Source organism: Castor canadensis, chromosome 4, assembly GCF_047511655.1.
Source record: "Castor canadensis chromosome 4, mCasCan1.hap1v2, whole genome shotgun sequence".
NCBI lineage: Eukaryota > Metazoa > Chordata > Mammalia > Rodentia > Castoridae > Castor > Castor canadensis.
In genome coordinates, this window is record NC_133389.1 from 105,838,150 (window position 1) to 105,910,238 (window position 72,089).

The 72,089-nt window shown below is 37.4% G+C and overlaps 1 protein-coding gene, 1 long non-coding RNA gene and 1 other non-coding gene across 3 annotated transcripts; 2 read left to right on the plus strand and 1 right to left on the minus strand.

Moving 5' to 3' along the window:
* Nucleotides 1-6,508: 6,508 nt before the first annotated feature.
* LOC141422375 (uncharacterized) lies at nucleotides 6,509-15,277 on the plus strand. The gene is made up of 3 exons (XR_012446920.1): nucleotides 6,509-6,809; nucleotides 7,934-8,042; nucleotides 14,783-15,277. It is a non-coding gene; the product is annotated as an uncharacterized lncRNA (long non-coding RNA).
* A 20,699-nt stretch (nucleotides 15,278-35,976) lies between these two features.
* Nucleotides 35,977-54,161, minus strand: Rnd3 (Rho family GTPase 3). The gene is made up of 5 exons (XM_020183624.2): nucleotides 53,746-54,161; nucleotides 53,196-53,283; nucleotides 42,561-42,670; nucleotides 39,472-39,606; nucleotides 35,977-38,030 (listed from the first exon to the last, which is right to left on the minus strand). The coding sequence occupies exons 1-5, from the start codon at nucleotides 53,893-53,895 to the stop codon at nucleotides 37,779-37,781; spliced, it is 735 nt and encodes a 244-aa protein (XP_020039213.1). The 5' UTR covers nucleotides 53,896-54,161; the 3' UTR covers nucleotides 35,977-37,778.
* Nucleotides 43,457-43,529, plus strand: Trnat-cgu (transfer RNA threonine (anticodon CGU)). Its single transcript has one exon. It is a non-coding gene; the product is annotated as a tRNA-Thr (tRNA).
* Nucleotides 54,162-72,089: the final 17,928 nt, after the last annotated feature.

The following is a 72,089-nucleotide window of genomic DNA, read 5'->3' on the forward strand; positions in this document are numbered from 1 at the left end:
TGACATTGTCTAAGGCTAAATGATGTGGGATAATATTCACATGATGAGCCTAGGTTATAGCTACCCGGCCTCACTATTTATCTAAATTTCCATCAATAGGAGAAAATTGACTTGGGATTAATTACAAATCAAGAACATTTGTCTTTTTAAAGTAGCAATATTTCTGTCTTTGGTTGTGTATGTGTGATTTTAGAACAACTATTGACTTACAAATGTGAAAAACCTTTTTTTTTTAAATGCATTAATAAATGCAGCTAGCCAATGGAGCAAGCTAATAACTTCCCCCATAACGGACTTGTCCCAAGAATGCTCAATAAGAAGACAAAGAAACAGTACCAGGGCTGGGGCGACCCCGGACCAACTTCAGTGAAATTGTCAACCCCCCAGGGAGGCATTAATAGTTTATTGGGTATGGAAGATGTGTGGCAAAGTAAAGGAAGCAGGCTAGTAACCTTTAACATTAAGAAAAATAACTATTATTGTGACCAGTGTTGCATGAAGCACAAACAGAGTGCTCTCTGGGCAACAAAACATAACATGTAGCCCACCAGAGCAATTAATAAAATGAAAGCACCGTTTCTTGCAGATGGATATGCAGGAGAATAATGGCGCAGAGCTGCTCTGAGCTGTCATGCATCAGACACTACATCTGTTATGGAAATCAGGGGAAGTGGGGGCCTTTTGTTCATGCGAGAGCCCTCCCAACAGGGATTTGGCTGGAGTAGATTTTCTTGTTATTAAACATGATTTCTAGCTAGTCGAGAGCAGATGCTTCTGCAGCATTTGGAACTAATAACCAACCTTCAAGTGTATGCCACCCCTTAAAGAGGCTGGTACTGTTGGAGAGACCAATTTCAGCTCAAAGATAATGTGTTCAGTTCACTTTCTACTTTGCACATGAATGACACTGATACCAGATGAGCCTTCTGGCCGGGGTTTGCTGAAAACAGTCAAACAATGACACCAGTCCTAAAGAAGATCAAATTGCAATGCTGCCTGTCTGCCTCAGAGGGAAGAAGGTTGGAGCTTTCCAGGTGGGTTCCTGAGTAACACTTTGGAGTCAACTTAGCAATGTGGTGGACTGCAGTTGGAGAGCAGGGTATGAGAGTAGAGGGAAACACATGCAAACTCATACTGAACATGACAGGTAGCCTTGCCCATGTTCTTCCCAGGCTCTGACCTCTGGTCTATGACTTATGTTGAATAATTCATGAGCCCGCAAGTCACCATGTAATTTACCAAAGAAAAGCACGTCTTCTTGATAAACCACCTAATTAAACTGTTCAACATTTAAATGTTGTCCAAAGTTAACATTAATTTTGCAAAAAAAAAATTTAAAAACCAACAAAACAAAACAAAAAACAGATAAAACATTCATTCTATCCTATTTTATAGATGACAAACAGACATTCAAATCTAAATCTTTGTGGTTGTAAATGAAAGTCAAATTAAGGTAAAGAACCCTCATATCTAAAACTTAAAATAGATATCAAGAAATTTCTGAAATACAAAGTCTCCAGACAGAAAGTATTTTACATGTGATCAGTGTTCCCAATACATAGTTACAAGAAAAAGTATAGGCATAATAGGTACAGATAGTGTTTTTATTTTATAATTCATTTCAGAATCTTTCTTATTTTAAGGACACTCCTACAGTTTCATTTGCCTCCCTAGAAACTAGACAGTAATTCAGGGTTCGACCCTCTTATGCCAACTGCGATGTACCTTGAAATGGCAGAGTATTAGCCATTTCTAAACACAGAAATTGTCCGTACTTTATTGTTCTGATTTTTGGAGGCTGCATCTTGAGCTTGCTTACTCAGCTCTTGGCTACAGTGTGAAACATTGTCCCTAGCTATGTGACTTTTGACTCCCTCATTCCACATTGTCACCCATGATTCTATGTGGCCTGATCCATAAACAGCTGTCTCAACCTGTTGAGTTCCCAGCTGCCCCAAAGGGTCCCCTCTCTGAAACAGATTCAATTCAATATATAACTAATAAATTCAGAGCACATTTTAATTGCATACAATCAAAATGTTTGGTTGATTGATTAAATCTACTTTTGAGAAATGTGCCTACCATTCACAGGTGAGCCATTCCAACAAATGCTTTCTACTGATACTATGTACACAGTTATGGTATGGGCAGTATTCATCACTAAGTTGATTTCAACTTATTTTGCTTTTTTGCATTCTCTATGGCATTTGATCAGATCTACACTATTATTCAGAGAAAGTAGTAAATGAATATTATTATCCTCATTTTTCAAACAGAGAAACTGAGCCTGAGACTGATCAAGTAGTTCATTGGCTATCACACAGCTAGAAAGTGGTAAAGCTGGAACAGAATGCTGGGACTTCTGACCCAGTAAGAAAAGACTCATTAAAAAAACTTATTTTAAAAATTCTCTTTTGCACAATTGATATTTTATCAATTATAGTTAGAACTCCTGCTAAAATATCCAAGCTAAATGGGAATTTTTAAAGTCAATGCTATCTTTCCATGGCTGCTAAGATTTTGCCAGGTTTAAGGAATTTAAGAAAGTTTTTAAATGAGATGTGAACCTGGACAACAAATACATCCTATAGAGATGTGGCGGGTAGGTACTTTTTATTATTTTGCACAAACTGTGTTGTTAACCCTAATGCCCTGGCCAGTTTCCAGAAAAAGGATTACAATTTGCCTTGCTAAAAAACGTTCCCTGCTGCTTTAATTAGATATGGTATTTTCTCCTCCCTTTCGTACAGTCTGTAGAGCTGCCTTGTCCTGTCAACCAGCTGCTATCGCTCACTCTAGGAGGATAAAGCAATTCTTCTAATATCAAGAGACAAAGCAATGGCCTCAAAGCTGCATTTCAAAACAATTTATAAACTTAAATGGCTGATGGTTAATATTTTAAAAATTAAATAATAGAGTGGAAAGGAGCTTTTAAGATTATCCCTTTAAGCTGGATCATACAGAAGCCACATCCACAGGAAACCAGAACACCAAATTAATTTAGCCAAATCTGCTTTTAAAAATCCACCCAATTCTTATTAAAAAAAAAAAGTCAAACCAACTGATTGTTGGATAAGTTTGTATAAATTTGTTATTTGATATGCATAGCAAGAACGTTCAACACAGTTCCAATTATCACAGGATGGTAAATAGTTTCAAATTTTCTTGTAATTTCCTGAATTTGATCAGTAAGCATTTATTTAGCTAAATGAAAACCATTTAAACCAAGAAAATAGAAGAAATAAAAAGAAAAATAACATTCCACACTTTGCAAGTAGATTTGTGAAGAAAAATGAAATATTCATAATATGTTACTGTGAAACAGTTTCCATGGGATTATGTGCAAAAGGCTATATCCCATATGGTGTTTCCAGGCTGTCATCCCAGAGAGCTGCCATAAGGTGAGAGCTGGCTTGACAGAGGCAGTGCCCATCTGCTTTTGGGGGTCTTGCTGCTGCTGACAGAGCCATCTCCATATCTGGACATGGCTCAAAAGTTGAACTTTCCTCCTTGAGCCAACACAACACCAGTCCTCTGCTCTACAATTGAGGTTGCTATCTACCTTTCCTGTGAGCACCTGCCTTCCCACTACAAAATGAAATCCTATTTTGGATTGCTTCCTCCACACTTACATATCTGTGGATTCTTTTATTCATAGGGAGCTTCACAATTCACACACTTCTTCTCCCTCTTCTTCTGTGTCATTAGATCCATTTTCTCCCTTTGCTTCTTAATAAATCACAAGGTTGGAATTTGAAAGTGACCGTGTCTACTCTTTAGGAACTTTGCTTTCATTCAAGAAACTGCAAGTCTGCATATCTGCTTAAATCAATGGAGTTTAAACACCACACATAAAAACATGATATGTTTATGGCTTAAGGCATGAAGCCTGGCCCAAATGCCTTGTATTCAAGAAGGTTATCATTAAGTGAGGGAAGCAGAATTGATGTGGGGCAATACAGAATGGTAGGGACAATGGAAAACTGGAACACTCATTCCCTATATAAAAAGGGCAGGTTCTATTCATCACCTATTTAATTTACAAATTATAGCAACCAATGCAAAATTTAAGAAATTTTATCAACTTAAAAATATGGATGGCCCCTGGCCTAAATGTTTACATCCTCAGAAGAATAGTTAGAATGTTACATTGATTTGAAATTAGCTCAATAAAAGACCAAGCAAGAGAACAGTGTTAGTTGCTCAAAGGTAGAGGTTACTTTTCCCAGTCATACAATACAGCTAGGATGTCCTGTGAGTGGAAGTCATATGTAACGGATTGATAGGAGTCTATACATCTAATATGGTTTCTAAGAGTAGGTAGGGACTTTCCCAATCACACCAAGGTAACTTCTTCCTCCATTGTTGTTCTTTACCCACTCTGAAAGACTCTTTTAAGGCACAAATAAGAAAAAAATGGAACATTAATGGAATTGCAAAATAAATGAGTAATGCTTTTTTAAAATAAAGAATGAAATCAGCAAATACAACTGTGGTTGGTAACACCAGAGTGGCTGTCAGAGCTGATTCCTTGACTCTTGTACTCACCAGATAAGTGTCTTTGGACAACGCACTAAACATTTCTTGACTTATTTCAGCTTTTATAAAATAGGGTAGTTAAACTTTATCAATGTCCTCAGAGAATTAGGATAGTCTTACATTAGCAGTGAACTCACCCTACAAATCAATTCGACCACCACGGGTACTACTACATACTGATAAGCGTGGAACTTGCTTGCATGAAAGAATGCAGGGCCTCTGACATTATTCCTCCAACACATTTTGAAAGCACTGGGCAAAAAGTATCTCTAAGTTTCTTTCTATTATTGAAATTCAAAACTTGATTTACTAAAAATCTATTAAATTTTACCTAAAATAAAAGTAAAAAATTTTTTTACTTCAAAATAGCCATCTGCTACAACTTTATTATCAATATTAATAATCTTTTAAATGTCTATTGCATGCTAATACTGTCTTTGCCCTCAATGAGTTAAAGACAAGATTTTTGTATGAAGTGAAAAACTTCAATTATAAATCAACTAGTAAGAATGATACATAAACCTTACAAACCATAATTGTGTTATATAATAAACAGCCTATCTGGTAATAAATGAGGTCAACTTTATGCTCCAAATGGTACTGGCTCAAACTCCAAATGCCTTAATATCCTCCAATTATTTCTGGCCATCCCTAAGGGTTACTTCAGTTTTGCTCCCCAAAGTCTATCTGCTGGTTCTTGTTCTCACTGTTATTATTTTTCTCTGTCACTGCTCCCTAAAGTGCCTGGTCAGACACATTTTCTGCTGCTTTTCAGGAGACCATATTTCTGATGTGCCCCAAATCCCCTGTGTCAGTTACAGCAGCTCCAGTTGCTGTGGAAATGAGGAGAGAAGTCTCCTCTTTCCAAGAACATGCCACATCTGTTTTAGTTGATCTTCGAAGCATCCCTGTCCATTTCCAATGTCCTGGAATGACTCATCCATGTTCGCACTGCAGTTCTCCACCCCAATCTCCTGCTATAAGGCCTCAGCCAAGCAGCTCTGCTCAGCCCCTTAGCATTTAAGTAAATAATGCTTTCAGCTTTCCCCAAATAATGGGTGGGCACCTGCTTTATGTGTGAAAGTCAAAGGGCATTTTGGACATTTTATTAAAAAAGCAGATCATTCAGGGAAGGTTAAGCTATGTAGGTGTAACAAACAATCCCTGACTCTTAGTGGCTTAAAGTCAAAGATTAATTTCTTAGTCATGTGACCTAGTCATCATGGAGGAGTTACATTTTAGTCATGGTTTTATGAGCTCAGAATCCTGAAGAGAGGTAATTTGGTGTTAGGAGGTGCTCCTCTCTGTAACAGTTTGTTCCAGAATCATACTGAAGTTGTAACCGTTATCATGTATGCTATTAGATGCAAAGAGAAAGAAGTTGGAAAATTCACACACTGGCTCTTAATGTTTACAACCGGAAGTGTCACATGTCACTTAAATTCACCATTAATATTCCAAAGTAAGTCATGTGGTCTTACCTAACTCTAAAAGAAGATGCGGTACAGTCCTACCGTATACCTGGAATATAAAGAGCTAGAAATACATGACTAAAAGCAGTGATTATAATAGCTCAAAACAAATTTCTGCAAAATTGAATTGGAGTCTGTACTTTCAGAGATTGAAAACCACTTGTAACTTTAAAGGCCAACTTCCTGTTCTAACCACCTATGAATGTTTCCAAAATCTCAAGAATTAGTATTATCCAGCAGCTATTCAACTTGTGGTTGTTTAGGTGGTTCACAGGAATGAGTGGCCATTGATGCTGTGGAAGGTAAGGAAGGTAACAGGAAAAAGATGGAATATGAAACAGACCTCAGAGAAAGGACTTGGATTTTTAAAATGTGAATGAAGAAAATCCAGTGAAATCACATACATAGAAGCACAAAGACAAGAGTACGTGAGGAGGAGTAGCGTGGTTAACTTCACTGGCAGGCCTGCAGTGCAGTAATCATTGCCAAAGCTTGAGTGGTAGTTAGGAAACAGATCGTAGAAAGCCAAGGTAAAGAATGTGGTCTTTGTGCTACAGAAAATAAAGGGCCATTAAAAGTTTTTGAAGACAGGTTGCTGATTGCAATGTCAGAAGATAAATGTGTCCATGGAGAAGTTGATGGATTAGAAGAAGAAAGACTGATAGAGGGAAACTAATTAGCTCCCGATTACAGTCACCAAGGTCTAGACAAGGACGGTGACAGCAGGAATGGTGGGAAGAAACAGCTGAGGAAAACTTGACTGAGCAAGATTTTAGAGGATCACATGTGTGAATGAAGGTAATGAGAAAGGGAGACTAAGCAGGCCCTTGCCCACTTACTCTTTTTTTTTGTAATTTAATTGAATTTTTTGTCTACTTACTCTTGTTAATGTGGATAGAATTGGCAGCAATCACTGAGCAGACTTGTGTGTGTGTGTGTGTGTGTGTGTGTGTGTGTGTCTGTCTGTCTGTCTGTCTGTCTGTTGTGAGGAAGCACAGAGAAAGATAGAGGGGGAGAGACAGATGGAGAGAAGAGGAGAACGGCCGTGTTAGGCTCTTATCTGACTCAATATTCTTCCTTTAAATGTCTCCTGTAAAACCTTTTTCTTCTATTGTGGAAAGTAACAAGGCTCTTAATAGTACTTTTAAGTTACTATTAAGACAGATTTAGTGTTTAATAAGTTCAGTGTCATTGTCCTGATGAACATAATTTTGATTGTTGAACAGTTAGTAGTACCACTTTGAGATTTTATTGTTTTACTCTTAAAAATCCTTCTCTTGGGCCTCTCAATTCAAATTGCCCTAAAACATCAACTACATTTGGCTTTTCATTGACTTGTCATCACCAATTGTCCCTTACCAGTTCAACTCATACCGTAGGACTTTTTTCTACCAAATGCCTTGGTCAGAGTTACCAGAGTCTATGTCCCCAGTTTTGTCATCTGTTTTGCCTGCTAACATATTTCCAGATACACAATATTAATATTTGCAAATGTTTCTCCTTTCAACTTATTCAAGAGGTTTTGCCTATGGCATTCTTCCAACTGACAGATTTGGAATGTCCCCACAGCCAAGTGTAATTTTCCCAAGTGATCAAGGAAAAAGAATGGCTATGCTTTCTGTCCTCTGTCCTTTGTGGCTGGCAGCCTTGGGTGATAACAGGTAGTACTGTTCTTACAGGATTCTTAAGTACATGTTTTATTCCTGCTAATCTCTTCAAGAACTATTCACAATCTGTACTTCCACCATAAAACATAACTCAATATATTTGCATTTTATGTTATCCAAAACATCTCTATTAGTAGCTTTATCAAAGCCACCATTGCATCCATGCCAATTATGTGCCAGAAAGTAGACAAATTTTAGGACTGTGTTTTAAAGAATTCCAATATTTTTACTTTAAGATCATATGCTTCCCTACAGATCTGTCACTGAAAGCAACTGCACAGTATTGACTATGAGCTGAACTAAAATGTGCTGATGACACTGTCATGCTGACCTAAGAATATGCTGATTACCAGTGTCATGAAGAGTGAGTAAATGACTCTCGTCCAAGGTTTGGGGTCACATTTGGCTTGGCAAAACTAACCACCACTCTTGGGTTCACTTGCTTGTAAGACGTCTACGTCTTATACAACTTTAGTAAAACAGGGTTGGATGGCCATAGTCATAGATAAATGGAGCACTGGAGTGAAAGTAGATTCAAGAGGCATTCAAGTCTCTGAGAGAATTTTGTATGTGATGAATTTGGTCCATAAGAAAAAGATAAATGATTCCATAAATACGGTTACAAAAATAAGTCTTGAGAGGAAAAACGAATTGTGATCTCACTCAATGTACAAAAATAATTTTTAAATCAATTAAAAAGTTAAAAATAAAAAACTAAAGCCATAAAAAGCAGAAGAAATAAGATTATTAAAATAAGATTATATTTTCATCTATAGTTTATATAAAGTTATTAAAGTATTAAAAATTTGATTTATTTATGCTAGTAGAAAGGACATTTGTATTAAGTAAAAAACAATTTCTTGATAATGTGAATAGTGTCATTCCTTTATATAATATGTGAATATGTATGAGTGCATATACATTTTTGTGCATACATGTGTGCATATGTGTGTTCCCACATGTACATGGAAAAAGATAAAGGTATAATTCTGTTAACAAAAGGCTGGCAAGAGAATGGTTTAGGGATGATTGGGATGCACTTTATTTTTCTTTTGTATTTTTCTCTCTTGCCTACAGTATATATTTTTATTTTTAAAAACTAAGCAAGGATTATTACTTTCAAAATAAAAGAATATTTATGTCAACCCTCCAAATGACAACAAATTTGTATTGTCTTATACTGGTGAAATGAGACAAACAGAGCTTCATCAGTTACTTCCAAAGTCCCTCCTGTATTCCCAGTTCATCTCCAGCTTATCATCTTGTGCCACCTCCCTCCAATGTTTCCTCTTAGAGGACACTGGAGATCAAGTTCTCCAGCCTACAGCTATGTCAGTTTGAATGTCACCTTTTCTGCAGATTCCCCTATCTAAATTATTGTGCTATCTTAAAGCACTCTGCATTTTTTCCTGGTATCACAATTTACCCTCAAAGATTTTGGATTTCCTTACTTATTACCTGCTTTATTATTTTGTAGCCATCATGAGGACAGGGACTGGGTCTGTTTTGTTCCATACTGAAATCTCATCATTTGACAGATAAGTAGATAATAAGTAAGTAGTGAATGAATGAATGGATGAGTCAATGAATTGCATGCATACCTAAATTACATGCATAAATGAGTAAATGAATTATTCAAGACAGAAACCACTAATTGCAAATATATCCACTAAGGAGAAAACAGAAACACAAATATCATTTATATATAACCAGATATCATTTACACATAACCAGAAGGGGATTTAAACAAGATACCCAGAGAAGTGGGTAATGAATGAACACTGTCTCTTGATTTTCTTAGAGTCTTTTCCAACAAAAAGCATGCCAGGAAGTGCTGAGTGATGAAGGTCAGATTTGTTATTTATAAAGCTGCCTGCATTTTCCAGCTGTATTTCAGGTCAGGACTGGCAAGATAACAAGATACCCAAGAGAGTTCTTCTTTGATTCTGTAAATGAATGTTCTAAAAGAAACATACTGGTGAAAGACACAGCCCTCAGACTCTGGAAGGAACATAATTCAGGGCTGGCCTGAGGGAGGGGGGAAAATCAATAGCCTTAATAGTGAATAAGCCCTGCTTCTTTAGAGCTCATGTTGGCAAAGGGGGAACCCTCCAGGGCACTGATATTGGCAGTGTCTCCATCAATTTCCTCTGGCTCTGCTTGATAGCAGATAACAGCAGGGCCTAGGGGATGCAAAGGGATTGGTTGAGCCAGGGAGAAGCAACCAGGGAAGCCCAGCTGGCTGGCAGAGCTGACTTCCCCCTGCTTGATTCCTTGCTCTCAGCCATTGGAAACCCCTGGGGCATCTACCAGGCAAGAGTCTGACCCTGGAAACATTAATTATATTCCAGAATTGAAATTAGAGCTCAAGTCTTGAGCGTTCTCTTCATCAGCCATTGTATTCTGCCACATAATCGGAAAGAAATTAAAAGATTTTCAAAATTAAGATCCTACCAATGAGTCTGATTCCTCTCAAATGATGAAAAGAACTCCTGAATATGGTCCTTCTCAATCCAATTGGCTAATGACAGATAGAGGTTTTAAACCCAAACTTTTTCTTTGTAACTATGGCCTGTGTTCTCTCCAAGAAAATGAAAATGGTTTCCTGTGACAGTATCCATTAATCAAAATCAATAGCCATAAAAGCAATTTTTTTTGTTTTGTTTTTGAGAGTAGAAACCATCTGGGAAGAGAAACCTGATTCTTTAGCAAAGAATCACCCTCAACCCCAATCCAAACAAAATTACACCTACAGCAGGAAAGCGAGGCCTCTTAAAAAAGAAGAAGAAATGGCATCATCTAACCCTTTAGATACTGTGCAGTCTTACTGCTTGAGTTTTTTGCTTGTTTATTTTTTTTGTTTATAATTTAGGCAATGACTTTAGATTCCGGGCTTTCCTTTCTAACTTTAATTGTGACATCATTCTAAAATCACACAGCCAAGAAAGGCTAAGTCCTCTTCATCCATCTTTTGTAAATAAAACTGTCTACAACTATGCCTGTCTTACGCTTTATAATAACTGCCCTCAAAGTAGTTCTATAGCACATACAATGTACATAGACTTGAGTATAATGTGCATATAATATTTATTTGGTCTATAACTCTTAGCATTTACAGATCAGTATATAGATATTTTGTATACTAGAGGTGATCTAATACTACATAAAATTAACCTAAAATAAGCTTGACTATAGGTCTGTGTTCTTTAAAGATAATTTAGGATGTGAGAAAATATAAGCTTAATGTGAGAGGAGAAACTGCCCTATTATTCCATTTTCTGACATATACTAGGAAATATAAGGCCTAATTACAAACCAACAATCTCTCATCTTACTGTTGATAGACTGAAAATTATTACTATTCATGCAACTTTGGCGCAGTTCTCTGTCAGTGTCTCTCTTAGGTTCTTCCAATTTATTTTAGTCTCTTGGAGAGTGAAACTTGGAGAAAGTCCACATGGTCCCAGTTCTACAGACCCAGACAATCTGACTCACCAAAGCTGAGATTTGTTGAGCTCAAGTTCTGCCTATGATCTTTGCTGATAGCAAGAAAGCTTGAGCTGTGCTTGGCTTAAAGGAAGAAATTGAAAAAAATCTAACTAACTTCAGTCATTTCTCATTCTCTCATGACTGCCCATAACAGCATTTTTTAAATGCAGAACAAGAGTTCCCATGCCTAGGAAGAAAGCAGGATAATTGCAGTACTAAAACTACTTGAAAAGAAAGCATTCTGTGTTCAAAAATGCACTGATCTTGTGGCACATTATGTTCTAGGATTTGAAGAAATTATCATTCATTCATTCATGTGATAAAACTGGCAGGATTAATTTTATCCTAAGAAAAGGTTTGACCTTGCCTGGAGGTTCTCCTACCTGTCTCTTTATGGAGGCTGACGGTCATCATTGCCTAATCTATAGGGAGAATAAACATTTTTCTAACAGAAGTAACATCTAAGGATAATTGTCTTACCCTTGTTTCAAAAATTAGTATTTACTTTTTCCTTTACTGTATAATAAGAACATATTTATTGAAGGAAATACTAGAAACACAGATTTTAAAAAGCACTCCATACAATATAACTGCAATTAACAATGATTAATAATAAATATATATATATGCATTCATATGTTAGTTTTTTAAATGACATAGTTTGGCAATGCTATCTTCCTTTAAAAATAGGAGTTCTATTGGGAATCTACAGGAGTTCTTCAGTCACAAGTGAGAGGTCACTCAGTGGTATATGGCTTAAAAGAAGGAAATCTTACCATTGAAAAGTTGGCAGATTGAAGCATGGTTTAATATAATATATCATTTCATAGACATTGTCAGCTCATATAACCTATGAGCTATATATTGTACAGGCAAAAACAAGTGTCTGCTATGTAATGCAATGTAAATGCTTTTACATGTGATCAAAATAAATATTAAAATAAATATCCTTACATATCAACAAATAAGTTTTTATAGCTTTAACAAGGAAGATATTCTATTTTAGACATATCACAAGTTATTTAATCAACTGCCATTGTTGAGCATGTGTAGAAAGTATGAAGTAGTGATTTAAAAAAACAAGTGCTCCACGTATGAAGGAATACAGCTGTAATCCCAGTCAGAAACAGGAGGCTCATGAGTTGGAGGCCAGCATGGGCTATAACCCTGCTTCAAAAAAAGAGAGACAGGCTAAGAACTGGTTGATTAACTTTGGACAAATAATTATTTAATCTCTGGGGGGGTTATCTGTAAAATGAAGAAAATAATGGAACTTACCTAATAGAATTGTTTTAAGTTTGAAATGAGTTAATTTATGTAAATTGTTCATGGAAGATTCTAGTATACAGTAAGCATCCAATGAAAATGGTATTACTGTTATTGCTATTATTATTCTCACATTATTTAATATCAGAGTGAAGAATGTATTTCCAAATTTGAGGTGAGAAATTTGGCATGGATTTTCTATTCACTTAAGTTTAGATTTTGTAATTTATATTTCTGTTATGATGGTATTATACTATTATTATTATTGTTGTTTAATGTCAGAGTAAAGAATATATTTCCAAATATAAGGTAAGAAATTTAACACTTTTTCTATTTGCTTTTCTTGTAAGCTTCAGTTTTAGAATCACTATTTGTGTTATTGTTATTTTTATTAGATACTTTTTATAAATAGATACTTTTGATAAATGCATCTTGTGTTGTAATTAAACGAATAATTGTGCACATTTAAAACATTTTAATGTCAACAACCAGCTACCTTAGAGCATGGTATCTCTATCCAGTTTCTCATTTTATTTTTTATCTCAAAATATATATTAAAGAAATGTTTGTCAAGAAACTATCTTAGGTGTTATTTTCTACTATGTGAGATTCATTTCTGATTTTTTTATGCATAAAAGACAAGTGGAATGAGAATGAAATTCTAGTCTTGCAATTTTCTCCCTTCAAAGCCCTACAGATGTCACTTTATCACTCTTCTGTTTTGCAGATAGAGAAAGTTTAAATTTTGTTCCATTTGTACGTAAACTCTCTTTGAGCCCTGTGTGGTTTTACTTTATACTTTGGCCAAGATAACTTAGGTGTAAGTCTTTTTCATTGATACTACCTAGAGTATAGCAATCCCATTCAATGTGTCCCCTTCTGAGGAAAGTTTTCTTCTATAATATCTCGAATTGTTCATCTTATTCCATTTGTTCTCTTGGGGCACAACTGCCCACATACTAGCTTTTCATTCCTCCCCATCCACATTTGCCCCACAGATCTCCATTCTTCTCCACTGTGTTCTGTATCTTGAAAGTCTGACCCTTGTGACTGGGTAACACTGTATAACCTGGTTTACTTGGCCCTCTGCCTTTCATTTGTGTGTGGCCAATGAGAGACATCTGCAGGAGATTAGAGACAGGAAAAGTTACATATTTGATCCCTCTGTTCCCTCTCACCAGGATAAGGCTTAGCAGTGCCTAAATTTTTCTACCCCAGCACAGCTTCTGAAGGCAAGCTTTTATTATTTCTCTATATTTCAATACTACTTGCTTCTTACCCCTTCTGACCTGAAAGTGGTAACTCACCTCACTAGCTCCAGGTGCTTCATCAGCTCTTATTGATTTTACTTAACCTTGTCCATTCCTGCCAATTGAACCCTTGATTACTCTACTGAATTATTTATTTCCTGACATTACCTTTACTCATTTACTAATATAATCATTTTTCTCTTGTTTTCCTCATATTTTTGTCTTTTAATTGTATTAAAGTTTCTCAGTTTTGTGTATGGTAGCACTTTAATGCCTTCAGTTTAGGTACTTTAGTATTATGTTTCTTCAGTGTCCTTGTGTATATCTAGTTACTTTTTCACCTTAATTAATTGCCTTTTCATGTCAACCTATTATATTTTAATAACTGCTATTCCTCACTCTGTAGAAGACATGTTTCTGCTGGCAGATGTTTACTGAAATTTTTTCCAAAGCCTACAGGTGATGATTTTCAAAAACAATCTTTTATTCTAAACTGTCTCGTAGCTATCCCCTTTTTTACTTGGCAGATTTTGTTTTGTTATTGTTATAGTTCTCTCTCTCTGTCTCTCCATAGTCTCCCATTTTTTCTCTGTATTTCTCTTGGATCCAGATGGAAGCTGTGCAATCAATTACACGGTGACCAGCCCAGATGTTTCCCTCCCTTTCTTCCCCATTATTCTCTGAGTTGTATGACCTTTGCCTATATTAGGAAAGATGCTGACAGTGAGCATGATTCACCATGCAAAAGCTCCCAGGGCTGCCCAGCTCTTCACTATTGCACGTTCTAGGTCTTAGAGTCATGGAGACATCTTAGAAGAGTTGAGAAGTATTTGTGTTCATTTCTCAGGTGATCTCTTTTTCAAGAAAGAAAACTGTGATATGCCAAGAAGTAGTAAGCGCTAATGATTAGGAGCTCAGATGCTCTTCTGCTGGTGATGATGAGACAGATTAGAGGGACTCACCTCTTTGTGGAGCACTAGGGCAGGAGTTAAGTGTTCTTAGAGCACTGGTGAATAAGGTTAAATCACTATTAATGTTAATGATAAGCCTTTATTATAAGTGCTTCTTTAAATGTTTATTTTTCCTTTAAATAAACTAGGATGCTAGGGGCTGAGACAATTTGACCTCCTAATGACCACTGTTAAACCCTTCATGGTGCCCTGGCTGTCATGACGGAAGAACCATCAGTTAAGCAGCCAACTCAACCAACCTCAGGGTAGCACCAGCTGCATAGAACACTCCACAGACTCCTTGAGGAAGCTGCATGCCAACCACAGCTACCTGCTGCTGGAACACAACTCTGGCTCCTGAAGGAACTGTCCTAACCGTGACTGTGCCACACTTTTCACCATCTAAGCATTGGTGAACCCATGACTTTTCCACCCATGACAGAAGAAGAGTACTTCCCTGGGTGGTACATCAGAAGACCTGTGATTGGTGAAGTTACTGTTCTTCATTTGGATGAGGGACTGCTGTTATTGGTGCACGTGCTGTCCTTCATTTGCCATAGCCCTTTTCTGGCTATATAAACAGGCTGTTTGGCTCATTTTGTGAGCCAGCTGGAAGACACCTTCCTGTTCTGCCTCCCTGATGTTGCAACATAAGGTCCAATAAAAAGTTTCTCCTGAGTGGTCTCTTTTGCATAGTTTTGATTTTTGTCATTAATAGAGTGGGCAGAACTGGTAACATGAAGAGAACATGGTAGAAGTGGCAGCAGAACTATTACAGTGATAAAGGTAGCAGCAACAGCAAAGATGGCAGTGGCCACCACTTCAGCGGTGACAGCAGCAATAGCAGCAGTAGTGATGAGAGAGCAGCTGAAGAGTTCCAGATAGCAACCAGGGAAGAAGTGCTGGGGAGAGGAGGTGATGGAGACAACGAGGACTATAATGAGCTGCAGATGGGAAAACATGAGCCCTGGTCACTAGAAGAGTTCCAGAGAGTAGCCAAGCCTAATTTAGGACCAAAGTTTCAGATAACCTTGACCTGAGAACTTAACACTTATCACTGTAGGGTTGAGGATCCTAGCACCCAAAGCCTGTACAGGAGCTCTAACACTAAAAGGCTTCATCTGTTTCTGGTTGCTGCTATTTGCTTCTATCACTCATTGCTGCTGGAAACCAAGGATTATAATAGTGGTGAAGTGTAGGGGCTACTGCTAGTTAAAGCCACAGTAATAAACCTCCAACCTGAATGCCTGGAGCTGTAACTCTGCCTTTTAAAGCATGGAGAAATAGGACCCTAGCTATCTGGGGCTTGGAGCTATAGGCCTCTGGGTCTGTGAATCCAGCCCCTAGGCCTTAGACATTCAAGGATTGCCAGCACTAAAAGAGCTCCTCCTCACCTACCCACGACTCCTATTCAGGAGGAGCAAAAAGACCCATCCAGCCGATTGGTTATATCCCAATAAACTGAAGGCAACTTGAAGATATAAGCAAAAATACACTTAAAATATATCATTCTTTAAATGTGTTCAGAGCACTTTCATTATCCCAGTTGGGCAAAATAATCTAACACAAAACCTATTTTATAATAAAGTATTGAATATTTATGTAATTTGTTGAACATTGAAAGTGAAATAGAATAGTTATAAAGCATGCTTTTGTACCACTGTAAAGTTTAAAAATGAGAAGTTGAGCCAAGGTAAGCCAGGAGCCACCAGGTTTTCTATACCAAAAAATTGAGTGATATCTGACAACTCAATTCTGACACTAACCGTCCATCGTAAGCATGGACCCCACAATTTAAAAGCTCAGTTCCACAAAAAATGCTCCCACTTTAGGCACCAATCAATCACAAATCTCAGATTGTAACTTTTACCCAACCAGCTATATTGGGCATACCTATATCCTCAGGTTCAATAATTTTCTAGCATAGCTCACAGTTCAGAAAAGTGCTGTACTTACTATTTTCCAATTTACTATAAAAAATACAACTCAGCAACAGCTAAATGGAAGCAGTGCATTGGGCAAGGTATGGGGTTAGGGGTTCGAAGAGCTTCTATACCCTCTCTGGTGCACCATAATACAAGCAACTTGATGTGTGCACTGACTCAGAACCTTTCCAAGGTGTGTCGTCTAAGGTTTCTATGGAGGCCTCATTATCTTGTCAGGACAGATTAAACCATTAGTAATGGTGATTAAATCAATCTTTAGCCCCTCCCTCCTCCCAGGAAGACAGGAAGTGAGGCTGAAAGTTCCAACTCTAATCACACAGTTGGTTCCTCTGGCAACCAGTCCCCACTCCTCCTAGAGTTACATCATCAGCAAACTTTGGTATGATTGAAAGTGTTTATTATGAATAAATAAAAGATGCTCTGCTCCCCCATATCACTCAAAAGAGTCTGAGGATTTTAGAAGCTCTGCACCAGGAAATGGGCAGAGACTGAATGCACATTTCTTGTTACATCACAGGAGTACATAGCACTCTGTGTTTGGAGATAGTAACAATATCAACATATGTTTTGGCAAAACATCTCTAGCCAACCTACAACGGAACTTCAAACCCTATCAGTCTGCCTCTTGCTCAAAACACTCAAGTGAACTTCAGGCTTTTCAGGGGAAATTATAAAGGGCAAAGATTATACTTGTTTTGGAAACACTTGAACAAGTAAAATATCCTTTTGTTTCCTTTTATCTGCTTCAGTTTGCACAAGCTTTTGTAAAAGTCAAAAGAAAAGAAATATAGATGAAAAATAGCTTCTAACTATAATGATTGATATTATTTTGGAGTTTCTAACATTGCTTTTGCTCATTTGAATTTCCAACAAGAAGATATTAACTGCATAATAAAAATGAAAGTAATTTGGACCAATATTAAAATATGAACTAATTAAATAAATAACCAGTCCATCATGGTATCCACAGCAATGTTTTCTTTGACTTTTTGAATTGAACTTAAATTTCACATCCTTTCTACATATACAAATGTGTAATATGAAGTAAGATTTAAATTGCCTGGAGTTATAAAAAATTGGTATCAAAGAAATTGTTGAACTATTTAATTAATCTTTAAGGCTAAACTAAGGTACTATCATTATAGTTGTATTTTTAACAGTGTCGACAATTTATGTAAGCTAGATAATTTATTGAACATGAATTATATAGATTCAAAACTAACAGGGAAATAAATTATTTCTACAGTAGTGGAATTTTATTTATGTGATAATGATCTCTACTCTACCCAGGGCAGGCTTAGCATGCTACAAAAACAAATTAATAGTAGGCAAAATTTAGGAAGTAACAGTGTATATATGCTAATTTACCTAACTTATAGTAAAGTCAAGTTCTGGCTATTGTTAAATATTTGTAATTTAACATGAAGAGACAAGTTGAGAAATATTTTAATCGATCAAGAAGCAGTAAATCTCCACTTAAGTGTGTCTGTGTGGGAAAACATTCAGCAGCATCTCTGAGAAATATTTTGCTTTGAATGGTATACTTCTTAAGTTTCTGCAAAGAACTAGTTCTCAGTGAATGTAGGGGCATCTCTGTGTGTGTTTTCCTCAAGAAAAATACAAATATTGTTCTAAAACTGAAGAAGGGAGAGGACCACACATGTGAATGAAAGCAACTTTCAGGGTCTAAAATAAAACTAATTGTGTACGTAGAATTCTTTCTGGCAATACGTGCTTTGAAGAGGGCGATTGGTAAAGTCAGAAACTTTCATGTGTGAGAAGCTAGAATAATCATGTCTTCAACAAAAAGGCCTGCATCCACTGTGCTACAAGTTTCCCCTGCAAGTCAGTGGAAGAGCAGGTTTTTTGTTCTGAGGTTACCCACACAGGAAACAATTCTGTTTTTGAAGATGAAAGCCTGGCAGAGGTCCTGGGAACTAGCCAAAAACCACTAACGTCTCTGACAGGATGTGATGGATGATCAAAAAAAAAAAAAAAAAAAAAGTAAAGAATAGAGATATAATCTTTGCTTTCGTCAATTTATCTTTTATAAGATTTAAAATATACATTAAAGTATAGAACATTGGCATTTTAATATCTGAGAATAAAGAATTTTTCATTACTTACTGCATCAGAGAGCAATAGGAGTCACTCAAAACTATCGTTAAGGTGAGATTTTAAAATAAGATGTGACAAATTTTAAGTACAAGCCTAGACCTGTTTAGATTTATATGGAAGGAAGATTCTCATGCTATAATTTCTACTATTTTCATATATAGTTTAGTAAATGTGTTGCTTAATTTTATAAAAATAGAAATTCTACCTTTCTAAAGTCATAGTTTTATAAATCTTTTTTGTTTATAAATTCCTTAAAAGCATATTCCAACTTGCTACATGTCATAATTTACAAAATATTATTTATGAAATTTGGCCTCAACAATTTAAAACATAAAGTAATTGGTTTTTATGATTTCTTTTCTGTGACTTTGTCATGTGTCTTTGAATACACCAACCCCCTGGGCAGCCATCGTGGTAGTAAGGCACTTCTTTTATACTGCTTCCTGTTTCAAAAAGTGAAAAAAAATTTTCACTTTCTTCCTTGTGAAAAAAAAAATGTGATCTTTTATTATTGTGGTAAAATGAGCATAGCATAAAATTTACCACTTCCATGATTTTTGAATGTATGATTCAATAGTTCACAAAATTGCGTAATCATGACCTCTACCTATGTCCACAACTTTTACATCATCCCAAACAGAAAATCTGAATAGATTAAGCAATAACTCGTCATTGTCCCCAGCCACTGCAACCTATGGTTTGCTTTCTGTCTGGTACTTCTTAGTGTAAGTAGAATCACACAATACTTTTGCTTTTATATCTGGCTGTGTCAATTACCATCATGGCTTCAAGATTCACCATTTATACCATAATTTCATTCTTTTTTTTTTTTTCGCAGTACTGAGGTTTGAACTCAGGACTTTCACTTTGAGCTACTCTGACAGCCCTTTTTTTGATGGGCATTTTCTTTTTTTTTTTTCAATTTATAAAGAGATTTATTTTAGCTCACAGTTTGAGATCCAAGAGTTTTCTCAAATCTTAGAAGTTTCTGAATACATACCTACCTAGACAAGTTTTGAACATGTTTTTGGACTCATCATTTTTTTTTTTTATTCATATGTGCATACAATGTTTGGGACATTTCTCCCCCCTTCCCCTCTCCCCCCACCCCCTCTCCCTCCCTTACCTCCCCCCCCCACCGCCTAGCTACCAGGAAGAAACTATTTTGCCCCTATCTCTAGTTTTTTTGAAGAGAGAGTATAAGCAATAATAGGAAGGACCAAGGGTTTTTGCTAGTTGAGATAAGGATAGCTATATAGGGAGTTGACTTGCATTGCTTTCCTGTACATGTGTGTTCCTTCTAAGTTAATTCTTCTCAAACTAACCTTTTTTCTAGTTCCTGGTCCCCTTCTCCTATTGGCCTCAGTTGCTTTAAAATATCTGCATTAGTTTCTCTGCATTGAGGGCAACAAATGCTATCTAGTTTTTTAGGTGTCTTACCTATCCTCACCCCTCCCTTGTGTGCTCTCGCTTTATCATGTGATCAAAGTCCAATCCCCTTGTTGTGTTTGCCCTTGATCTAATGTCCACATATGAGGGAGAACATACAATTTTTGGTCTTCTGAGCCTGGCTTGCCTCACTCAGAATGATGTTCTCCAGTTCCATCCGTTTACTTGTGAATGATAACATTTCGTTCTTCTTCATGGCTGCATAAAATTCCATTGTGTATAAATACCACATTATCTTAATCCACTCTGATGGTTATTTTCTAGATACGTTCTCACGAACTGTTTGCTCAGGCTGGCTTTGAACCGTGACCCTCCTGTTCTCTGCCTCCTGAGTAGCTAAGATAACAGGTGTGAGCCACCAGCGCAGTGCTTCATTCTTTTTAAAAGTCAACTAATATTTCGTTTTCTGAATGTGCAATTCATCTGTTCATCCATTCATCTGTTGATGAGCATTTGGATGATTTCCCCCTTTTGGCTGTTGTGAATGATGCGGCTATGAATATTTACTGTATGTCTTTAGTTCCTTTAGGTATACAACTAGATGTAAAATGACTGGATCATATGGCAGCTCTATGGTTAACATTTTTAGCAACCACCAAAGTGTTTTCCATAGAGGATGCACTATCTTACATTCTGACCAACAAAATGGTTTTAATTTTTCTATCACCTAATATCTTCCTTCCTTCCTTCTTTGTTGAATGATTTTGACATTCTAGTCAAAAATCAATGGGCCATATCTACAAGGGTTTTTCTCTGGGCTTTCTATTCAACTGGTCGATACATATAAACCTATCCTAGTACCACATTGTTTTCATTCTTGTAGGCTTGTGGTGAATTTTTAAATCAGGAAACTAATTCTCAAACTTCCCTCCCCAAGATTGTTTTGGTTATTCCTGGTCCCTTTATATGTTATATGAATTTTAGGATGGATTTTTTTTGTGTGTATTTCTTTCTTTCGTGTGGTACAGGGTTTGAACCCAGGGCCTTGTGCTTGCTAAGCAAATGCTCTAGCACTACAGTCACGCTCCCAGCCCTTTTTTGACCTTAGTTATTTTTCAGATAGGGTCTTGCCCTTTCTACCCACGTCAGCCTCAGTTTCCCATCTTCCTATACCTATACTTTCTTCGTAGCTGAGATTGCAGGTATACACTGAGATGGGGGTCTCATCAACTTTTTGCCTGGATTGGTCTTGAACTCTGATCCTCTTGATCTCTGCCTCTTGCATAGCTGGGATTACAGGCATGAGCTACCATAGACAGCCCAGATTTCTGCACAAGACACTCTTGGAATTTTGGTAGGGAGTTCATTGGAGTTAAAAATTATTTTTGGACAGTATGACCATATAAACAATATTGCCTTCCAATCTGTGAACATGGCTTTACTTTCATTTGCTTATATTTTCTTTAATTCATTTCAACAACTTTTGTATTTTTTAGTGTACTAGTCTCACAGGTGTGAGACTTGGTTAAATTTATCCCTAAGTATTTTATTCCTCCTGATGCTATTGCAAATGGGATTGTCCATTTAATTTGCAGATTGTTCATTCTTAGTGAATAGAAATGCAGCTAGTTTTTGTGTATTGATTTTGTATCCTGCAACTTTGCTAAATTTACTTATTATCTTTAGCAGTTGTGTGTGTGTGATTTTCAGTATTTTTGACAAATGCTACCACCACACTGGCATTAGTGAACACAGATAGCTTTACTTTTTTCCTTTCGAATTTGAATGCCTTTTGTTTCTTTTTCTTGCCTAATTATTCTGGTTAGAACTTCCAGTACTGTGTTGAATATAAGTAGCAGTAGGGATCTTTATCTTTTTTCTGCTCTTAGGGGAAAACTATACTGTTTCACCACTAAGTATGTTAATTGGGGCGATCCTTTGACTGATTTCAGGCTCTAGTAGAGAACTGAGAAATCAATTTGACCTGAATCAAATAGATGTAACAGTTTTGGTAACACATATATATGTGTATGCCATTTAGTGCCAGTTTTTCAACACACAGTGAGGTAAATAAATTTAAATATATGTTTATACAATAATATGTTAGTCAATGAGAAAAGTCTTTCTTTATAGTAACTGTGATCATGGACAAATACTAAACAATAAATATGACTCCAGCACAGTTTTTCAAGCCCTTTCTCATTTGTTTATCTAAACCTAATACCATGATCTTAACTATTGTTCTCACTAGAGAACATATTCATATTCATATTCACTCTGCCAGAGATGGAGTGAGACAAAAAACAGTCCAGGTTCCAGCCAGAACTTATTTTTCAAAGTTCTTATCTAGTGAATCCCTAGATAGTCAACTGAAGAGCTACTGATAAGAATATTGTCCTGTGAGAACAATGAAAGAATTTTCCTAGCCAAGGATATGACAACACCAAGAGGCCAATCACTGAGTTAAGCATGTGCCATGTTCTCTCTCTTAATTTTTTATGCATTTGCTCATTCAATTATTCATTTATTCATCCAAAATTTATTGAGCATCTAGGTTCCAGACACTGAGATAGGTACTAGAAACATATGTTTGTCAAAGAATCACAGATGGAATTCAAAGATTACAGCTGTGATATGCTAAGGAGGGGCACAATGTGCTATAGGAAGGTCTGATAGGCAAAGTGACAATATCAGATGATTAAGAAAAGTTTTCCTAGAATACTAAGATCTAAAAGCAGTTAGGACATTTGTAGCAAACCTATGATGTGGGTAAAGTCATATCAACCTCTTAGAAGACAGAATTCAGTCTCAGATAAACCTAACAATGGAGAAGTAGGTAAGTCAGGATCTGAAACTGTGCATCTGTGAGTCCTACAATCCAGCGTGTGTCTCCCACACCAGGTGATTCTGTGTCTCCTTTTATCTCACGTTCTTGCTGTGCTGGGACCCTGTGATCATATCGGTCTTTCCAATTAGACTGAGATGTCCTAAAGAGTGTGAACTGAATTGTAGATTATATAACGTACAGTTCCATATACACAGTGTCACTCTCAAAAAGCTAACTAGGTGATAAATAATATATCAAGCATAAATTTGTTCATATTTTAAAAAGTATTTTAAACATTTTAAAGAGAGGGGATTTGGGAGAGTTTTTTAAATCTTAAAACAAAATGTGAACATTTGAATTGATGCCGTTTCTCTTCTTTGTCCTTAATTTCAGAAGCATTTATATCAAATCTGCTCTATGAAACTAGGGCTAAATTAAATCTTTATTCTGTAAAATTTTTCCTTTGTGGCTCATAGTTATTTGAAGGTTTCCCTTTGTTTTATTTAGTAAGAAAATCAAAGCCAAATTGTGGTCTATATTAAAGCAATTCTGTGTGGTACAGACATTGATTCCATTTATTTCCCTGTATTTTCTTCATGTATTTTATTATTGTTTTGCACATGTTTTATAAATTACTTCTAATCCTTCTTGGTATATGGCAATATATAAGTGAATAATATCTTAGAAAGCTTCGCAAAGGAATTTAGATTAAAGAATAGAAATTCCATAAATCTTACTCCTTTATTGTACTACTTTTATTGTAATTTTAATCTCCTTATCTGGGGGAAATTAAGAAAAGCTCCTCAGCAGAAAACAAAACAGAAAAGGAGAGTCGAAGAGGATGCTTGGTGCCAGAGCTACTGAAGTCATCGCATCTCAATGATGGCAATGGTGTTAGTAATGAAGATGAAGGAGTTTAAGTGATCATTGTGAGGACATAGTCTAAAGGACCTTTGTCCAAGAATAAATGGGTTCTGTCATCTGATTCCTGATTCACTGCAAAGTGCCAAAATTGACCAGGTAAATAAAGGTAATAAAAAATGAAGTATATGGGTGCTGTGATTTGTGAATGAGAAACATAAAATGGAAAAAAGAGGCAAAGCTGAACTTCTGCATAAGGGTGGGTGGAAGATAGAACAGGGATTGCACACAGTTGGTGAACTTTATTTCTAATTTACCAGAGAGTAGATGCCTACAAAGAAAGCTTTGTGGCTAGGATTTCTACCTCTTAAAAGTTCAACTGCATCACTATCATTACACAAAATAGCTGTATAACAAGAGTCCAAACCATATTTCCTTAAAATCCCCAGGCATTTTTAAATCTTAAACTGAGAGTCACCAATTTTCAAAACTGCATTAGCCCACAGTCTCTTACTGAAGATACATAACCAGGTCTAAAACTATGCAACACTTAGAAAAAAACATGGTTTGGAGAGGTTAGTGTTTAAGGCAGATGCTAGATTTTGGTGGACTCCATCATAGCAGTAAGGTTTTACATGACAGTGTGTTGTTAGCAAGAAACAGTCTTACTAGTTTGAAAGAGAACTTGAATTTTGTGCAAATATTTCCCTGGATTAGTTTCAGTGTATAGTTTTACCAGAAATCTCAACAACTGAATAGAAGAAAAAGTCAGGACTTTCTTCAGTGGTGTTTTGTATTAACATATGAGCAAATAATCCCTACCTCATAGGATATTTACCTTGATTGCTTAAAAAGCCCATATAGAACCATTCCCTAAAGGCAAAATGTCAGTTACTGTTTCCACCAAATCAAGTTGCTCACAAAAGCAGAGGGTAAAGGAACCAGAAGAGAAATGGTAGGTAAATCAACGTAGGGAAATTCCTTTGCAGTATTTATCATTAAACAGTAAATCAATGTTTAGGGAACTTGTGGGATGGATACTATAAAGGAATACAAAGAAGAACATAACCAAGTAGTGAGAAGTAAGTACACAGTCCTTACTTTCCAAGCACCAACAACCAGCTCTCTATGCTTTAATTTGGAAATGACTTGAATAATTTTAATAATGATTTAAATACCTTGTAAGTGGCTACATAAATTAATTATAATCTAATGAGAGATATATTTTTGGAGGGGAGGAGCTGTCTGTGTTACTCTTTGCTTTGGTTACCATGAGGCTACATGGCTGGAAATCCTTAGAATTATTTTCCATTTCCATAAAAAACTATACTACACTATATTATATTATACAATATAATTCAATGATTCTTATTTATATAGAACATAAATGCATCCACTTTAAATTTTATTCAAGTGTACTTTATTTGCTAATGAAAACATATAAAAGAATGCCTCTAAGTTTCAATATAAAGTATGTTTTAATTGTTTATTGAATAATTACATATTGAGTAATCTAGTTCCTCTATTATGTGCTGGGATATAACACCTAGGCTCATCAATTTTACAATTTAGCAGTCTTTATTATGATGTTGGAAAGATTCATAAAGAAATTCAGATATGGAGAACTGAATTCTCAAGAATTTAATTTGTCTTTTTAAAAAATATTTTAAATTTCTTTAACTTTGTAAAAAGGAACCAACCCATCATCTTTGTTTAACCTCAGAGGTACAGTAAGGCACTATGAGATGTTATCAGAAGTACAATTATGATGGGTTATACATAGTAACAGAAGCAGCTACATTGGGCTAAAAGAACAGGGCCATGAGACAGTGAGAAAAAAACAGAGGGTGAAAAATTACAGATCAGCTAGCCAGAAAAAAGTCACTACTGTGTAATTATCTGTTACTTCGGATAGACTGGTTTGAGGCATCTTTGTCTGAAGAGTTAGCTGAGATTGTAGGTGCAGATGGGAAGACAAAGAAAGATAAATCTCTTTTGGGAACAAACACAGAATAAACTGTATTGTGAATTCTTCTTGCTTCTAAATGCTTCCAATTGTCTCCTGGACTATCTTGTTAGAAACTCTAGAAGTTATACACATCAGTGAAGAAGCAAGGAAGCAAACAAACAAACAAATGAAAACCGACCTGATGATCTTTTCCCATGAGCACAATGGGAGGATTTTCCCAGCCAAGGTCATGACCTCTTCAGGGACTGGGAGGGACCTTGCTTTGAGAAGGCTTCATCAGCCTCGCCTCTGGACAAGTTAGAGGCTGTGCTTAGACTCCAACACGTTCTTCATTGTCCATTCTGATTTTCATTCTTTTGCATTGGCAAATTTTCCTTTAGAGAAAAACTTAATTTTAATTACATTTTCTGCTCTGCTATTTATTTACTAAGGAAAGATGTTGACTGTAGTATCTCATATTTGAATAATGACAACTGATTAATAAAATTAAATTCCATGAGCCACCTTTGAAAAGAGTCTTGTTACTTCATTTTCTCACCCTAAATTACCTGGATTGTATGAAGGCAGTAGTGAGGATACTCCTTACATTTAGAATACTCTTATTTTTCTCTAGCTTTTTCTATAATGAAGACCAGTATGGACCCTTCCCACCCTTCTTTTATGTCCGAGGCCTGATTCCAGTGTTGGGCTTTGTGTTGATAACTCCTCAGAATAATTTATAGAAAGAAGATCTTGATTTTCTGAAGACTTTCTTCCTTACTATCACATCCCCACATCATGATTCAATATATTTTTCTTAAGCAAAATTGCTTGCTTTTTTCATGTATTCAACTTGGGGTCATATTAAAAATGCCCTAGATTCTTTTCTTATTTTCTCAAATACAGTTTATTAAGCTCCATATTCTAGTTTTATAGTGTGCCACACCCTTCCTTCCTCCTATCCTATGTTTAACTGGCTCATTTCTTACTTAGTTTCCATTTCTTAACTTCAGATAGCACAGTCATGGTACAATCTCTTCGTTTCTGCTAAAGTGGCCAGTGTTGGTAGGAAGAATGAAAAAGAATTACTAACCTTGTTATTCTTTTAATAAATATGTATTTATTGAATGAAGGTTGAACATGTCTCATGATATAGAAACCCTATAGATTCAGATAACAGGAATATCTAACTCAAATTGTAGGATTAGAAGGAAGATATCCCCAGAAGAGAGATCCAAGTTGAAATCTGAAATATCAGTTATGAGTTGCCAGAAAACCATGGCTAACCATGGGAGGAGAGAAGAGTGTTTCTGGCAAAAGAAGCATAAGTGAATGTCAGAAATGAGAGGACACAGTGACAAGGTCCTGCTTCCTTTTTGTATTCTTAATTTCCATGCAAGCTATGGAATGCAGAAGAACATGCATTAATAATTTTCTATTTTATTTGGGAGGAAAACAAGCATCAATTTCATAATTGTAATGCTATAAAACTTCCTTTTTATAGAAAATTGACTATAAGTTTAGAGATCAGATTGTGATCTCTTTGATGGCTCCATTTGGAAGGACTCTCGTAGTCAATGAAATCAGGAGAATTAGGAGAATTTCAAGAGGCTCCTAAGGCTGAAGCAAAGAGCACAAGGAAAGTGAGGGACCCTGTGAGTGGGAAGAGAAAGAATGTGGTAAGAGTTGAGGTTCAAACAGTGAACAAGGAACAGATGGGCCTAGACCATTGAAGATGTTTGAAGACAATTGGAAGAATAATGAGAAACCACAGTTTTAAACTAATTTCTGTTGTGTTACCCAGAAAGGTAGCAGGGTTGTACTTCATCCATAGTAGGCAGTATGGATGAATCACATCCTTTGTGTTTCACTGAGCAATAATCAAAATGAATCAACATGATTCGTTCTCCCATCCCAATCTTATGAAAAATAGCCTCATTGATAATTCTGAGTTGCTTTGATTACAACAAAACCATATTTAAGCCATCACCAAAAAGATTTTCTCAGCATCTAATTGTGGAAAGCACTTAGAGAATAATTACCAAAAAAACAAAACAAACAAACAAAAAAAAACCATCTGGGGTCCATTGTCTGGAAACTTATCATTTACTATTCTGCCTGTGGTTTCCCACAAACTGCCATTATTCCTCTGCCTTCCCCCACCTATTCTGTCTCAATCCAATTTTCTATTTAAGTGATGTCAAGAGATACTAAGGAAAGTATTGCACCATTCTAATTAGAAATCTATATTCTTCCCACCTCTCTAGGACTTTAGAAAAATGACAAAGGTAGTCATGACATGAAAGGGATGACTGACCAGCTCTGTTTTTTCTTGACTGACAACTTCATTTCAGCACCTTGCTTTGCCAATCAGATCCAGATCTACATAGCTGAAAGCTTGAATGCCAGTAAATCTGAATGTCCCTAGAAATAGAGGCAATTTATCCTTTTTCTGTATACACTCATTTCTTTACACTTCAGTCAACATTAAGGAAATTCCCACCATCTTACATGTAAAGATATAGAAGATGACCAATTACTACCTAAGTAATTTTTAACAGGTAATGGGTGAGTATTAGGAAAGTCTCCCACAGAAAAATGGCTTGTTATTAAAGGAAAGAAAGACGTCAATCACAGTCAATCTCACTGGTCCCTTATTATGGAATTGAGGATTTAGACTAGAATTTCTGAATTCTGTCCCTTAGGACAACTCAGCCATTACTCTTATTTTCCTCTTGAGATTAATTGATCCTACTGTACACATCAGCATCATCCTTTATTGATCTATATTCACACTATAGTGCTTATGTCTTTATTGAGAGAACATGTCACTCCTTTTATTATTGATCATGAAAATGAACACCCTCCTACATAGCATCAGGAGAACACCTGAGCCTTCCCCCTTTTAGTCTCAAGAGAAATATGAGTTTGCTTTTGAGGGACAAAGAAACCTATATTTTTCATTGGCAGAGTTGGATTATAATGGTCTCCCCTTATCTGCCATTTCACTTTCTATAATTTTACTTTCTTGTAGTTAACCACATTTTGAGACTGTTATATGGAAATTTTTAGAAATAAACAATTTGTAAGTTTTAAATGCCATTTTTGGTAGTGTGATGATGTTGTAATGCCCTGCTCCATCCCAACTGGAATGGGAATTATTCCTTTGTACACATCTCTGTTTGGTATATGCCCCCCACCTTTAGTCACTTTAGTGGCCATCTTGGAATTCACATTGACAGTCAAGGTATCACAGTTCTTGTGTTTGAGTAATACTTATTTTACTTACTAATGGTCTCAAAGTGCAAGAGTAGTGGTGCTGGCAACTGTATTATAGTATCTTGTTTTAATGGTTCTATTTTATTATTAGTTATTGTGTTAATTTCTTACTATGACTAATAGGTATATATGTATAGGTTATCATATATAGAGAGTTCGGTGTTATCTTTTGTTTCAAACATCCCACTTGGGGTCTTAGAATGTATCTCCTATAGGTAATGGAATGCTTTATTCATTATTCTCCATAACCTTACAGGAGAGAATATGTCACCTAAGTAGAATCTGACCTCATCCTATTTGTCCTGTAATCCTTCTAAGACTCTTCGAGATTTAGGACATGAGCATAGAACATAAAAAATAATAATAACTGGAAGAGGAGAGGACCCTCTATTTATACCCTCAACATTACTTATCACTCTGAATTGGGATTTCAGTGTATTTGTTTCTTACCCATTAGTCCTGTGTCCAACACAGAACAGAGTCTGGAACAAAATACTCAGAAAGTATTTGTTGGCTAGATAAATGACTGAGTGTATAAAAGCAAAAGGCATCGTCCAAACAACTATTTCCATTGTATGATTCTCCACTCTAGGGAAAATTCCAGTACTTTGTCAGTGGTGACTGGGCCTCATTGGCCAAAGTCTGGGAGCATAAATATTTAATGAATGTGAAGACTGAGATTTGGTCTCTCTTATTAGCTTAGTGACCTTGGGAAAGTCCCTGAATGTAACTGGCTTCTAGTTTCTTGTAAAACTGAACTGGACAAAGGAAGTTCTAACCTGGAAACTACAGATTCATGGGTGAATAACAGGACAAGTCTGTGAACTTCCTGAAATTGTGTGTAATGTTTTGGCTATATGAGTATATGTATATGTATTTTGGAAAAGGAGTTTATCGATATCAATGTGTTTGTTTATTAAATGAAACTAGTTTCCAGAAAAAAAGAGAAGTTTAAGAAACTTTTAATATATTAATATATTTAATGTGTTAACTTTTAATATACCTTTCTCCTATAAATTTTCTAACTTTTAAGAAAACTTCCAAGACACCATTAGTCTATAATATTTTCTTTTATTGTTCATTTTCTGACTGAGCATTTGTCACTTCATGATACTTTAAACATCTGTGTATGCCCGGGTTAAACCTAATCCACGCTCTCTGTGCTAGACCTTTCCAAATTCCACACAAGAGCCATTATAGTTATGCCACAGCAAATATTGAAGGAACATTTTTGTAGATTTACTTTACCTAGAGCACTGGTTACTTTCCCTCAAATACTCTGTGCCTCTCAGGACTGGGGCTATAAGTATCAACTGCTCCAGGGGAGATTGGGGGTGGTGTAGAGGTAGAGGAAGTGTTTGCTAAGAATGGCCACATAAGAGGCCAATGGAATAAAGCAATATTTGGTAATTTTTAGACATAGCTTGTGAAACTTAGGCATCACAGGTTGATCATTCTTGAAAGGGGTGGTCTGGCTCTGTAGTAGTGGTTCCATGACTCAATGCCATGATCTCATATCATAAAGAAAGAAGTCAAACTTAAGAAGTGAAGGAAGAAGCAAGTTTGCTTAATATACCTACATTAGTTTCCTAGTGCCTCTGTAACAAATTACCACAGGCTTAGTGGCTTAAAACAACATAAATTTATTATTTTTCAATTTTTAAGGTCAGAAGTATAGGATTGCAGTCTTTCTGCAAGCTCAGGAGAGAATCCCTTTCTATGACCTTTCCAGCTTCCAGAGGCTGACTATATCTTTTGACTTATGCCCCCACCCCCCCAGCCCCCCGCCCTTTACTTTCGGTCTTCAAATCCAACAGTATAGCATCTGCAAACTTCTTTCTGTCCTTCTACCTGAGCCTCTGTCATCACATTGCCATTGTCTCACTCTGACTCCTCCTATATGACTTTTATAAGGATTCGTAATGACATGGAACCCACCTGGACATCCCAAGAGCTCACATTCTTTGAAGAAATCACATCTGCAGTCTCTTCTGCCACATAAAGCAAAATACATAGTTACTGCAATTAGGAGTTTGGCCATTATTTGACTGACCACAATACCTTATGTTTCCTTACTTTTATTTATTTATCATGCCTTATTTTGTAGAAAGAGTTGTGTTCACAGATATTATTTGCAGAGGAAGAAAAATCAGGGGGGAATTTATGTGTCTCAGTATGTAAACAAATGGTCAGAGAAGAGGACAGAACTATGTGTCTAGAGCTGAAGGGAACCTGGAGTTTTTTACAAGTTACTAATTGTCTCTAGGGAACATAAAAAATGAAGGCATCTCCTTTCACTAGCAATTTTTTACATCTCCCACTTCTATACTATTCATGTGGAAGACTGGAAAGTTTTTAAATAATGATAATGAAATGATTATATGTTAAAATAATATTACAATAATTCAATAGCTGAGCACTAAAACTAAATTAAATGAGAATGTTCTATAACATTCTCATATACAGATGTCCAAGTTCCTTTATGCTGCTATAACAGAATATCTGCAACTGGGTAATTTGTAAAGAACAGAAATTTATTTCTTATGGTTCTGGAGGCTGGGAAGCCCAAGATTAAGATTTCAGCATCTGGTGTGGGTCTTCTTACTGCATTCTCATGTGACCAAGGACAAAACTACCAGGAGACATATTTTGAGTTCTCACATGACAGAAAAGCAGAAGAAAGTGAACCTATACCTGAAAGCCCTTTTTTTTTTTAAACAACAATCCAGCCACCCTAGAGGTTCTGCTAAACACTTCCCAAAAGGCCCAGGTGCTGACATTGTCATACTGGGATCAAGTGTCCAATAAATAAATTTGGGGGCACATATTTAGACCATGACACTAGGTATGTGCTGATGTGTGTCTTGCAAAATGTGTGCTATGCAAAATGTATGGGATGGAGGTAGGGCAAATACACACCAGATAGCCACATGGACACATATTTTCCTGCATGCTTCTGCCTGCTCCTTAGGGCATTTTTAGGCCCAGTGAGTTCTTGGGAACTACAGAAAAGATCCTAAAAACTCTGCTCAGTTTAGCGTGTGAGAGATAATTTAAGTTGGGCCTTAAAAGTCATAAAAGCATCTTTCCTTCCAGTAATTCAAGTCATTCATTAATTCATTATCTCATTCATTAAACTACTTCTTGTGGTAATAGATTATGGGTATATTCTGATGAATAAATCAGTTCCCTCCTGAAAGTTGGTGCATTTCAAGACACCCTAGGAGTTCTGCAATCCTTGAAGAATGCCAAGCTACTGACACTGATGAATTGGAGACAAGCTTGTCACAAAGTGACCAAGAAAGTCTAGATCTTCTATTGCTGTTGGATGATGTTAAAAAGCCATGAAAGTTTTATTGGCTGGTTGTTTTGGCCTTCTTTTCCTAGAATATATGATTGAAGAAAGATGAATAAATGGTTATAAATGATCTAAATGACTCAACTGAATGGAAACCACTGCATTGTTCCAATTGAGTCAGTTTTGTTTTGTTTTTTTAATGTCCTTCCTTATTCTCTGGGACTGTGTCAGCTCCTGTCAAGGAAAGTAACTTGCTCTTACCCACTCTTCAGCATTTTACATAGCAATTTATTGAGTATTTGCCCTGGGGAAACTAAAAGTGAGTAAGTTAGCTTCCTCTTCTAACTGGCTTACTAAGGAAACTGCAACCAGGAGAATGTGGTTAATGTAGCTGATTACCCTTCATCATCATTTATTCATCTTACCCACAAAGGAATAAGATATAACTTAGAAGTTGTGCAGCAGTCAGAGTGTCAAATTCTTTCTGCTGTTCGCTTATTTTAATGCCATCCTTTTCAGAATCCGAGTTAGGTTGAAGGATTCTAAAACTATTGCTATGGAACCTCTGTGTTCTCATGCAGTTCAAGCAGGCCTGGGTTATGGAAGGCCACATGTGTCAAGCATTCATGAGTTCATCCACTGATCCCCTAATAGTAGTCCCAACACCCAAGGAAGAGGCCAGGAGAGTGATGGGAGTCAGGAAGTAGTCAGAGTCAGGGGAAGGACTACTGAAGGTGCAGACAGGAAGTTCACTGTGAATGTGACCACACCATGTGGCTCAGAGCTGGTGTTTAGCTTTCCTATGCCTCGGTCACCACAGCATACTCATTAGGTGTTTGTCTATGACAAGATGGATTTGTGTAGAGCACGAAATTGCAGAGCAAACTTCCACCTGAGTTCTAATCTTGGCTCTTCCACATGACCTTGAAGAAGATGCCTGAAAAATAGGGAAGTTGTAGTGTTTAATTTACTGCATACATTTGTGTTGGGGAATGAGTGAGTTCTACAAACCATTTAGAACAGTGCTTGACACATAATTTGTGCAATTTCAGTGTTAGCTATTACATTGACAGTGGGGTTGTCCAAATATTGACCCAGTTTCCATTTCTTATTTTGGAATGTCTTTTTTTTTCATTTAGCTGTTTTAAAATAGAGGTGCACCATCAGTACCTCAGTGATCATGGAAGAAAGGTTCTAACGATTCTCTACAAAAGAAAAAAAAAAAAACACAAAGTAAAATCCTAAAGAAGAGTTGTCTTTGAAAGTTCTGTCAAGAGTTATTTTCGGGGTTCATAAGATTTTGTTTCCTGTGTTCTGGGATGGGGCAGAGATAAAGAACCTTCAAATTCTCTGTTAGTGAATGCTTTTTAAAAGATATTTTTAGGTTGCCACAAAATACATATTTTCAGCATTAGGTAAATAGTGGGCTCCTTACTTTCAACCAAAGTGTATTTATAATTGCTTTGGATTCTTGTCATTTCTTAAGAATTAATGATTTTTATTTCATTTATGCTGAGCTTTTGTCAATTTCTCTTTTCCAATGTACTCAGCAACTGAAGATTTTACAGGAGAAATTACAAATCTATAGCAAAGCCAGCACATTTTATAATAGAAGACTTCATACATTCAGGTGTGAAGGAAAAATTTCCCCTACTGGACTTGTAACCAGCCACAAAAGCCTATATTCACTATACAGGTATTATAGTGATGACTGGTAGCATGTCATTCTCATAGCTCTTTTGCAATCACTAAATGGACTGTAGCCATTAGGATGCACTAAAAAATTCCTTTGCACCATCGTATTTATAGCATTGTAAGTTTGATGCAACATGGGGCTACAGCATTGGAGCACCTGGTTACACACTAGAATATTTACTACAAAGTCAGCGTCCATGATTCAGTTCACGCTGATGGGGTCACAACCAGACATGATATGTTATAGTTTGTCTGTGACTGTGTCCCTTGACTAGATTATAAATTCTTTTTGCTCAGAGATCGTGTTTTAGTCATGATTAAGCGCCAAACCTTGAAAAGTGCTGCACATGTAGCAGGCACTCAGTAACTATTTGGTGAATGAAAAAAACGATGGAAATGAAAACAGCATGGTTAGAACAGAATACTAATGTCAAAGTCGTCTACCAAAAAGAGGATAAGCAGCTTTTAGTTTCGGGAGTCTGAATTTTCAAAAAATTCTTTCTAATGAAACTCATTCCCTGGGTTATTTCTAAGTCTCCATCAAGACACATTGCCTGTTAAGAATCTTCTAAGCAACTATTCCTGGAAAAGATTAATAGAGATGAGAGAGACACAGTTAAAATCTTACTCAGAGTTTGAAAACCACCTTTTAGTATTTAAAAATGCATTGGTCATGATCATTAATCAAAAGAAAGGAATGTTCACAGAATGCCTAGAAGATGTTTGTTAAGGCAAAAAGCCAGAAAAAAAGACACACATACCCAACGCTGAAGACAAACATTTTTTTTCTTTTTGCTTCAATGAATTAAAACTGTTGAGAAAGAACAATTGACCAGAGGGGACAGTCCTACACAATCTATAAAATACTGCCAGTCAGCAGAATCACAGCTTCCCCTCCACCTTTTTTGTGGCAGTGATTGTTGAGAAAGATGTCTCCTGCAAGTCTGACTTGGATATATGCTTAGAAGTTACTCAATACCAAGAAGCTGGAAAGTACTTTCATTTCCTTCCCTATTTGATGACAGGAATAAGTTACAAATATATTCAGTAAATTTCTATGCTTTTAAGTTTTTATATGGTCATCCCATAATGTGAATGCTTTTTCATTTGTTCACACATGCTGGAACATCTGGATTTCCCTCTGCTTTGTTCTTCTGAGAATTATTTCTAAGCAGATAACTATACCTCAACGATCTCAAAAGCCATTTTTAAAAAGCAACAAGGATTCAGTTTTCCTATGAAGTGTCTTAGCTGTGTAAAATCATAGTTTTAAAGTCCCACATGGGATATCACTATGTAACTGTAATATATGTGGAAGTATTTTAGCTCAACTGAGAAGCAACTGAACTACTGGGGATCTAGACATCTCTCTGTCCTAAGCTATTCCATGCTTACTTTATACCTCTCAGGTCAGAGGGGAAACCCATGTTGTTCCGTGTTGCAGAATGTTGCTACTGCCATAAACAAAACTATTGTTTTGTTTTTATTTCCCTTCCACCAATATTTCGATAGTTGGGTCCTGAGTCATAGACACAATTGGTTCCTGAGAATAAATATATACCTTACAAGGTGGATTCCTGGCTTAGAAACCAAGACTCTGAAACACAGAGGACAGAGCAGCCAGCTAGGTCACATAACTTGCAACCTGAGACTGCATCATACTGTTTCATTATTAAAGATTTCAAGGAATTTCCAACTTTCTACAAGTCAACCCTCAGCAGTGTCAGAGCTTGTTTTGTATCAGATCAGGTCATCCAATCAAAAGATGCCCCATTTTCTTCTTGTGATTTGAAAACATTGTGCATACCTCTTATATGCAAACATTATCTTTCTCCAAGAAATCACTATCGTCAAGAACCAAACTCCAAAACTTACTAATTCAGGAAAAGTTAGGCCAAGTTCTGTAATCATCTCTATTACAGAACAAAAGTAAACAGTCAAATGAGGAAGTAATTAATAATAATAATAATAATAAAACCACATTTAGACAGACATGGTTACTTTTTTATTTAAAAGAAAAAAAAGTATGTTTTAATAAATACTGCAGAAACATTGACCAAACAAACATACAAAGTGACTTCAACATTTTAAAAAAAGCAACAAAAGTTCTGCTTTATAACAGTTATAACTTATTTTCTTTTTACAGATTTAAATACAGAAAGCACTTGCCAGCTATTTTGTAATACTGCCCAAAGCATAATGCTGCATCAATCAAAGCATATTATGTTGGTAAAATGTCTGTATTTTGTGGGAAATGCCTGGAATGGTATTTTCTTGCAGAGACAAAACAAAGTGCTTGTAAGACACAGAACTGAGTGTTGTAATTACCTTAATCTTCTCTCCTTCCACAATTTAAGCGGAGCACAGCTTCAACACTTCAAAAATGAAGCATTATCACTGGGAAGAAAGCTCGAGTTCAACAAGCTCCAACAATAAGCAGGTCAGATCTGGTTTCTTCAAGGTAAGACGCTCCAAAAGGAACTGGTCAAAAAGTATCTGTAAACTGTTTTAAATGCTGATTATTTTACTTTTAAATAACAATGATCAAGTTTTGAACATGGACCTTGGGAAATTGGGGAGTTGAGGTTTAGCAGTCACTCTAGAAATGCCCTAGCATTATGTCATGATGGACATTATAGAATTTGGTACTAGGGATTTTCTAAAGCTTGGGTAAAGTGGGTCCTTCTAAAATTGATGTTCTTTTTTTAAAAAATGAAATAACCCAACAGATCATTAGATGTTGCCAATTTTGGTGTATCAACCCCAAATAACAGTCCTTTTGTTTTGTGTATTTGATAACTTAATTCCAGACAGCTTTACTCACAACTGTGCTTTCTGCTACTATTCCTTCATTCATTACCTCTCCTGGTGAAAAATAGTACCTAAACTTTTCCTCCTTTGATCATTCTATGACATCAAACCAAGACACTTTTTATTTGACTTTGCATTTTTATCAACGATGGAAAAAAAAAATCACACACCCTCTTCTCTAAACAGCGCACAAAAATATTACATTGAGCAATTTACCACTTGTTACTGACGATCACAATGATAAACAGAACCATCAGACTGAATAAAAAGCAACACCTTCTTCTATTTGATCTATGTGATCTGTGTAGGGCTGGTCTAAGTGTCTTGCAAGGCTGCAAAAGCCTTTCTTAGAACCATCTTGCTCAGCAGCGAGATCTTCAGGAAGGCAAATTTCAAAGCCTCATGAAGTTTTCCTCTGGAATCCCATGGGTCCTGATACAATTTCCATTTTAATGATGAGCTAGGAGGAAATTAGATCACATCCTCTAGAAAACTAAACGCTAAGGTCACAGTGCCAGTTCCCCACTGAGGACGGTACATTAATATACACTTTTTGTAAAGGAGATTAAAACATTGAAAAATTAAATCAAAATAGAGATCCATGAATAGATTGTAACAAAACACCAACAACAAAATAACAAAACCCAGAAAACGCAAGCACCATTCAGAGTGTGATTTTTCTTCTTGGAGGTACTCGCATTCCTCCTCATCTACCTCTTAGCCCATCCATATCTTTTTTGGCATATTTTTCAAGTCACACTGCAAAACTCTTCAATGTGGTCACGTCTCACCACTCGGTCTACATGCCGAACCTAAGGACAGGATTCCAAAAAAGACAGCTCTCCCTTCAAGGGCCTCCTAAGCCTGTGGTGTACGTGACTTTGGCTGTGCACTTCTTTCAGACTTCACCTTTTTGTTTATTTCTTGTTTTTTACACTAGACTCCCTTGTCCTCATTAAAGATAAGGAAGGATTCACATCACAGTGCAGCTCTTTGCTTTGTCCTTTCGTAAGTCCGTAGCAACTGCTGAGAGTTCTGGTCTGCTGGGCATGTGTGAAATCCGCTTTGTGGCCCTTTGTGATTTGTTCCGTTTAACGTTTTTATTTGTCTTATTTACACAGGCCAAGGTGGCAACGTGAAAAATGTCTCTGACGCTATTTTCCGACTGTAAAGCTGAGCATTCAATGTAAGTAGCTGCTCCAATCTGTTTGGCCATATTTGCCCCCTGAGAAGTGAAAGAAAGAATTTTAATCAGCAATCAGACTTTGGGGGAAAGTTATAGTGTCTATTACCACAAAACAATCATGTATTGAAAAATATTATATGCCAACTGGATTTTCCAAGTGTTGTTGCAAAAAAAAATTATTATTATTTTAAATAAATTGAGTTACTTTATTAGAGTTACTTTATTACTTTCTAAATATTTGCAGTCAACACTCAATCCTAAAGTGCTCAATTATCAAATGCTATAGATCCCCACAGGTTCTAAAGGCTGGTCTAGTGTCATTGGGTCATTAATACACAAGGGCCCTGATCATCAAATACTTAATAAGGGGTGACTCCAAAAGTAGAAGAGGTGCTCAGGTGGCAATTCATTCTCACTATCAAGTGTAACCAAGAGTAACCGGCTGTGTAGGTCTTCCAGGGTCACAACAAAGCCCAGAATCCTACTACAGAGTAGGTCAGCTGCAGATCATGAACACAACCTGTATTTCCCACACACATCTGGCGAGGGCTTTTTGGCTTCTACAGACTGTTTCAGCCCCTCATGGACACTTACTTTTCTTTGTTCATGACTGCAAATGACAGTCAAAACTAGTCAACAGGTTGTATAAAACAAAGGGGTAACAAATGGAATTTGACATCAATTTTAAATATTATCAACTTATGTGATTGTGCCTTAAGAGTCAAAATAAGGTAAGAAAAGGAATGACTGTATGACATCTACTATTTCATAAGACACAAAATGTGTAATTTCTGAGTGCGAACAGTACTACCAGTATAACCAAGTGTTTGTTCATTAGAAATGCAAGATGAAGATTTACAATATTTTTTAAACTTTTTTTCTATAGTGCTGGGGATCAAACACAGGGCACTGCTCATCCATCCCAGGCAAGCGCTCTACCACTGAGCTCCATCTCCAGCCATAGAATACAATATTTTAAATGATGAATACTAAATGCTATTTCAATATGAATTCCCTTCAGAATCAGCTTGTGAGTTTTAAGAGAATGAATTTCTGAAACTGATCCCCCTTTCTAAATACTTTCAGGAAACACCTGGGGAAATGATGACTCTCTAAAAGACGGTTTTATGGAATGATGTATTCTACTGGCGACAGCCTGTTTTAGTGTTTTTTAGGGCAGCTGAGTATAAAATTACCTGTCTTAAAGAGAACTACTGATTCTAAACACATCGTCTCTAAATTTACCGAACTTTAAACCCATTGGGGTTGCAGAGATAAACAAGGGAAGTACATGACCAGTCATTTATGTGCTCAAATATCACGTGATGGGACTACAGAAGGAAGGGCATTTCACATTTCACAGTTGACCACTGGCTGAACCTCTAGAAAAGCAACTAATTTTTATTTTATTTACTATGAGCAATATTCCCTTTCTTTCACTCTTGTTGAAATTACTTTTCCACACTGATGACATACATACCTGATCATAGGACACTGGTGTCTGCCTGTGATTTGAGAGCTCTACTAATGTACTAACATCTGTCCTCAGATCAGACTTGCAGCCAACTAAGAGCATTTTGGTATTGGGGCAAAACTCCTGGATTTCACCTTTCCACTGTAAGACAAAAAAAAAAAAAAAAAAAAAAAAAAATGTTTAACAAAGCATTGGTATCTATCCAATGAAAACAATTTCTCCACTGGCAGACACTGGAAATGGGACTCAAAAAAACTCAAAAAACAACAACAATAAAACATTAAAAAGAGTCATTTCAAATGAATAAGCAAACTTGTGTTTATTTCCTAAAGTTGCATCACTTTTTACTTTTTAAAGTGGATCCATTAAAGAATGCCTAAGCATACTGTTAAAAATTCTCTGACTCATTGTTCATACTGCAAGGGACTTACTGGGTTTTGACAGAATGTAGCTTCATTACTGGGGCATCTCTGATATAAGTGCCTTAGAATGAATAGTCACACATTGTAGCGAATGGCTCCATCCTCAGATAATTGAGCTAAAACTTTCTAGGCTGGTAGGCTGGGAATAAGGCAGAGCCAACATTCACAGACTCCAGAAAGGAAAACTAAACTATACCACCACATACTGGAGGCTCTGTTTAGGTACCTGACCTAGAGTTAGTACGACATAATGCCCTGTCTGTAAGGAGTTTCCATTCAAATGGCTGCATCCACACAGACCATGAGATGTGCAAAGAAGCAGCTCGTGGGCTACCAGGAAGGCATCAGGTACTATGCTCATGTGTTCTTGAGTTAGTTTTTATGTTACATAAACAAAATGTTTCAATCTGGTCCAATTTGACTAGCTATTTCATGACCTAACCACAATTCTCACAACCTCCAGACATGCCTGGCAGAAAATTCCAGTTGTCCTCTTTAAAAGCAAGCAGCTGACTTTCTGTGGCTTCACTTCCTCAAACTTGAGCTCTCTATTAATCATGATGGGAGGCAAGCAATCTCAAGGTTCACAAGACAGCTCTTGCTTTGGAGATAAGGGTTAGAGGGGCTGAGACTCTTCCACCCACAGCCACAAATATGTCTTAATTGCTCCATGAAGTACTGTGGTGATGACAAAGATGATTAAGATACAACTGTGTCTTCTGGAAAGAATTCACAGAATAGAAAGGGCAATGAGGTCATGTGACTAGATAAGAGGGACATATTGCAAAAGTAATTTCAGAGACCACCAGAAGAGACATCTCCAGGACTAGAAGTGCACTTTTGGCAACGAACTCTACTCCAGAATACACCAGTGGACTGAGGGTACTAATACACTTTTTATAAGAGCCTAATCTGCCCATTGGGGCCTTCCTTCCTTCTTCCCTTCCAGAATTATTTAGGAGCATTTGCCATGTGCTAGATAGCACTGGGGTAAGAATTGGAAGAATTAGAAACAAGATTGAGGATTGAGATCTTTCTTTCCTTAAGTCACTCTTAGTCTTTGACATCCATAGACTTTATGACTCAATTAACTAAGATGAAACATAGCAAGGGTTATTGTGAGCCTTAAGTCTCACAAGAATGTAAAACACATTCATTAATAACTATAAGGCTAAGTCACTGTTCATTTGGTCTTAAAAGACAAAAGCAAAATAAAACAGGAGAAAGGCTTTTCATTATAAATTATGCATAACCTGATACTACATCAAGTAAAAACTCCAGTGAATAAGCACCTTCTTTTATCTACAGACAGAACGAGACATACTATGTTGTTCTTGAGCTGTGTAATGACTCTACATGTCTAGCAACTGTTTACTAGCATTAAAGACAGGAAAGGTAGATTCCTTCCTGAATCTGACAAACATTAGCTTACTTGTGTTTCATATACATTACTCAGAATTGAAAGGAGATTTAGAAAAAAAGAAAGAAAAAAAGCCTTTGATCTATTAAAAAGTCGTATCTCATTGAACCGTGTTGGTAGTGTTTACTGAAAACAGAAGATTATACCTCACACCCTAATTTTATAATGACCAAGCCAAGTAATCAAATACCATGGAGAAATATAAATTAGCAAAAATATACAAAATTCAAATTCTACCAAAAGTAAAAACAAAAAGAACCTAACTAAAACAAAACAAATTAAACCCAGGCCATCCACATAGGACTTTTTCCTTCTCCGTCCATCCCTTCTTTGCTCACTCTGCCTGAGCCACATGGGCTCAATGGCACTGCCTTGCTCTCAAGCACATCCTGTGTCTCAGAAACAGTTTAGAGAGAAGAGGGGTCCTCCAGCAAGAACAGGTACCCAGGTCAGGGCTAAGAAAGGGCTAGTGGCTGATAAATGTTGTTTCATCAACTAGCATGCACCTTCTGTAGTCACCCCAGGGGTTGAGTCCTAGGCTGCTGGAGATCAAGGATTACCTGTCCTTCCATCGGCCTTCCGAGGCCTGTGAACATCCTCATTAGATCCCTTTTTTCTTGACCTCTCCCTGGTTCCTTTAGGACCCTCTTCACCTGCAGAACCTGGCTTACTTTTGCCTCAAGACAAACAGGTTTACGTTTACTGGTTTTTATTAGTATTTGATATACACCTGATTATAATCCACATTGCCCCATGTCTGGAGACACAGCCTATTGCTCCTCATCCTCCTACAGTTCCATTTCTGTTTCTATAAATAACATCATAATTGAAATAGTTTCTTTATTAAAATAACTAGTATTACATTCAGTTCAATGTCTGAATTTAGGTCATACATAAACAACTAAGATGCAATCTGTCCAGAAAGTGAAAGAAGGAAGGAAAGAGGCATAAATACAACATTACTCAAATATAACTATTTTTAGTTGCACTGTCTCCTCCCAAAAAACAAACACGGAAGTTCTTGAAGGTTAATTTGTTTCAGAGCTTTATGAAATAAAATTTCAAGTAGATTAATTATCAAAGTTAGTGACACATGTATGTGGAAACCCTGTTTTGGTGTGAAAATGTCTTTTCCCATGTTTTAATTACAAAATACAAGACAGGGAATTGTTAGAGTCTTTGAACTCCCCAGCCAACCACGTTTCTATTTACACATCCTGCATTGGGTAGTGTCACCAGTCCCTAGTATTTACCTTTTTTAGGACACTGTCCAGAGTCTCTGGTCTACTGATGTCAAAGCAAATCAGCACTGCATCTGAATCTGGATAAGAGAGGGGGCGGACGTTGTCATAGTATGGAGAACCTGGGAAGAACCAAAGACAAATGGTTTCAGATGATAGGCCTCTTTGTCATGTATTAACTCTACCCTTTTGAGCTAAATCCCTTCACCTTCACATTGCAGCTCCACCCCTCCCACCTTCCCCCCACCCCCTCACTGCAAATCAACAATACAACACAAACAAATACGCAAAGGCTGAGTTAGTAACACATTCATTTCCACCAAAGATCAATGATCCTTTACTGACCCTGAACTGAGTTTGAGGGGAGAGCCAGACTGTTAATGTGAAATCTTCAGGATTCAAAGACTAGAGCTGGAAGGAGGGTTATTGTGTCTATGTTGTCTCTGTTGCTAAAAGCTGAGTAGTATCTAGCACTGAAAACTGAGCTACTTTTGGCAAGGATATCAAAACCCAAGAGCAGTGCCATAGTGGGATGGGAATAGATGGGAGAGGGAGAATGAGGGTTTACTACGGTAAAACACAGCAGTGTCCCCTCCTTCCAAGTTACAAGTTTGAATAAGCCTTTGACCTTTGAGCTTGCTTACTTAAACTCATCCCCAAACCCTATATAAGTTTTCTTCCTGTTATAACATGAAATGTAATAAATGCCATGTTGGATCATGTCACTTTTTTACACAGTTTCATCTCAAAGAGTGACACTGAGACCTGATACAAAGATCCTGGCCTGAGGTAAACCCAGGGTACACTAAAAATTCAAGTCACCAGTGAGTTAACAGAACCGCACAACATTCTGGTCATTTAGGAAGTTTCTTTCACTACTTTTAAGAATTCCAAAGGGAAAAAGGGCTGGCAGAGTGGCTTAAGTGGTAGAGCGCATGCCTCGTAAGCATGAGGCCCTGAGTTCAAACCTCAGCACCACCAAAAAAAACCAGAAGAATTCCAAAGGATGGGCAATTACATTAGGCCAACAAGTAAGAAGCAGTATGACTATAAACTTAAATAGAGCTTGCCAATTGTTAGTTTTAACCAATAGTTTTCACAGACATACATGAAAATCATTTTACTAAGATAACGTATATACACGTGTTTTTTTTTTAAAATCCAGAGTAGAGAAAGAAAATGTAAACCAGGAAAGTCATTATGAAATCCTACTTCATTTTGACACAATTTTCCATTTCTAGCAGAAAAACATAACATGTTATCCCAATAAGCCAAAACCTCAACAGTCAAACTCTGGAGAAAAGGCTTTTAAAATCACCCTTCATATTTCTATCAAAATACAATTTTTCATATTTCAAGAGCTTGTCCATGTGACCTAGAAATTACTATAGTTAGGATGTGTCACCCTTCTGGGTCCCTAGCAGTCACCATGGAATTCCAGGTAGCACTGTGGCTTTCTCACCAGCTGCTTTAGGAATGAAGAGAAACAACTTCAAGCCAGGTATGTCTGCTAAGCAAGGAAGAGGGAATGTTCTGAGATCCAGGAAGAAAAGTGTAAATAAATAAAGACTATCTGAGCCAGAATTGGCTCCTTACTAGTATCTGGAATTAGAATCATGGTATAGTATAGCCTGACAACTGAAAGATATTTCCCAAAGATTAGAGGGCAGAGAGTTTAAAAAGTCAAGTAATTTTAAACATTAGGATATATTACAATATGACAAGATGTGGCTGACTTTCCAGCCACTTAAAAGCTATGAGAGGTTACGAGACTAATTCAAATAATTCACCCATTTTTGAGAGGCATCAGACACTAGCAGCTTAACCAATATGAATATATTGGTATTTCTGAATTAGTGTTAAAGTCCAGACTTTCTCCGTTGGAACCATCCTTGTTTCTCTGTCCAAAGTCTAACTTTGGCACAGCTCCTGCTGCAAGCCTTCAGACATCTCTTTCAAAACAAGCAGTCAGAAAATTCCAGATTATAGAGTAGGAATCCAAACACTGAACATGGACATGACAGTTTCCTCTGCTTTCCAAAGTTAGCAAGAAATTATTAGACCCCAGAATCAAAAGTCAGACTTGCCAACAGGATTGTCTGTACCTAGCAGGTTTCAGAAATCTCTTTTCTTGAAAATTATTCACTAGAAAAGACAACTCTCTGGATACTCTTCAGTCTCAAGTAGACCTGAACTTGAGGACAGGTCTACTCATTCCTTCAAGACAGGTGTTCTATGACAAGTGCCCACATGCTAATCTGCCATCCCAGCTACTCTACATGACAACAGAAACCATCTTTCCCAAATATAAAATTTAGGAAAGGTGACTAAAGAAATTCAAAGGGGCAAAAATAGTTTAATTAAAATTGGAACCACCAGGAAAGTCCAGCAGAATGGTTGTGACATTCAGGTCACCACATGGCTGCTGGGAATACCCCACCCTCTGTAACAGTGTTTTCCCTCCCCCACCCATTTTATGACCACACAGGGATCTGGCTTTGTGTTCAGCCCTCTGCTAGGGGCTAGAGACTACTCACTAAAATCAACTGAGCCAGCTTCTGTGTGCTTAGTGACTATATGCAAATATCTGAAATATTTAGACCCTGAACTGATTTGAAAATGAAACAGATTTCTCAAGTTAAAGCAAATTCTGCTTTTGTTTCTGCTTTTGTTTTTATTTGGCTTAACAGTTTGAATGAAAATACATATGTAGTGTAAAACTTCATGAGAAATAAACCACTGTGCTTATAGAGGTAAAGTGGTGATTTTTTTTAAGAGCTTTCACAAGATCTAATTAAGAGTACTTTAGTCTGGTTCTATTACTTTTACTGGTAAACAGTGCTGCTTTTAGATCAACAAGTGTCCAAAGGTACTAATAAAACTATTCTCCAAGTTTATTAGTTATAAGCATAATTTGTCTGACCACCAACAGTAAGAGTAACCTGTTATTAAAAAATAACATGACTACTTACTCATTATGGGTTTTTGATAGGTTTAGGTTAAAAGTTTTTTTGGATAGAAAAAACTACTAAGGTCCTCAGGGAGAAGAAAATCCTGTACAATTTTACAGTGTTTACTCTCAAGCACTTTGAATTCTCCTCTATTTTTCCCCAGAGCACAGTGACTGTATGAAGGAAGTTAGACAACAGTGTTGTAGGGGCTTAGTAATCACAGATGTGTGTGGGGTAATCCACAAAGACAGGATGAGGAATTCCAGGGATGCTCCTGTCAACTGAGAAGCCATCAGGGGAGGCAAAAGTGACACAAAAGGAAAAAGCAGACAGGAAGCAGGACTGACAACCTACATCTCTCCAGAAAAGTTCCCCTAGACTCCATGAAACCAAACAGCAAAATAGTTAACTTCTATAGGTTTCTCTTTTAAATGATGCACACTAAAAGTTTCCAAGGTGCTAACTGTATAAATACAACATAAGAGAGCTGAACATTTTTTAGTATGTATATGAGTATTAAACTGCATTGCAGTATAGAGCAGGTCCTCATACTACTGTTGTATCCTCACGTGTTCAGTACTCTCTAGGAATGTACTATGGTTAAAGTCCAAAAAAATCTAGATATAAGCTTTGCTCATCAAATAATGCTCTCTCACATGTGGAATAGGTTTCATGCATATGGAAATTCTCAGATCCAACATTTCTCTCACACTTTATGACACTTAAAACCCACAACACTGTTTAAGGTCTTTTCTAAGTAACCTGCCAGGAAACCTTGATATTAGAGAGAAATAACTACACTTTTTAAGCAAAACGTGTGCCCTGCTCCCAAAAATATAATTGAAGGGCTTTGCTCAGGTATAGAATAGAATAAGGGTGCTTTGGAGGTGCTTAGCTATTCAAGTTTGGCAGACATCAGTAAAGTTCTAAAAGGACTTTGGAAGTGCAGCCCTACCCATCTTTGTCTTCAAGATTATTAATTTCGGGTGAGAGCAGAATTTCCAGCCCAAGAATAGTCACAAGTGCCTCGCCCAGAAACTCATCTTCAGACACATACCTGCCTGTTGAAGTCACCCTTTCCCAGAGATAGAACACGCCATATATGTACATAATTAAATGTATATATAAGAAGATTCATGCCCAAAGGGAGACTTTAGGGGACCTTTTACAAAACCAGTTCAAGCATTACAAGCCTTTAGAGGAGTCAGAACTGAAAACTTTTCCTGCTGAATATTTCATAAGTGTAACTTCTTGATCTTGTGTGAAGACTCTTCTTTCCCCTATAAGAAATTCCTACCTAGAACAGTAAATTGGGACTATTGCATATTTTTGGTAGAGAAGACAGATTAAGTTTTGGTATTTTTAGTGACCACCAGGAGCACATCAGTATCAAATGACAGCTAACACATGAGACTGCTTCATTGCCCAATCACCACAGCAGTGCATGCCCTTGTACCAACTCTCATCAGAGTGAAAGCTTTCAATTAGCAGCAATCTCAAGAATGCGAATCAAGTCTGGGCAGAACGTCAATAATTTGCCTCAGTGTAAGAGTCTATCTCTTTCTCCAACTAACTGCATCACAAACACCATGCCCCCAAATATGCCACAAACAACATCAGAAAGGATATTTTGTTGGTTTCTTTCTTTAGACTCAAGACTAACAGAAACTATGAGCAGATCATATGAAACTTGTGGACGTTTATGTATTGTTACGAGAATTGAGTCTGTATTTTCTATTTCTGAGAGCTATGCATAGTACACAGTTAGACAGAAAGACAGGTAGATGTAACATTGCTATTTTGAAGCTCCAAATAAAATGTTAGTATTAAAGTCATAATCTTATTAAGATAATGAAAAGTTATTTAAGAATATTTTACTGACAGTGGAACCATGGTGAGTAATAGAGGTATTAAGAGTTACAGATGTGGTTTTTTTAAAATTACATTAGCATTCAGCACAGATTGAAGCTTTTATGTTTCAGATGCTATGTAAGAGTCAGCTTCCTTAGCGTGGAATCCCACTGGTGAATTCACCTTTCCATATATTATGTCATTGGGCTCATTTTTCAAAACCAATGTGCACAACACCTGGTCAGATACTTACATTCCATGTCAGTAGTTTCTGCTTTTGCCAAAAGGGACTCAGAAAGTTTGCCAATATGTAATAACTGAGAAGACATTGCAAGGACATCAGAAAATGATCAAGGCACAGCTAATTCACTTGGCATAGCCCACCAACCACCATGGGCTAACTGGAGACAAAATGGTCCTTGGTGTCATATTTACATGCAAAAGAACTGGATGAATGAGGAAACAGCTGGTTATTTCAGGTGGCATCAGAATGAGCAATCTGGACACCTCACTGAAATGTGCAACTTAGGAAAAAACAGATTGGGAAAGAACCCAGCACTGAGGTTTTAGAAAACAATCTGAGAGAGATGAGATGACTGGGGATTCACAGTTCCTCCCCTCTTTTAGGGGCAGTTCCATGGTGTAAGTGGAAATTGTTGCATGGTAGACAAACCTATTTTATGTATTTGTGTCCTGAAAAACACCATCCAAATGACCAACATCTCTCACAGAGGGAGAATGAGTGTGAAAACTCAACTAAGAACTGAACCTGATTTTGAAACCTCAGGCTCGCAGGGATCCGTGCTACTTCATGAACTGTCTGCTTTGTGCAGTTTGGTCCTTGACCTTCACATCACAAGCACCCTTGCTCCTCTGGCTCCCTTGGAAATTCTTGTCTGTCCTTTTCTCTGAGAAAGTTAAGTTGGAAATCTCAAGTTTCAGAATCTTGTATTCCCTGGTCACCATGAAATGTAAGCAAGTTTCCAAGTAGGAGAGCTGTTAAAGACTTCTGAAGAACTTTTAGAGAAGGAAAGGAATTGTGGTGGCTTAAGTGAGCAGGAAGATCTGACTCAAGGCCTAGGCAGGCCATGTGGCCTTCAACTACTCTGGATCTTATCACTGCTGGGTGAATCCAGTGTTTGCACTTCCAGGACAAGGATTTCCTTGTCCATGCTCCGCCCCTTTGTCCTATGAAAAATGCCCAGAAAGAACTCCTTGCCCTTGTTTGAATCCATAAGCATTTCTTTCCATCTAAGCTCCTGACACTTACTCTGGGCTCCTCACCTAAATTCTTATGTTATTTTGGGAAAGCATTTTTGTTTGTCTTGTCACCCTAACTAGACTGTGAGTACATTGGGGGAAGAAGCTGCTCAAGCTAGGTTTGTACCTCCAGCCCCTTCCCACGGCACCAGCAGTGTATGCAGACAGAATCCCCTAAAACAGGTTGACTGGCTATGTGAGCATGTCTCTGAGTCTTGCCCAGATGTGTGCAGGTATATGCTAAATCACAAAAAACAGGACCAGTGATCTCTTTTTAAGCTGCTTTTCTGGATTAATTGTATACTAATCTCTAAAATGGCTGAAACATTTCCATTCTTGCTAGGAAATATTTCATTAGCACACTTGTCACCAAGACCATTCTTCAAATTTGACATGTAAATAAGCTATAACAATGTAGATAGATTTATGTTTATAGAGGCGTTTGCTCTCAAAGGAAAGCCAGAAGATAACAAAGATTTTTCATTCCTCTTTGTTGCTTTAAATATAAAATTTAAGGAATACTATATTCTTTGTTAATAATGCCAAACGCCAATAAAGAAGTGCTAACTTTTGCACTCAGGGCCTAAACCAGCTTGTATCATGATAAGATTCCAAAGAGTGCTCATGAGGCAATAGCATAGTTATCATGGGGAATTTTAGCAGCTGAGTGGAACATTTTAAAACTAATAATATGCCTGAAATAAAATGTGCATTAACTTGCCCTGGTTAAAAGCTGGCATGAACGACTACTACTCCCTACATCACATGTGCTGAAATTACACTGCAATCAAATCTCCTAGGAAGAGATATGGCTATCCTTAAATGGCTAAGTTTCTATTGTTAGTAGGCATCTGGCTGCATGCTACAAATTGCCTCTACATTTGGCAAATGTGGCAGATTCTGAAGCACAAGATATTAGAACTACTTTGGTCTCACTTATCACTTTAAAATGTTGAAACCATTGCCAACTGTTTGGCATTTGAGTGAGTACGAAAAATCTTTCAGAGAATTTCTGCTCATAGTAGATGCAGAAAGAAGAGAGGGGAAAAGGCAGAAAATGTTAAGTTTCTGGGCCTCAAGGGTAGTAAATGAATGATTTCCTTATCTCTTGGTGCAGAGACCCCACATATCCTACTTTCAGTTCATTTTACTTGTGCATGATGATGACTGCTGGGGGAAAACAGAAGATCCCTTATGAGATGCAGCCCAATTGCTTCTGTCTCCTAAATGGTTGCCCCTCTGCTGGGGAGGCTGAATGGAACAGGAAAACCACCCAAAGGGCAAACTTCATGCTGTCTCTTACTTTATGTAAGAGAAGTTTTGCACACCCAATTTTTTAATAGAAATCTAATTCACAAAGTCGGGGTGGGGGGAGACATTTACAACTCTATAGACTTGGCTTGGACCTTCCCTCCAGGGATAAATGAGAGCAGTTTGGAAAAATAAACGTATCTAGAAGCATAAGGTATATGCAATTATTTTCACAACCCGAACTAAGCAAAGGTCTTTGTGGGCGAAGAAAATGTCAAGCAATTGTCAAAAAATTAAACTGGTTCAGAAATTTGCCATGAAAAGTTTATGATAAAAAATGTTAAAAGATACTTCAAATGATTATTTGCTGATGTGACAGTTCCTGCTAGATGGATTTCATTCATGAATGACAAGACACTTTTGGTAGAAGCAAGTTATTCTTAGAATTTAAGCAGTGCTCGGTGACTGTGTTTAATTAGTTAACATCTCACCTCACAAACAACATAACGGAATTCTAAATAATTCCCTTATGTCTCTTTTTCCATTTGTATAAATCTAAATCCTAATTAAGATTTCATCACTGGATTGAATTACAGTACAATACTTTTGTAATCATGGTTTCCAAACCTTTATATTTTAGTGAAACATGCACAGGTTTTTGTTTCATTAAATAAAAATACAAGTGATTATTTCACTGCTGACTTCATTTCAGGTGATTATCTTTAATTTGATGAAAGGCAATATTTATGAAGTTGCCATTCTTAGAGCACAGGTAATTCAGTGGTAATGTCAGGAAACCTCATCTCCTTGGAAACTGTGCATATCATTATTCATTTGCTCATGCATCAGATTTTATTGCGTGACTACTGTGTGCAAGGCATTCTGCTATGTGTGCAGAGGCTATGAATGCAGAATTTTGATTAAATGCTTGAACATACCTGAAGTGATATTTATCTGCATGTAGGAAGGACAGCTTCCAAATATAAACTGTTTACATTTTGTTTGTTTTATTTACTAGCCTTTGAAAAGTGATGTGTCTTTTCTCTCCTTAAAAAAAAAAAAGGCAATTTTGCCCTTTGGACCCCTAATATAAAACTCTCTGTTGGTGGTCCTGTGACCCTTGAAGAAGCTGGAGACAGGGATGCATAACCAGCATTTCTATAAGCCCACTCATCCCCCTCCTTATGTAAACGAGTCTCTCATTCCTAAATCCACCAGGATGCTGGCTCTGCCCAGAACCCAGCTAGCTTTGGTAGGTTGTGAAAACCCCGTGTGGAATGCCAGATCCACTGAGACTAAGAGCTAAGCCAACCAACATCCTGGGATCCTGGGAAACAAAAAAAGATTTGCCTGTCGGGACACTAAAGCCAAGAAGTGTGCAGCTGGGACAGATCCTGTACATTCCTAGCTCAGTTCCTCCTTTTAATTGGATGATGAAAGTGAGACCCAGGAAGGTAGAAGATTTGCAACAGCAATCTGTGGTAACCAGGCGCTAAGATTTAAACACAGCTTTGTATCCATGACCGGATCAGACCCACTGCCCCACCCCAGCCTAAATAATTTTAACCAAGCATCAGGTCCAAACAGGGCTGGATGGGGGAGTGAGTACCGGTGCTAATTACTGGTACCACACCAGCTTTCCTACCCACTAGGCATAACAATTACCATGGTATGTCTGGGAATTGGAGCCCATTAAATACAAGGCTGTGTAATAAATCTGAAGACAGCAACTACTTAAGTAAGAATCCACTAGAATTCTGTTCATCAACATCTCCTCTACAGAATCGAGTGTGTGTGCAACTCCAACACAAAACACAAAACCTGGCTAGTTCCTGGTTCTGCTGGTGCGGCTCAAGGAAGAGCCTCCTCTCCAGGGGAAACTATATGTACCTTCTCACTGCTGCAGCAAGAGCACCTGGCACAGACCGTGAGAGGCGCTAGTGCGAGAGACTTCTTACCTTGCCTTTGTGCAAGGCATGCCTCTGGCGACCTTGTCTGTCTGGCCCCGTCCTCCTGCTCGCTAACACCCCCACCCCACAGCCCCATGTCCCTGGGGGCTCCCCAAGTTCAAGCCCAGGATTGTGGGAAGCTCTCAAAATCACCTCAAGGCCGCTCCCAGCTGAGCACGGCCCCACCTCGGGCCACCCTGCCTGCCAGCAAAACCTGCTAGTTGGCACTTGTGCGCTCCTCCTCGCTAGTTTCGCCGGGATTGGGCTTGGTCCACCAGCAGTCCAGCTCCCTACGCGCAAGGGCTTTTACGTTCCCGCCTGGTGTGGCTCCTGCGCCTCCAGAGAAGTCACCCTCTTTGCAAACAGCACTCCCTCGCCGCCGGGCAAGGCTCATCAAGACAGCCGGTGTTTGGGTCCCCACCCCAGATTCCAGATGGTGCCCCGCCCCCACTGCCCAAACCCCTAAGTCAGCGGAGGCTGGAAGCCTTCCCACCCACGGGTATTTGACCCTCCCCGCCACCGTGCGCCAGGTGGGTGGGCACATGGGAAAGCAATAAACTGGCCTTGAACGGCAGACCTTTGAAAATAACCCACCACGGAGCCAATAATTCAAGTAGACGGGAAGGTCAAAGGCGAATAGTGCTGCCCGCGGCCCTGCAGGCAGGCGGAGGGTGATGCAATAGGGGTAAGGTCTGGTGTGGACAGGGGGACCGCATGATCCAGCGCTGGGAGGGCAAGGGGGCGGCTGCACGCAGGAGGGCGCAGCGGCAGCGAGGGCGGCGCGAGGAGGAGGCCCCGCGGCCCCTGCGCTGCCCGCGCCGCCAGCGCATTCCAGGCAAGAGGCGTCACGGGCGCCGGCTGCCGCCTTCACTTCATCCCCCCTCCCAGCCCGGAATCCGCACGGAACCGCGTCGCTTCGGGGATTTTCTCCCACCTCCCACCGCCGCCGCCTGCGCTCCCCTCCCCCAGCCGAACAGCCGGTCAGACCCGGGAGGACCCCCAGCCGCGAGCCAGGTGTTCCTCGCCCTCCCCTCTCATCCTGCCTCCTTCACCGCCCGAGGCGACTAGGGCACCGTCCCAAGGACAGACCGCGTCGGACCACCAGGCCACAGGCGGCTCCCTCCGCCGGGTCACCCTCCAGGCACACAGCGCCCTGTTCTCCCCACGGCCACCCCCTCATCCTCCCCCACAAAATCCCGCTGTCGTCTCCCGCCCCCACCCAGGAAGGATAAAATTTTCACCCAGCGGGGACGTGGGAATCCTCCCAAGGGCAAAATTAATGGATGGGCCCCCGAGAGCTGTGGTGCGCTGGGTCCCGACCCGCCGCGCACCCCACCAGCGGCTGGAAGCCCGCCCCAAGCGCCACGCGGTCTCTGGACTCTTACCCGAAGTGTCCCACAGGCTCAATTCTATTCTTTGTGTGTCGATTTCAAAACTGGCCGTGTAATTTTCAAACACTGTAGGGACGTAATTCTGGATAAACAAAATGGACAGAAGAGAAAGGACAGGGAGCAATGAGGTTATTTTATAAAATACACGAAATCCACTAAAAGTCGCCCTCCCTGATCCTCAAAAAAAACTACACACTAGGCACGCAGGCCCTTTGGGAATTTTCGCCCGACTCTAGCAGACGTGCCGACCCCAGTCACCCTACCCTAGGCTCTGCACATAGCAACCAGCAAGTTTCAGCAGCTAACAGCCCAGTGTGCTGGCGCGTCCCAATCCCACACGCTTCCAGCGCACTTTCCCTTTCCCAGCAGGGCGACCGGGAGGAAAGTAGCAAGGGGCGAGGAAGACGACTTCAAAAAGGAAAAACGAGTAGTGAAGGAGCAGGAGCAGAATCCAGAGCAGGCTCAGCTCGAGACGGGAGTCGGTGGAGGGGGAGGGGGGAACACCGCAAGCCGCCCCCCTCCAAGCCGGTCCGGCCACACTCACCTCGGGGAAGCAATCCTTGGCGAAGACGTGCAGCAGCGCTGTTTTCCCACACTGGCTGTCTCCCACCACTACTATCTTACATTTCACGTTCTGATTCGGATCCATGATAGATTTACTGGATAATTTCTGGCTAGCTCTTCTCTCCTTCATTGATGTTGCCTTATTTTCTCTTGGAACAGGAATTTTCTCTTAAGAGGAAAAAATATATATATTTCTCTCTATAAAAAACATATAAAAATAAATCGCAAGGCTGGTGGGAACCCCTGCAGCGCAGCGCAGATGAGAACGAGAGGAGGCGGCTCGTTACTCCTCTCCAACAAGTTTTATGCCTCCCTCCACACCGCGCCTCCCAAGTCCAATTCCGATCTGACTGCTTTGTTTCACGCTCTCTGCGCGGCTTTATACGCTCGGCCTTCCAATCCTCTTCTTTCTCAATGAGAGAAGGAAACTGATCCGCCTCCTCCCCTTTTATGGAGCCTGGGAGCCAGCGCGGTTGCGTTGCTGGCGGAAAATGTAAGCAGCACGCCCTCTAGGGTACGGTGCAGGATGAATTTCAGACGGAGGCTCTGGGACAACGTCAAGGCTCCAAACGCAGTTTGCTGATGGATGGGACTGAACACGTCCAGGAGGAGAGGGAAAACTGGTACCTGTGCGTATTGATTTGTATGGAATTCATTGGAAAATATTTTTGTAGCTTTTCTCAGAAGCTTCAGGAACATTTGTGAAAACAAAAAGATTTCTGGCTCATGTCAAGACATAGTTCTAAGACACAGGAAGCAAATCTTGGGTGCAGAAGGGTTGTATCAAAAATAAAAAAAAATGTGTGTGCGTGTGTTGTGTGGGGGTTGTAGCAGGTACATAGGCGGTGGAGCAGTAGCTAATAAGCCAGGTTATTTCAGATGCAAGAACTGGCTTGCCTGGGTCACTGTGGTAGACTGATTCTGAAACCTGTCAGTTTCAGTCATTCTAGAAGAGGAAGAAAGGCTTTCAGGAGTGGGTAGAGGGGTGGGAAGAGAGAAATAAGAGAAGTAGAAGGTGCTTACAAGTGAGTGTCAAAGGCCCAAACACACAGTTTGGCCACTTGTGCACACACACTTGAAGTGAGGACTGGGCAGAAGGGATTCTGATATTGCCCTTTTATTCCTTTATTTGTAGCGTGTACCTCCCCGGAATCAAAACACTCCCCGCTGGATTCTGAAGGCACACTAATCTGCAGCTGAAAAACTCATGCACAACCTCCTGCTCTCCAGCTCTCCTCCACATCCATACATCTAGCCTTCCAACTTTACCTCCCAGCAAGTCTTAGCACCAAAATAGTTCACCCATCTGTTCTTTTTTCTTCTAGGAGAGCATCATCTTCATGGCCTGTATCCCACGTTGCCAGGAGGCTTCAGTTATTAGATTGTAGTAAGGACACTGGCTCAAATTAACTTACAGATTCCCCCTATGGAAACTGATAGGTTTGAGAATAAGAAATTGAGGTGTGTATGGGGGTTCAGTATGGGGAGGAAAAAGGCACAGTGAAGGGTGATTAAAAGCACAAATGCAAGCAGTGGGCAGCCAGGACCATGAAGCTCAGAGGATCCAGGCCTGGTGTCCTCTTCCTTTGAGAGCTGAACCTTGACCTTGACTCAGTATGTGGATTATTTTACACAGGTGAAGGACTGACAATGACAAAGGCATAGCTGGACTTGTGGGGTTCTTATGGAATCATTTGCCAAAGTTTGATCTGAAGAACATTGACCCACTCCGAACGCAAAAAGTTTGATCTGAAGAACATTGACCCACTCTGCCCGGCCAGCTAGTGAGAGAGACATGCGTCCATATCTGTCCTTGAAGACTTACTGAACACTTTGATATGTTACAGACATTGAAAAGCCTAATAGAAACTTACAGATTACTTAACCTGGTTTAACCTAGCATTTCCCAATCCTACTTAAGCACAGGAGAGTTCTATCAGATTATTTACTTCATTATTCAGGAAGCAATGGGCACAATGGTGGGGCAGGAGATCACAAAGAAGAATATTTGAGTCCTGAGGGCCACATATTCTGGATATGGAAATTGGATGAATCATTTAATCTCTGTAAAGCCTCAATTTTTCATATAATAGGAGTCATAATAGTATTTATGAAGGAATGAAGTTTGCAGAGCAGTTTCTGGCACAATAAAGACCCTGACCTATGTTTTATTTCACTATAACTCTTACTTACTATTCCCAGGACCACTGAACATATCTTGACAAATTCTGGCTTCATTAGTGGACTTACTAATAGAAAATGGGCTCATTCTGACTTTTCTCATATTTTTAACTTATGAAGTTACTGCTTTCAAAGATATTCCTGAATTGATGTAGCTCAATGTGTTAAATCACTTTCACTAGCATTATTACTTTTAAGAATCAATAACAAGATAGCACATAATTTATCAGCTAAACTGGGATACTTTTGAGAGCAAAAGGGCACACTACCAATGATGTGGTAGGACCATGGATATAAAAAGACCAGGCAACACAAGAAGCATAATCACCTCACTGATAAATAATCTGGGATCATAGTGGATGGTTACTTTTAGAAATAATCTGGGATCATATTTGGATGGTTACTTCCTGAATCTCCAGGAATGTGTCAGTTGCTGAGTGAAATTGAATGGATGAATAACAGAGTGGAAAACCAACTCCCTGAAGTCACCAGCTTTAGTCTTCCCAGGGTGGGAACCATTTCTTTTTGGTTTTTTAATCTCTAGTGCTCTGTGTGGAGTATATATATATTTATATTTATATATATATTTACATATATATAAATATATATATTTACATATATATATAAATATATATATAATATATATATTTAATAGTGTTTTAATTGATCTAACATTTAGTTTCACAATTACTTATTAAGTACCTGCTATATGCCAGGTACAGTTCTAGGAACTGCAGAAAGAGCAGTAAACGTTTTGCTCACAGAGTATACATTCCAGACAATGATAACAGCACATAGGGAAGAAGTACATAATAAGAATGAATGCACTAAACTGTATGGATAAAAAACAGGATGGCGTAGTAAAGCATAAACTGTCAGGGATTGGATCCTATGTCTTGTCCATGCCTCTGTATGGAGGGTAAGAGTTTAATGATGAGGACAAATGAACCATGAGAAGGTCCAGCAGAAAGATGCTCCAGGTAGGGAACAGACAGCAGAAATGCAATATGGAGGGAATGAGTTAGCAGGTTGGAGAAACAGAAGGAAGGCCAGACTGACTGAGGCCCACTAAAGTAGGATAGCCAGGGTGGGAGACAGAAGGAAGAGTGTGGGCTGAAAAACTGGAGCCGGGAATCTGGATTTTCTTGTAATGACAATGTGAAGTTAGTGACAGGAGGGTTTGGAGCAGTGTGGCGGCATGATTATATGAAGGAATGATGAATGAATGGATGGTCTGTACCTGTCACTCACAAGGTATGCAACCTTAATGAAACTGCGCATCTTCAGTGAGAACATGGGCTACAAATACACTGGAATGTTAGACTGAAATGAAAGGGTTTTTCTCCTAAGACACATTCATTTGGAAGGTGGAAAGCCCCATCTAGGGGATCATATAGTACCTAGTGGCCTTCTTTTTGTTATATTTTCTGTGTCTTTATTTGTCTTCCTAGTACTCTCTCCTTTCTCTGATTTACCCCAAAGATCAGGAGAAGAGAAAGCAAATAGCAAACCTCTTTATATGTCTTGTTAATAATGGATATTCACTGCCTTAAAAGATTTGAGCTTAGAAATTCTTTCATAACTGCTTAATTTTAATTACTAGATATCCTCCACCCATAGAAACTGCACTTCCCCTAACACAAAGAGGGTTGATTCCAAGCTTTGAGGGAGGATTAATTGAGAGAGTCCCCATCTAGAGACCTTAGAGGACTGATAAACAACAGCTCTGTGCTCTTTCTATGAGTACTGAAGTACAAGTCAAGGACTTGGGTTTTAGTCCAGACTTAACCAACGCACTGTCTGACCTTAGGCAAACACTGACTGAATTCTTTTCCTTAGTTTCATCCTTACATGAGGACAATAAAATTTGCCTCCTTTAAGTTACACAATAGGAAAGTCACATGCCCTATACTTTCCTACATTCCTCTTCAGACATACACTACAGACACCTCCCTTTCCAAGTTGGGTGTGTTCATGGAGATCTCAGTTCACACTGGAATATTGTAAGGCATAATCTTCATTGTTTATTCATGGTTGCCTGCCTGTCTTCAGATTCTGGCAGAAGTGTTTGAAGAAACAAGTACACCACAAGGAGAAAGTACAGGTCACTCACAGGCATCATCAGCTAAGCAGAGAGAAAACTAACAAGAAAATGTGCAGAAGGCACATGGAGATTATGTCAGAAAATATGTAAATGCATCATGGACATTCGCTTTGAAAATTTAGTAAGGTGATGTTTCATAAATGGTTTTAAATCATGAGGAGTAAGGGCAAAAAAAAACTTGTAAATATCTCTGTCAATTTCACAGTCGTCTTTTTTGTTTTGGGGAATGGTCAAAAGCAGATGATCACTCGATTGGTCATGTATAACATCAACAAAATAGGAGGCCTGGCTTGGGGATTTTGGGGGAGTGGTTAAAGAGGAATTGAGTAAAGAAGGTTCATAGAATTCAATAGATTGGGCTTGTTACTTGGGAAGAATTTGTTCTCTTGCTCATCTTTTCTTTGTTTTCTCTTGAAAGTATGCCTGTTTGCCCTGTCAAGGGCCTTGATAAGTTGTCTAGACTGTGTGGTAAGAGTGCTGTGTTCTGGGTTGGAGCATTTGGTCCTGTTTGTCCTCATTAATGCTAACATGATTTACTGCTTCTGTGTGGACTTAGCCCTCACTCTTAAGCCAACAGGAAATGACACAGCTGTGTGAATGCTGAATAATAAGTCATTGCTTAATCGATCATCCCTTTCTCTGCTTATCTCAAGTTTGACCAAGAATTTGTTGCATTTTTTAGAGACTCAGATCACATAATTTTGGTTCTGTATATTATACAGCACACAGGACTCTTTCCAACTGCTACTCCCAAATTTCATTATCTTTGAGTGCTTATGTCACTTCTTTACATTTTAGTATTTCTCAGGAAAGCAAACAACAGTTTATTACTAAATTATCAGACTGATTGATTACTTAATATACTAACTATCCAATTATACTTTATACCTACTTGTTAATATACTGTTAAAAATATCTGAAGAACTTTCCTAAGAAAAAAAGTTTGGAGAACGAATTTGTTGTAGATTGTTCTCTTTAAAAAGAGAGTACTTTCCAGAGAGGTACCATTTTTAGTGTTTTAGGAGTAGAAAAGCAAAGATTATTATTGGTCATAAATCATGCCATCTTTCCCAGACTGCCCAAGCTTCATTGTCCATCTGATGAGAAAGCTGAGCTATTTATTGCTATGTGCATGGCCAAGAGGCACTTAGTAAAGACTTAAAAGATGCAATCAGAGATGTCCTATTAAGTTTCTGGAAAGATGCTTTTTGGAAAATTTTGGCCCTTGTGCTGAAATACTCAACAGAAAGGCACACAAAAAATCTGTGCTTGTTTAATGGAAAGGATGTAACTGTTAGATAAAATTTATAAACAAAGATACCTAGCAGCCACTATTTTATCATTTCTGGACTCAAAATGAGGAAACAAAACCCATTTGACTGAGATAAGTTGAAAAGAGTCACCAGCTTATGCAAAGGCAAAGGCAGAGAGAAGAGTGTAAAGCATTTAACCCCAACTTGCTCTTTAGATTAGTAGTATATGTTTGAGATCTTAGCTAGTTCCTTAACAAACAAAACAATCAACCAATCAAAAAACAAAGAAAAAAACTACACAGATGCTCTCTGCAAGACGGTGCCTAGAGTATAGAGGGTAGGTTGCAATAATTTTGATGAAAAACTCATAAGACGTCTTACAGGTTCTCTTTTATTCTATCTACAATGTTTATTAAAAGTTGAGTGCCTAAAATGGGGTTATATCAGAGCTTGAATCCTTAGTGACCCATGAACAAAGGTAATAATGGTTTTCTAGTGTTTTCTGGCCCAGAATGTAGAAACCAATGCTCTAGAAGGGTTTTCTGGAGGCGGTGGAGGTGAAGATGAGGGGAGGTGTTTCCTTTTGGTACAATTGATTTAACTTCATCAGAGTTTGTTCATTACTTCAGCTCACATCCTCAGCAGGAGAAGTAGCAACTGACTATACTTACCAAAAAATTCATGGTAACCATGGTAGAAAATATGACAGCAGTTGTTCTAACTCTTTGCTATAGAAGTGGGAGCAAAATTATTTCATTTTGTTTTCACTTAATGCAAATGGTCTTATCTTAAAAGATCCTTCCAGTTAAATTTTCTTTATATTCAGGCTGTAAATTGAAACCCCCAAATCTTAGTCTTTCCTTTCTTGGAGAAAATATATCCAAATGCTCAACTTATCACTCAAGAATATTGCAAGAAAGATGGAAAATTGATGAAGTGATGAATATGTTACCTAACTTGGCAGAATATTTCTACAATGTATACATGTAAAAACATAATATTGTACTCCTAAATATGTACATAACTATTATTTGCTAATTAAAAATATATAGTTTTTTTTTAAAAAAAGAATATTTCAGGAAAAGTAAGCCTAAGTAAGTTCTAATAAGCACTAATTTTTGAAAGGATTTATAAGACAGAAGAAAAGTATATTTGATGTGGCTAACAAAAATCATGCCTTTTATAACAGCTTCTAATCTTAATGATCCTCTATGCCATTTTCTACCACAGCTTCTAGAAAGGCACTGCTTTTCCAGTGCTAGCTACACTATTGTTCTTTAAACACTGTCGCATGCCATTATGAACTGACAGCACCTTAAAACTGGCCATAAGAGTAGAGGACAAATGACTCACCACAAGCTGATCTTGGCTCTTATGCAAGACTTTTTCTGTAGGTTACATCATTGTCACCAAACCAGAGCAGACTGACCATAGGTTAAATGATGCAATGTCTGGTGACAAGCAAGAATTTAAGTTATGTGGGGAAAAACACTGTCCTGTGCTTTTAAAGCAAGAAGGAAGTCCTAATACATCAATAACATAATTCATCGTAATTCTGACTCAGAACAAAAAGTAACCCTCAGCATACAGTGTGTGGTCATTGATCTTAATAAATATTTACTGAAGATTTATGCCAGTGCACTTTATTCTCCAGGGTGCCTTTGAAACTGCTCCACTGTAGTTCCATATTGTCACAGTAACTATAGAATCAATCAAAGATTGTTCTCAGGAGTATCCCATGCCCTCAGGTTCCACATACAGAAGTGTAGGTTAATATTAGATGAGGCTACTTTAACACATTGGCAATGTGCACACATATGTACCATATATAATACATATGTAATTAAAACAGATGTTTGACACCAAGTTTTGTAGTCTATCAGAAATGATGGCATGGTAAGGAAAAAACGGCAGGGGAAATGTGAATGTATTTATTTTTATTAAAACACAACAATTAGAAAGAAAGGCAAATATTAGCACCATTATAGAGCGATTCACTTACTGTAAAGTGCAATGGAAATCATTCAACTTTGATTAATTTTCCAAAAAGCTAATTAGCTGTTTTCTATTAAAATTATATTTGAAACTTTATACATGTATAAATATATGTGTATATATGCATATGTCTCTGTGTTTAGTGTTTCCAGTTTCGAAAGCCTTGTTGAGTGCTGCCTGCCTACGCTTCTCAATCATCTCTCATCTGCTAATTCTTTCCTACTATGCCTCACCCTTTTTATATGGCTTCCTCACAACACCTGCTTCGATAAAAATTAGCCATGGGTTTTCAGGGAAATTATCTGGGTTATTCCAGGATCCTGATAGCCATTGCTCCCAGACAGAAGCCCCTCCAAAGGCTACCAATACTATGAGAGAAATTAGTTTGCATAATGTAATGTAATATGCAATAATGTTAGACTGCAAACCTAGTCTTCAAAGGAAGTCTAGTACAGAAGAAAGATCTATAGGCATTCTAAAAGTACACAGTAACCACAAATAATAAGTTTAAAAATTGTAAAAAAGAAGTTTTTTTTAATATAAATGATTTTTAAATGAGAGAAAGGGAGAGATAGTCCATTATTTTGCTACTTTCAACTAAATGCGTATAAATATTTGTATTCACCTTGTTGTGCTGAAGCATTCTCCCCATGTGATCTTAAAGCCACTATAGAGAAGTTACAATAAGAAACTAAAGCACAGTTACCTTACAATAAAATTCTTTCTCAGTCATGAGCCAGGCCTAGAGAGTTATGCACTCCAGCAAGCAAAGTTAGTTTCTCACTCTTCCCTTTCTAATCTAAATCTGGTTTGAATATATATCAAAGGAAGACTTAAAGGGGTAGTGGAGATTCAAAAGTCAATGTTTAGCTTGAATGCCCCCTGATGGTCTACTCATTGTTTTTGAAAAATGGTAGTTATAGTAGAGAGAAGCACCCAGATATAGTGACTTCACATGTGTTGGGAATAAGGATATTTTGATTTTGGCTTCAAGTTACCACTAACTAACTGTGTGTCCTTGGGCAAATATTTAATGTCTCTGTATGTCATATTCTCTATCTGTGCCTTTACAGGACTGACCTGAATGACCTAGGGGATATGTACGGCCCTAATATGGCATGGCCTATCGCTCACATAGATTTGTAGATCAATAGGAGGAATCACATGACTATTGCCTGCATCCCAGATGCCGACAACACGGGCTCCCAAATATAGCATCTCAGACACTTGCTTCATTTTCTACACCCTGGGTCCTGTGCCTATTCAGACTTTGAATCCAGCTATGTGACCTACTGAAACCATTGGCCATAAGTCACTGGATCTACCTGCCTAGTATCATGTATAAAGCATTGAGAAAAATCCATTCAAATTCAATCCAAAGAGTAGATTCCAACCTGATCAAGAACACACACACACAAATGTAACTGCAAAAATATGTCATATCATACATGCTAGATTTATTTTATTGAGGTATAATTACACATAGGAAAAAGCAAAGATCTTGAGTGTGTGGATGAATGAATTTTGACAAACGTGTGTTCCCATGACCAGTATCCCAAGCAAGAAACAAAACACTGCGCTAGAATTCCTCAGGCTCTTTGCCAATCGCTCTTCCACTAGTGGTGGCCAGTAGTCTGGTTTTATCTCAGTAATTAGTTTTGTTTATTCTTGAATGTTATACATTGCATCACATCAACATAATGTTGTTTAGATTTATCCAAAAGATGGCATGTATTTGTGGCTTGCTCCATTTTATTGTAAGTAGTATTTCATTGTATGAACACAGCACAGTTTGCCTATCTGTGCCTCTGTTAAAAGATATTTGGATGGGTTCCAATTTTTTATGATTATGTCTTAAGTTGCTATGAACATTTCTGTATTTGAATCTTTGTGGACATCACCAGGTCAAAGTTTTCATGTGTGTTTAACTTCAGGAGAAAATTATTAAAAATTTCCAAGGTGGCTATATTATCCAAATTCCCACCTGCAATGCGTGAGCAATGGAATTGCTCTACATTCTTTCTGGTATTTGGTAGTTTTTACTTTAGCTATTCTAATGAGTACACAAAAGTATCTGTTTGAGTTTCAACTTCCATTTCCCTAAGTTATTTGTCATGTTTTCATGTATCTATTTATTGACTATTCATGTATCTTCTTTTAAGAAGTGACCATGAAATTTTACACATTTTTATTAGATGCTTAACTTCCTATTTATATGTTTAAGAAAGTTTAAGAAAATGAATTTGGGATCCAAGTTATTTGACAGGTTTAAAAATTGTGAATATTTTGTCTCAGTCATGGTTTGAATTTAGTTTTAGTTTCTTTTGAATTTTGATAAGTCTTGTTTATCCATTTTTTTCCTTTTATACTCAGAGCTCTTTGCATTCTGTCTATAAATATTTGTCTGTGATAGCCCACAAAGCTAGTCTCTAGTACTTTACTAGTCTGAAATATTTCCCTGGTTAACTTTTGTGGGTAATATAAAAGTAAGTCATCTTTCACTCTTCTGGGTGTGAATACCAAGTTTATCTAGAATCTTTTGTTTAAGATATCATTCTATCCATAAGCTTTGTTGACACCTTCATAATAATTCTAGCCGTAAGTGGTTGGAAGTACTTCTGGACTTTCTATATTGTGCCATTAATCTATTATCTACCTTGATAAAAATATCACACTATCTTGATTTATAGCTTTATACTAAATCTTAAAAATGTTGCTCAACCTTGCTCTTCGTTTGCAAGATTGTTTCAGCTATTCTAGGCCCTTTACTTTTCCATATAAACTTTAGTTTCCAAAAAAATTTCTGTTAGGTATGTAACTAGAAGTGCATTGTATCTATGAATAAATTTGAAGACAATTAGGATATTAACAGTATTGAGTCTTCTAATTCATATATATATTTATTTCAGTTTTTAATTTTTTCAGGATTATTTTATAGTTTTCACTTATAGGTCTTGCATATACTTTCTTAACTGCATCCCTAAGTATGTTATGGTTTTTGCTACTATCTTTTAATTTCCTATTGCTCATCAATAGTACATAGAAAGAGAACTGATATTCACATTTTGATTCTGAATCAACAAACCTTGCTCAAATCATGCAATTACTAATTATATCTAGTAAATCTATTAGTTTGTTTTTAGATTTTGATCTTTTTTGTGTAAATTCCTGAGACTTCTCTTCATATAAAAACATGTCTAAAATAAAAAGTTTTAACTCTTTCTTTTCCATTTTTACATCTCATTGCAAAGGTTACTACAAAGACAATGTTGAAAAGAATTGGCAAAAGTAAACATACTCTTTTTTTGGCAGTATTGGGGTTTAAACTCAGGGCCTCACATTTGCTAGGCAGCTGTTCTCACTGCTTGAGTCACTCCTCCAAGCCCTTCTTTGTGATGAGTTTTTTGAGGTAAGATCTTGCAAACTTCAAACTGCAATCCTCCTGATCTCTGCCTTCTGAGTAGCTAGGATTATAGGCAGGAGCCACTGGCGCCCGACTCATACTTATTTCTTGTCTTAGTAGAAAATCATCCAGGATGTGAGCTGCAGTTGTTCGTAGGTTCTTCTCACTATACTGAGGAAATTCCCTTCTAGTCTCAGTTTGGTGAGAATTTGTTCAGTTTCTTCTATTTATTAAAATGACCATGTGATTTTTCTTCTTTATCATGCCAATATAGTGACTTAATTTGATTGATATGTGAATGCAAACTCATATTGCATTCTTAAGATAAGCACTGTTTAGTTATGACACACTGTATTTTTTATATATTGCTGGGTTATAGTTACTAATATTGTATTAAGGATCTTTTTATGTCAGTGAGGTAAATTGGCCTATATATTCTCATATAATGTCCTTTTCAGATTTTGATATTAGAGTTATAGCTCCTCATAAAACTCATTAGGACATACCCTCCCCCCACACACTTTTCTAAAAAGATTATGTAGGATTATTTTTATTTTTTTTAAATGTTTGATGGAATTCACTCTCCAAGAAATCTGGATCAAGAGTTTTCTTTATAGGAAAGTAACAATTTATATATATATATATATATATATAAAACTCTATTATTTGAAGGTTTAATATTTCTTTTCTATCACTTTTGGAAATTATGTTTTTCAAGGCATCCTCCTGATCTCTGCCTCCTCAGTAGCTAGGACTACAGGCATGAGCCCCTGGTCCTCAGCTCTTTCATTCTTGATTTTAGTATTTTGTGATTTCTTTCCGATCTTTTGTGATCAACCTTGCTGGTGGCTTACCAATTTTACTAATTTTTGAAAGAAATAACTTTTGAATTGGTTGAGTTTCTTATTATCTAAACTTTATTCAGTTGATTTCTGCTGTTTTTTAAATTTTCTTTCTCCACTTAAAGCTAAATTCTCTTTTAAAAGAAAAATTTTATTTTTAGGTTTTTAAGGCGGAAGGGCAGATAATCGCTTTTTAGGTTTTATTGTTTTCTAATATAAACATATAAAGTGACAAATTTCCCTTTAAGAAGTGTTGTAAATACATTTTGCAAATTCAAATATTCTGTATTTGCTATACTGTTCAGGTCAAAATGTGATTCCATCTTTAACCAATGGGTCATTTTAAAAATATGTTACTTAATTCCCAAGTATATGGGAAATTTACTGATATCTTTTTTATTGATTGCTACTCTAGTTCTGCTGGGGTCAGACAAAATACTCTGTAATTATAGTCCTTTTAAATTTATTGAGAATTTAAAAATTTTTTTTGTTAATATTCCATGTGTGTTTGTGTGCGGAAGGAATGTAGAGTCTGTATCAGTTGGATATAGTGCTCTCGCAAAATCTTTTAGGTCCCTTATTGGTCATGCTGTTCAAATCTACTATGAATTATGAATTCAGCCTTTTATCACTATAAAATTTTCTCCTTATCGTTTGTCTTCTTTTTTTCCATTCTTTATAGTCTTTTATTGATGCTCTTTTGATTGTTGTGCTGGGTGGGGCTGTTCAGGGTTTGAACCCAGGGTCTTGCACATACTAAGCAAGCACTCTACCATTGAACTTCACCCCCAACTTGTATGATATTTCTTGATTGAAACATACTTTCTTATGCATATAATTATGTTAGCTTTTTGCGATCAGTGGTAAAATGATGTATATTTTTCCTTTTTATTTTCAAACTATTTGTGTATTATATTTAAAGTATATTTCTTTTTGACAACATATAGTTGGGTCTTGTATTATTATCTATTGTGATAACATGCTTTTAGCTGGATTGTTTCATCCATTTATATTTAATATAGTAACTGGTACAGTTCATTCGATGGTGATCTTTATTACCTTTTTTCCTTCCACGATGTTTTCTTTTGTCAGATATATCTAAATAGGTCCCTAGGTGTCATCCTCTCAGTTGAGGCTGCTCCCTGTCTCTCAAGAACAGTAAATCAATAGAACATATATTGCACTAAATAGAATCAGCTAAACAGGGAGATGGAAAACAAGTTAGTTGGAAACATAGGTTGTAGGGTGGGTCACACACTTCATGGTCACTAGGCAGGCAGGACTTATCAAAGGATCAGTGTCAACATTGGTGGTACTTTTCTGGGGACAGCATCAGCCTTGGCAGTGGTAAATGTTTTCTTTGATAATTTATGAGGATAATAATTAAAGGACCAAATGATGTCTTGCCATGTGAAAAGTTTGACCAGTTTGGGCTGATTAGAACATAGCACAAAATGATATGTTGGAAGAAAATCATCAACAAACAAAATAAATATCATTGAGTATATATTCAGCTGATCCACTGGAAAACAAAGCCAAATATTTCAAAGCTAATAAGATGAGAAAGATTAGCAGGAAAAAAAAAAACACTTGAAGTACACATAGATAATAAGATGGTTCTTTCACTGTGGACATCCAATAGTTTAAAAATATTCTGATATTCTGGTGAATGTAGGATTCAGACATAGTAGTAAAGCATGTCAGGTTGATGACATAAGTTCTATGCATAGCACCAGGGCACCTACCACCCCAGCTCTAGATTCCCCAAGTAATGTGGAGGAAGTAGACGGATTTCAGGGAAGAATCAGAATAATTAGAGACAATTCTGACTAAACTCCACATTTTACTACTAATAATATTTTAAAAAATTGAAGTAAGTTATCCAAGGTAGATAGTTAATTTGTGGCCAAATTGTGACTCCAACCTAAAATATTATTCCCTGCCTATTTCATTTTCCAGTTCTCGGTATGAATTAGGAGCTTTGAAACTAGAGGAAATGAGAAAAGATACAGAAAAGTGAGATGATTTACATTAGAAAGAAATTGTAGGTTAGATACAATATCTAGCTTCATTTTCTTATTTAAAAGATTGCAAGTAGTTATTCTTTATCATCTTTAACAAGGGACTTCAATTCCACTGAGGACTAAATAAAAGAAAATTCACAATAAAGTGCAATAGGAGGAATTTAGGAAACATATGAGAGAAAATATTACAAAAAGCAATTACCATGCACTGCTGCTGTTGCTTATAATATCTGTTCCCCAGAGATTCGCCTTTTAAAAAATAAATAATTGTGTATACTTAAGGTGTAGAGCATGTTTTTATAGGCTACATATATTGTAAAATGGTTAATATAAATCAAATTAATATTATCCGTCATAGCCCATAAATTATCCATATTTTTGTGGCAAGAGCAACTATACTCTATTTATTCCACAAAAATTCTGAATGCAATACCGTAGTATTAGCTGTAGCTCACATACATAGACCTCGTGTAGTTTCTCCTGAGATGGTAATATTTAGAGCTGGGAGAAATGAGCAAAGTATTTTTTAAAGATCTTAAAATTCCTTACTGGAAATTCTTACTTGCCTTTATTTTTTACTTGCAACATCACTCTAAGAAAGAAAAGTAAAACTTGAAACCACTTAAATATTCTTAGGCTTAGTATCTTCCAAAGCCATTCTTGGAGTGAGCTGACTTCCTACTAAACTTACATCCTCGTTTTGCCATTTCTATCTTTCATTATACACTACAGGGTTATGGTGTTAGGTGACTCGATTTATATATGCACTCACCTTGACTGCTCAAAATGTGCACACAAGATGTATTGAAGAGTATGACACTGTTTGTCAATAGCAACTAGAATTCTTGATAAATGCTAGCAAAATTTTAAACACTCAAGTTACGAATTGTTCAACATAATAATCTAGTACCAGTTTATTTGGGAAATAAAATTAGTGATACTACAAACTCCCTAAAACTATAATTACAAGTAATTACCAGTGGGGACTTTGCTTATGTAACAAAGTTTTTAAATGAAAAGCAAGTTCAAGTAACATTATAATCTGCATTACATAATTTCAACAACATACGACTGGGAACAAATTTAATGATCTTAAAAATTCAGAGATTGCTTTTTGCTGCTATTTATCTGCTTCCAAAAAGATTTGGTGCTATATATAAAACAATAGCATCTCTGATAGTTGAAAATAAAGTGAAATTTTTTTAGGCGAGTACTTTCAGTCAAGAAAAATAACTGTGTTTTCAGTTTATTTCAGGGTTGATTCTTTTCTATTACAGAAGAGTGTTTACAAATGATTCTGACAAAGGGCACACCACCAAATCATTATTTTTCTTTCAAGAATGCACTTCTGCAAGAGATAACAAAATGAGAAACAGCCAAGGAAAGTAAATAAGGTTGTTTACTTCTTTTGAACACAATGGGGACCATTTGACTCCTCCACATTCCACCTAATTTATAAAGGAAGAAAAACAATAATATGGTAAGAGCTGATTGTTTGTAATATCTGTAATATTATTAAAATACCTAATATTTTGGGTAGTTTTCCATTGAATAATATGTACCCATTAGAGGATGCTTTGGAATCTGCGACACCTATCTTAATCTCAGTTGTATTCTTTATATACAGGAAAAGGACATGTGTGTAGTAAATAAGAGCTTGAACACTGAAATTTGAAAGACTTGATTTGAGATTTTTAACTTTCTCTTTACTTTTGGTGAAGGAGCACAATGGCAAGTCACTTGACTTTTAGCTTCTCTGTGCTTGTGGATGATGGTTCAACTACATTTTGTTGATGCCAGCAACTGGGAAGATAACATCACCTTTGATTGCTATAATATTTTTGTTTGTCCTCATGCTAGTTCATTGTGAAAGGGTAGAACAGCCTCATGAGATGAAGCCCTGTTGTGTGCCCGCAGGGTTCTTCCACCCTAGAGAGATCACCTATACCTCTCTCTATCTTGGATGAGATAAATTTTAAGAGATCTTCTTGAGGGTTTCTGAATGGATACACTTTGCCATTGTTTAGTTCAAAACTACACACGTGGTATACGTTATCTGGATAGTAATTGCACAGTTTCATCATAATTATAAATGCACCAGTTAGAGCTTCTCTCTCCAGTCTTCTTTAAGTTAGATGCCTTGATGTCTAGACAGTCAAATATTTGAGCTAGAGCTCTTCTGAGGGTGCTCATGAACTTCCACACCATAATATTTTATTCATTTCTGGTGCTTTTAATGCACATGGAAAATATCATTAATCAGCTCAGACCGCCATGACAAAATACCATAGAGTTGCATGGTTTAAACAACAGAAATTAATTTACTCACAGTATCGGAGGCTGGAAAGTTGAAAACTAACGTCTGGGAAGGTTCACTTTCTGGCAAGAAGTCTCATCTTGGCTTGTAGATTGACACCTTGTTATGGTGTCCTGATACCATCTTTGCACCATCCATGCATGTGTGAAAAAGATCTTGCTCTCTTCTTAGAAGGCCACTAGTCCTACCTCAATTAGGCTCAACCTTTCTGACCTCATTTAACCTTAGTTAGTGTCTAAACACCCTATTTCCAAATACATTTACATTATGGGTTAAGGGCATCAACTATGAATTTGGAGACAAGGAGTTATAATTCAGTTCATAGCAGAGAATAAATCTGGAAAGTCACTGAAATTCCTTCAATTGCTTAAATCTTTTTTTTCCTGATTCAATATTTAAGTATATAACTAAATGTGATTTGATTTATGTATCTTTGTTAGTTTTTTTTTTTTTTTTGGGAGAAGGACAGGGTCTCACAATGTAGCCCAGACTACTTCAACCTCCTGATTGCTGGGATTACAAACATGCACCACTATGCTCAGCTACTCATTGTTAGATTTGTAATTTTTTTTACCTTTTGGTAGATTGTTTTAAAGGCAAAAATACTTTTGTATTTTCAACTTTGTTAGACTTTTTTATTTCTAAAATACATTTAGATAGTTCATAACATAGTACATTATCTTTGCTATATTACTAGTTGCTGGGTTCCTAAGGACACCATAGCTTTAGAGGGCCTTAAGAAGAACCATGTGAAATCAAAAAGCATTAACATCATATTATAGGGTCAGAGAGACTAAATTCAGATTCTCTACTGAAAATCATAAAACAAAGGTCTAAAGAAAGCCACCGGCACAGCCAAGATGCCCCACCACTGACGAAAGGATTAAGAAAATGTGGTATCTATATACAATGGAATTTTATGCAGCCATGAAGAAGAACAAAATGTTATCATTCGCTGGTAAATGGATGGAATTGGAGAACATCATTCTGAGTGAGGTTAGCCTGGCCCAAAAGACCAAAAATCATATGTTCTCCCTCATACGTGGACATTAGATCAAGGGCAAACAGAACAATGGGATTGGACTTTGAGCACATGATAAAAGCTTTAGCACACAAGGGAGGGGTGAGGATAGGTAAGACACCTAAAAAATTAGCTAGCATTTGTTGCCCTTAACACAGAGAAACGAAAGCAGATACTTTAAAGCAACAGAGGCCAATAGGAAAAAGGGACCAGGAACTAGAGAAAAGGTGAGATCAAAAAGAATTAACCTAGAAGGTAACATACACGCACAGGAAATTAATGTGAGTCAACTCCCTGTATAGCTATCCTTATCTCAACCAGCAAAAACCCTTGTTCCTTCCTATTGCTGCTTATACTCTCTCTACAACAAAATTAGAGATAAGGGCAAAATAGTTTCTTCTGGGTATCAAGGGGGTGGGGGGGAGAGGGAGGGGGTGGAGTGGGTGGTAAGGGAGGGGGTGGGGGCAGGGGGAGAAATGACCCAAGCCTTGTATGCACATATGAATAAAAAAGAAAAAAAAAAAGAAAGCCACTGGCTAATTAGCAGCAGCGGTGCTTCTGCACTACCATCAACCTTCCAACTATCATTTCACTTTGCTTTCCCTGTTACTCCATCTAGCAATCTTTCAAGGTCTTCTCCAGATTCCTTTAACATCTAGAGTCAAAGAGACAATTCTGCAGAATGCTTTCAAGGTGTCACTTAAGTTTACAGTTGAGCAGATTCTAGTGTCTTTGAAGTGGTAGCACAACTTTGACCTTCTAAATTGATCCAATGAATCTGAATTCCAAAGTAAATAAAGATTCTTAGGAATTCAATCGATCATATGATGACATCACTCAGAAAACTAAATAATGCTATAAATATTGTTGGTAAATTTACCAACTGTCAGACTAAAATAGTGCTAGAATATTGTGCAAGTTATTTTATGAATTGTATTTACAACAGTTAACTAATCAACAATTGTCGTTTATTCAGTACCTACTGGGAATGCAGGATCAAACAAGAAAATAGCATAATGGCTCTGTTTCCAAATTACAGGCAACATTCCAGTGGCATAGTATTTTAAACTAATATGAAACATACTCAGTAATTAAAGTTTGAAAACATTTTAAAGCTAGTGATTATATCTAAAATAATGGAGTTACATTGCTGTGAAAACTGCCAGTTCACTACTCAGTACAGG

What these genes read in the sequence shown, in the direction of transcription:
- Rnd3 (XM_020183624.2), bottom strand. Translation starts at nt 53,895, where the DNA reads ATGAAGGAGAGAAGAGCTAGCCAGAAATTATCCAGTAAATCTATCATG. An exon ending in TGGACAGTGTCCTAAAAAAG is followed by an intron (nt 39,607 to 42,560) that starts GTAAATACTAGG and finishes TTTGTCTTACAG; the next exon opens with TGGAAAGGTGAAATCCAGGA. An exon ending in CACCAGTGTCCTATGATCAG is followed by an intron (nt 38,031 to 39,471) that starts GTATGTATGTCA and finishes TTCACTTCTCAG; the next exon opens with GGGGCAAATATGGCCAAACA.